General features: G+C 39.9%; 2 protein-coding genes and 1 pseudogene across 2 annotated transcripts; all 3 read left to right on the plus strand.

Moving 5' to 3' along the window:
* Window positions 1-17668: 17668 nt before the first annotated feature.
* On the plus strand, window positions 17669-18439 carry LOC145821919 (uncharacterized). Its single transcript, XM_082918492.1, has one exon. The coding sequence runs from the start codon at window positions 17669-17671 to the stop codon at window positions 18437-18439; it is 771 nt and encodes a 256-aa protein (XP_082774618.1).
* A 2861-nt stretch (window positions 18440-21300) lies between these two features.
* LOC145821920 (secreted RxLR effector protein 161 pseudogene) lies at window positions 21301-22032 on the plus strand (annotated as a pseudogene).
* A 46406-nt stretch (window positions 22033-68438) lies between these two features.
* LOC145821921 (uncharacterized) lies at window positions 68439-68882 on the plus strand. The gene has a single exon (XM_082918493.1). The coding sequence runs from the start codon at window positions 68439-68441 to the stop codon at window positions 68880-68882; it is 444 nt and encodes a 147-aa protein (XP_082774619.1).
* Window positions 68883-72089: the final 3207 nt, after the last annotated feature.

Genomic DNA, 72089 nt, shown 5'->3' on the forward strand with positions numbered 1-72089 from the left:
GTCAGTTATGGGCACGTGCCTTATTGTGCCATGCTTTTGGCATGCATGGCAACCTCTAGCACATTCTATGCAGTCTTTAAGGATAGTTGGCCAATAGTAGGAGTGTCTTCGAAGCAGCTATCGCATCTTCACACCAGGCTGATGAGCACCACAGATGCCTTCATGAACCTCAGCCATAGCTGTCAATGCTTCTTTTGGACCTAAACATTCCAACAATAACCCATCTGCCCCCCTTTTGTAAAGAGCATTGCCATACATTATGTATTGCATAGATTGCAATTTAATTTTTCTGCTGGCTTTCGAAGATGAGCCAGCTTGATACTGCATTATTGGATGCCTCCAATCTTGTTCTTGTAAGTCATTATAATTGACTTCTAAGACCATATTCCTTTTATTCAAAGGTAATATTACCTTCTGATATGTTGTTTGGCTTATGTTCCTTTGAGTGTTGTCTTTTCACTTGAAAGATAGTATTCAAAGGTAGTATTACCTTCTTCATTGTCCTGAGCTAAGAAAACTCCCAGTGAATCTTCTGCTGCAGCTATGTACAACTTGAAGGGCTTATCACCCCTTGGTGGCATCAGCACTGGAGGTTTGGCCAAGTAGGCTTTGATTCATTCGAAAGCAGTTTGATGCTCTGCTGTCCACACAAACTCCTCTTCATCTTTCAACCTTAATAAGGAAGAAAATACTTTTGTTTTTCTTACGGTATTAGAAATAAATCTTCGAAGAAAATTAACCTGCCCAAGGAATTTTTGTACTTCTTTCTTACTTGACAGAGGTCTGGCTTCGATGATAGCTTTGGCTTTGTTTTGATCAATTTGTATTCCCTTCTTGTGTACTACATAGCCCAAGAAGTTTCCAGCTGATACACCAAAAGCACATTTGAAAGGATTAAGTTTTAACTTGAACTTTCTCATTCTTTCAAAAGCTGCTTCCAAGTGAAACAAATGTTCCTCCATGGATTGGGACTTTACTACAATATCATCAATATAACATTCTAAGTATCCTCCAATGAGATCATGAAAGATATTGTTCATAGCTCTTTGATATGTAGCCCCGCATTCTTCAGACCAAATGGCATTTTAACCCATTCGAATGTGCCAATGTTCCTAGGACATCTGAATGTTGTCTTATGGATATCCTCTTCTGCAATGCAGATTTGGTTATAACTAGAGTACCCATCCATCATTGATAAAATTTGATGCCCTGTTGAACTATCTGCCAATAAATCTACTATGGACATAGGATACTCATCTTTCGGATTGCTAGATTCAGATTTCTGAAATCAATACATACCCTCATTTTACCATTCTTCTTGACTACAGGCACAATATTGGATAGCCATTCAACATACCTAGCTGTCCTAATAAAGCCTGCCTTGAGGAGCCTAAGGATTTCTTTCTTGACCTTCTGAATCACTTCAGGACTCATCCTTCTTGGTTTTTGCTTTTATGGCTTGAAGTTAGGCCTCATAGAGAGCCTATGTTCTACTAATGATCTATCCAATCCTGGTAGCTCATTACAAGACCATGCAAAACAATCTTTATATTTCTTCAAGACCATCAACAACTGGTCCCTGTCGAGAGCATTCAACCAAGTACTTATATAGGTGGGCTGTTGTATAGAACCTTCCCCTAAGTTCACTTCTTCCAAAGGGTCTTGCATTTGAGGACTCACTGATGCTTCTGTTTTGGTTTCTTTTATCTTCGAAGCAATCTCCTTGCTTTGTCCTGTTCCCAGCTTCTTTGTTTCAACATCTTTGCCCTCCTCCTCATAGACAAAGTCTGTTCATTAGGCCTCTTCTTCTTGTATCTCCTAGATTTTTGTTTTAATGTCCAATGCACAATATTTTTCCAAGGCCAACACCTTGACCTGCTGCTGCTCCTGCTTACAGCCAATTGCCATGGCTTCTTCCTCTTGCTCTTGTATTTTCTGGACTATTGATTTTATGTCCAATACTGAGAACTTAATTAAAGCCAAAGACCTGGCCTCCTGGGTTCCATCATTTTGCCTACAACCAGGCATCATTGTCATCTTTGACGACAAACTCCTCATCAGCATTTTCTTAGACCAAGTGTTTCAGGTGTGCTAATTCCTCATCAGCCGTCACTTCGGTTGATCCATCAGGTTTCTTAGTACACTGAGTGGTGCCACTCCTTTAGTATACAACTTGGCCTCTACAAAATCTACATAAGCTATGAAGGGTTGAGGGTCTACATTGATCTCCTCTGTCTCTCCACTGCCCAAGGCCATCATTATTTTCTGATGTAGAGAGGCAGGCACACACTTGTTGGTGTGAATCCAATCCCTACTAAGTAGAGCATTGTATTTAGCATTGCTGTCGATAATGAAGAATGCAGTCATACAGTCCCTGGTTCCCACACTCAAGTTGATGGGCAAAATACCTTGAGCTATCTGTTTGTCTCCAGCGAAACCAGCAATGGTTGTACTGGTTGGGATTAGTCTGGGGTTCCTCTTTCCTAGTTTCTTCAAAGAAGATTTCGAAAGCAAGTTTACTGCTGCCCCATTATCTACCAATACTCGGTTTATCTGCATCCTATCGAAGAAGGCCTTGATATACAAGGGTTTGACATGCTATGTCATGGATGTCGTGGGATACTCAAAAGGATATGAGAGGTTAATACTTACCTCTTCCTCACTCTCACCTCCAGTTTCCATAGGTATGGCTACTTCGGATTCATCTTGCACCATACTCACTTGTGAGTCTTCACTGGAAACTGGAATTGGGTCAATTTCTTGACCTTCTTGGTTCTCACCTTTAGCTTGGAATTCTTGTGGTAGTATATGTACCATATTCACTGATACTGGAGGAAACGTGCCAAATTAGACGACTGGTTGTACCTGTTTCTCTTCCTAGCCAACTTGTTTAATTATTTCAGAAGCATCTTCCATGCTGCATTCTGGCACTTCAGTACTCGTAAATTCCTTCGAATGATTTGTTTCTGCTGGTTTTCCAACAAAAAATGTTTGTTCAGCCATGAAGGCTTCAAACATTTCTTCTTCAACCATCTCCTTCTTTTGGCCTAGGCCAACTTCTTCCTCTATCTCACTATCACTTTCCATCAAAGCCTTCTCCAGTCCTGCCAAACTGGATCTCTCTTTGGCTTTCAGTTCAGAATGAACTTTGGCCAATTGCTCTCTACTGCAACTCCTCTTGTCTTGAAGAGTTGATTTTGAATTATGATCTAACTTTAAACTTTTTTCTCCCTCTGCTTGGCCCTTTGGCTGGACCAATAAAGAGCTTTCTCCACTTTCTTTCTGATCTTTCTGGTACTGAGTGTACCTTCGTTGGATCTTCCTCATTTGGGATTTAAAGATCACTGGAACCATATCTGGTTCCTTTGTTTTTGGATGCTTTAGTAACACCAAATTATTTGGAGCTACCAAAGGGGGTTTAACCATCCTGCCCTGATCTCGGACAACATTTCTTTGGATAGGTATTTCCCTAGGTTTGTTCAGCATGACAAACCAATCTAGAACTCCAGGTACCCATGAACCTATTGACCCAGTTGTCGAACTACCTCTTTCTTCCTTCGAAGCCAATTTTGAAGCTGGCTGTGAAGACCACTGCTTGGCTCTAACCCCTTGTTTTGGGCCTAGTTCAGGCCTTCCATGAAGGTGGCCATTTTCCTTTTTGTATGAGGCTAGTCTAGGGGGCCAATCTCTGGCTTTGATCCTATGACTCGAGCCCACTTCAAGTCTTCTCTCAGGATGATTGCCCTCCGTTCTGTAATAGTTGAGTGGTCTGAATTCGTGTAAAGGTCTCTTGTCCTTGGACTGCATTCTCGTAGCTGTTGGCTCAATCATGAATGGCTGATGTCTAGTACCAATTGGATATGGTCTCTTATTATTGGCACTGGTTGGTTTAGGACGCTTCTGCACATCCTTGTAATATTACTTCCCATCAATTGGAAGCCCTTTCAACCACTTGTAACTCAACCTACACCTGGGACATATTCTTTGCACGACAGCCGCCTCTAAAGAATCGTCATCTAGTGCCTCTTCATCGAAGTCTTCCTTTTGACCTGCAAAGCCTTGCCCAACAGCTGGTAAACTTCTAGCATCTGTTTTGACAGTAATTTGGCTGGCAACATGCATTTGCACATTGACCTCTTCTAATTCTTTCAATGACAAGTTCTGGAAGTTTGGTACAATAACATTGGCTGCCATTTCTCCAATTTCTAGGAATGGATTAGTGTCAATCCCCATGGCCTTTTCTGTTTTAGTTGAGAATTTTAAACTCCCTTTTCGAATCTGCTCTTGGATCTTGTCTCGAAAAACAATGCAGTTTTTAGTTGAGTGAGACCAAGAATTATGTCATTTACAATATACTTTTCCTTTAAGTTCATCTGGAGATGGAATTTTGACTCCTTTTGGTAACTTCAAGAAGTTTGCCGCAAGCAAATGATCAAAAATGTCATCTGCCTTTGTTAAATCGAAAGAGTATTTCCTATGAAGGTCTTTCTTTTTAAACTGCTGGTCTATTATTGTGTCTTTATGAATTAATGCTTCACAGATCACAGGCTCTTTTCCCACAATCTTTGCCGCATCAATCTTATAATTAGGATCTCTACAATACGTCTTGTATGATGCATTACTTCGATCTTGCTCTTCCTCTAGTAATGCTTCATACCTAGACACCTTATAGGTTAGTTTCACCAAGTCTCTAAACTCAGTTGAGTCAAACTTCTTTCGAAGCCTAAACACTAGACCATTTTAAGCCAACCTCACAAATTTAGGTTCTGGTAAGATGATCCTACATTTGTTTCGTGCTCTTTTGAATCTGGCAATAAACTGAGTAGCCTTCTCATCAGGCCTTTGACTTAATCTTACCAAGTCTGTCATAGACACTTCTGGCTCTGTTTGGAAGAATTGGGCATGAAATGCCTCCTCCATTTGTTGTCAAGTCTGGATAGAGCCAGGTGTAAGGTTAATATACCATACAAAGCTCCCCCAGTTAGAGAATTTGGGAATAATCTTAACTTCATATAGTCATTATTGGTAAATTCACTGCACTGAGCCGTGAACCTAGCAATATGCTCAACCGTTGACTGGTTTCCATTCCCATAAAAAAGGGCAAAGTCTGGTATTCTGAAACCTCTTGGGTATTCATGTACCCTATCTACCCATTCTGGGTACGGTTTCCTGTACACAGGAGTCTGAACCCCCTGAGCCATTGGTCCATACATCTCTCTAACAATATCAGCAATTTGGTCCCTAGGGACCATAGTTTGTGCCTGTTGAACCATTACTGGAGGAACAAACACAGGATTTGGTGGACAACCTTGTGCCTGGGGTCCTTTTAGTCCATAGGGTGGTATGTTTGGGACTGGTTGTCCCTGTGGTGCTGGCTGCTGTTGAGGGTATGGGTGACCCATTTGAGCCTGTCTTGCGAAAAGACCTACGAAAGGTGCTGGAACAGGTGTTGTGCCTCTTCCAATTAGAGGAAACCTTTCCAACCCCCCGGGTATAAACTCGAACAAAGGATTAGTGAACCCCCTCGTACCAGGTATGGCTTCGAATATGGGATTTGGAAACATCCTTACGCAATTTTCTTGTGTTAGACTAGATCCACCAATTTGCATGGCTTTACTGTTGAGTAATGAGGCATTTTGATTTGCCACAGGCCTCAAAAGAGGCTCATATTAAGACTGAGGTGATGGTCTTTCATTGTTTTGGTTACTAGTTTGACCATTAGTATGTCCATTACTCTGCATAGGCTGTTTATCTCTAACCAATCTTTGCTGAGGGACATTTGAATTTTCCTCTATATGTCTTGCGTTAGTTGGTTGATGAGTGTTCATTCGATCCAAAAAGGATGTTGCCCATCTTTCCATTGTGTTCATTAACTGCTGTCCCATAGCATCTTCTAGGTCACCCCATGGATTCATTGGCTGAGTAGATGGAACAGTGGATGGTCCAATTCCTTGGCCTCGCCCAATATTATGAACATGTGGTACTTGTTCCAAAGTGCTGGTTTGTTCGACCATCGGTTCTGATAAAATAGGGGTTTCCACAGGATGTGTTACCACATTATCCTCTGGATTAGGCATTTCTACCTCTCATTCCACGCCTTCTTCCAAACGTTCATTTTCTTCTTGTCTCCTACGTCTAGCCATTTCAATTAGTCCCACTGGGCGTACCAAAAATATATGTTGGCTTTTTGGCTTTTGAAGGTTATTTTTGTATTTATGAGCGTGCCAGCAAGGATCAATCAGTTCTTACAGAATATTAATCGCCAACCAATTATCAGACGATTGTGTTTTAGTTCTTTCAGCCTCAATGAAGAGGACTTTTACTGGTGGCTTTGTTTAGAAGAATTAAGCAAACAATGATTAAATGAAGAACAATTGTAGTATTTCATTAAGTAAAATGAAAGACTTACAAAGATCCAAATCAGCCTTGTAGAGATTTACAGCAACAAGCTACTTGAAAACTACTCCTATGAATGAAATACAGTGCAGGAATTTGAAGTACAGAAATGTAAAGAACAAGAAATATAAAAACTGGAAGGAAAAATAAAGTAGATAAAACTGGTTTTTTAGATCTGAGTCTGGGGCGTTTTTCCAGGCATTCTCTGCTATTTATACTTCTTAATGACAACCGTCGAAATGGACTTCTAACCATTGAACCATCTCTCCATGATCACCGGTTATGCTTCCTTGCAGTTAGCTCCATTATGTCATATGCAGTTAGGCTTCCTTCATGATTTTGAATTTAAATATGTGAGTAACCGTTAAGGCCACGTCATCTTGCATCTCTTTACTGATTCAGTGTTACGCAGATCTATAACAAACCAATGATGACTGTCACGTGTGTGATTATGATTGAAGATTTGAATTGTCTTCCCGTACTGCCCTTATTCTGCTACGTGCTGAACTGCGATTGGCTTGTACAAAATATGTAGCCAGCAACTTCCCAAACGAAGCCATTTAAATAAATAATAATGATTGTTCGCAGTTCAATTTTTTGTTCTTGTATAGTTGAGCCCACACTTGTGAATGAGAAATGTTTGGGATCCCTTTTAAGGAGATCCCTATCACCCTCACAGTGATGTAGATCAATGATGTGTTTGTATTATTATTATTTTTCTTTCTCTTTCTTACTTGGACCAATCACAAGTGAGTGGGGATTGTGGGGGTGATGTTTTGTGAGGGTCTGAATCATTACTGCTTATGAATATACATCCCGCACTAATTTTTTTTTTTTTTGGGATAGTTTTATGTGTATAGATTATTAGTCCATAGTATAATTGGATATATAATGTAATTAGAAGACTTATTTATGTTACATGTAGTATATTAAAAAATATGTGATTGTATTATATACCCAACTATATTGCATTAATCTCACTTTACCCAACTATCTAATTAAATTATTTAAAGAATTCAAACCATGAAATGGATTTGGCATTAGTATAAAAAGCAAATTACACAAATAGTCCCTATAGTTTAGAGCTTGTATCACTTTGATCCATAACTTTTTAATTGTAACATATTTGACCATGAATTTTGAATTTTGTTCTAAATAAGAACAATTGAAGATACCATTGTTTAATTTTAAGAGCAAAATCGTCAATTTAATAAAATATAAACTAATTTGACAAAAATAAATGTCAAAAAAATATTTTTAATTTTTTAAAAATTATTTTTATCCACCAATGATAAAATTATGTAAAATTAATAAAAATTACACGATTAATTTTTTAAAATTTAGGTTACATGATCATCATCTAAACACATAATAAAAATTAATTTGGTATAAAAAAAAATAGATGTTTAAAAAATTTATCAATTTTACATAATTTTATTTTTAGTGGGTAGAAATAATTTTAAAAAATTCAAAAATATTTGGTTGACATTTATTTTTGTCAAATTAATTTATATTTTATCAAATTAACGATTTTATCCTTGAAAAATCTAATAATATTTTCAATTGTCCTTATTTGGAACAAGATTCAAAATTTAGGGTCAAATGTGTCACAATTAAAAAGTTAGGGACTAAAGTGACATAAGTCCCAAACTATAGGGACTATTAGTGTAATTCACCCTAGTGTAAAATGGAGGTTATTTGTTTAAACAAGGTTAGGGCCGTAAACGAACTGAATCGAACCAAGTTGAGTTTTGATAAGCTCAAACTAGGTTCATTTACTTATTAAGCTTGTTTATTGAATTCAAGTTCAGCTTGATAAGTAATTGGATTCGAACTCGGATTGACAATATTTTTTAATATTATTTAAATAAAAAAATATTATTTAATATATAAATAATGTATTTATTATATAATTTAAATAAAGATAAATGAGCTGACTCGAACTCAACTCGTTTACTTTACAAGTCGAGTTGAGCTGAGCCTAACCTATTCGTGAATAACCCGATTCATTTACAACCTTAAAGAAGATTAAAAACAAAAGATTTGGCCAAAGGAATGCAGACTAGACGGAATAATTGGAAAATATTTCAAGGCTAATTAGAGGAGTAGCACCCATAGTGTCCATTACCTCACAAACCCATCCCATTCTCCTATTTTAATTAATAAATATCAAATTAAAGTATCATGTGATGTTATTTAAAATGAAAAATAAATTTCCCTACTTACAAAGAATGCAATCATTGTGTTTGAGAAAAAAAAAGAGAAAAAAAGAAAAAGTTAATTACATGCATGGCATGCAATGCAATTATGTACTTTCGTCAAGTTGTCGGATAAGAAATTCGTTGATGAAGACATTCACCTAGCTGTGATTTGAACCTGGCATACAATTTAGGGACAAATCAATCAAAAGAGTAAGGGTTAATTTTACTTACTTCCCCTAAGGTTTTAATAATTACAAAAATCCCATATAGTTTCAATAATTACAAAGATTTCTTTACTTTTGAAATAATTATTAAGATTCTTTCACCGCTAATCTTTTGTTAATTTATTTAACGTAATATGTTGATGTCATGTACTATGAGTAAAAAATTCAAAAATTGCCTTTATATGTTCAAATAATAAATTTCACTTACCTCCCTTGAGGTTTTACAACAAATTAATAAAGATCTATACATTATTTTAATAATATTGAACAAAATTATTAAATTCTACACAATATTTTTAAAATACGTATCGGTATTTTTTTTTTTTGGGTATGAAAAGTACATATTTTGAGAAATTATCCCTCTGTTTCCATTTTCTTTATTTTATTTCTCTCATTTTTTTATTATTTATTATCTCATTCATTTTTTTTCATAGTGTTACTGCAGCTAATAGCAACACCATATAATTTATTATTATTATTATTATTATTATTATTTGTTCTTTTCTCTATGCTTTTTCTTCAAAATTTTCATTATTTTTTTATTTTTATTTTTTTTTAATCTTTCATCAATGTTAGCTAGTATCACCCAATACCGTAACAACTTACGAAATATTAAATTTTCTTTTGTTTTGTAAACATATTTGTGTAATAAATTTTTTAAGAAAAATAAACATAATAACATTTCATATTTATAATAAAAAAATTGACTTATAAAAATTACCAAATGTTACCTCATAAATATATAAAAAAAATTATCATTTTTATCTTTTCACATCCCTATATTATTCTCAAATTTTAATTTTCATCTTTGAATTTTTCAGATTCCAATTGATGGAATTAAAAAAAAAAATGAGTCAATATTTATCACCTTAATAATAAAAATTTTAAAAATAAATATAAAAGTGAAAAAATATATAATCACGTTACAATAAATTAAAATTAGATGATAGGAAATGAAAGAAAAATAAATTATTTGAGAATAATAAACTATATTTGTCATTTCTTACATCTAATTAAAATAGAATTTTACTTGACGAAATAAAATATTTGAAAATAATAAAATACTCATATAATTTATTATTTATTACATCTAAAATCTATATCTCCATCTTTGTTTCTTTCATTTAAATTATTTTTATTAAATTAAATATCAAAATTAATTCAAATAAGAAACATGGATATATATTCTTTCTTAATTTCATTAATGGTTTTTTTTTTTTTTAAACTTATAAAAGTTCAAAAACTTATAGTGGAAAAAAAAAATACAAAGTCAAGGAAATACAAAAAAAAAAAAAAAAAGAGTGATAAATAAAATGATAATTTAATATATAGTTAAATTACACTTAAAGAGTATTATGGTAATTTGCATTTGGAACGGGACTAAAGATGAATTGAAGACATTCATATTTAATTCTAAAAGATTTTTTTTTTCTTTTTGTTGTGTTTACCTTTGGTTTTGTTTTTACCAAGGAAATTCCTTTGATAGACACCATATGTATTTGGTTATGCATTTTTATGATATATATTATGTATTTTTATGGTAAATTATTACATATTTTTTGTAATAATTAGGGGTGAGCAGTGGATATACCGATCCGTCAAAACAGACCGAACCGAACCAATCCGCCGCATTTTGGACGGATGCGTGACGACGATCGGACGGTTGCAGATTGATTTTCTCTAATCCGCCAATCTGGCGGACGGATGGCGGATTTGAGATTCCTTTGGACGCAACCGAACTGCCAAACCGCGAACACCCCTAGTAATAATAAGCCATCCACACAAATTGAGCTCCTTTGAACAATCGGAATGAGTTGGCCACATCGTAACAGAAAAAAAAATAAAAATAAAAATAAAAATAAAAATAAAAATAAATAAAAATCAGAGCTTACCTAAGACACGGTTGCGATAAGCATTTGTGAGAGAAGATAGATGAAACAGGAGGGCGAGAGGAGAGGGGAGGTGGTTGGTTCATCAAAGGTGATCGTCGGTGGGAGGTGGTAGTGAGAGCCTACACACACTGACTTACATATATCCATCATGTAAATGTGGAGAAGACACTTCAAGAAATAATGAGGATAATGGTGATCTTCCACTCACAAAGACAAACCTTAAATATTTAGAAATAGGAATGTTTTTGCCTTAATTTTAAAATGTCTGTTCATCTTCATATATATAAATAGAGGGGTGAGTTTTTTTCCAGTATACAAAACAGGATAGTTCAATACAAAATTTGAAAGTACTGAAGAAAAAAAGGAGACTAATAGAAAAGCATATATGTCTGTATTGCCTCTGCTTTATTCTATCATTTTTGGGTGTTTCAAATTCTCAATCGAACCTCTTCTCTCTCAGATTTTCAAATCCAAATCAAATCTAAAATGAAGAATGCTTACACAAGCTCAACCCAGAAACAAAAACAACAAAGACAGAGAGTCCCACATCGAAAGGTTAACAAAAAAACGAACTGTATTTATAAGGCGAGAAGAAGAGAGAGAGACATGACCTTACTTGTACAGGATCTATTCTGTAGGATTGTGTTTCGGAATCCTTGAGCTCTAACGAGTCGGGATCCAAAATCTGATAGATGCGCAATAGCCTCTTGACCAGAGCGTAGCGTGACTAGTGGTTTTGTGGTGCGGCTTGCTGGTCCACAAGGGATCGTTCTTAGCTAATGCAAACTGACTAAGACATTTGATAAAATTTTAACATTACTCCTCCCAAAAATATTTTACAAACTAAAAAGTCTTATCAAGATCATAACACAAATGTTAAAGATCTCAAATCCTGTGGATAAGTAGTCTGGTCCCCATTTCCTATTTTGTTTCCTTTTGCCTTGAAATCTAACCATTTCCTTTCCCTATCTTGATAATTGGGTTCTCTTCTCATCCAATTTTTTCCTCTCTACAACATTTTGACTAGCAGGGGTGTAAATGCAATATATTTGTAATTTTGTATTTAAATTTTTGAATAGTTTGATAAATAAAAAAAAATCATATAATGATTTGATGAACGATAAAAACTATTTAAAAATTATTAGATGTGGCAGTTAAGCTTGATAAATGAAAAAATAAATAAATAAATAGATGCGCAATAGCCTCTTGACCAGAGCGTAGCATGACTAGTGGTTTTGTGGTGCGGCTTGCTGGTCTACAGGGGATCGTTCTTAGCTAATGCAAACTGGCTAAGACATTTGATAAAATTTTAACATTACTCCTCTCAAAAATATTTTATGAACAAAAAAGTCTTATCAAGATCATAACACAAATGTTAGAGATCTCAAATCATGTGGATAAGTAGTCTGGCCCCCATTTCCTATTTTGTTTCCTTTTGCCTTGAAATCTAACCCTTTCCTTTTCCCGTCTTGATAATTGGGTTCTCTTCTCATCCAATTTTTTCCTCTCTACAACATTTTTCCTTTAAAGGAGGACTAGCAGGGTTGTAAATGCAATATATTTGTAATTTTGTATTTAAATTTTTGAATAATTTGATAAATGAAAAAAAATCATATAATGATTTGATAAACGATAAAAACTATTTAAAAATTATTAGATGTGGCAGTTAAGCTTGATAAACGAAAAAATAAATAAATAATAAATTTAGCACCTGTTGAATATGGAGAGCTATCCTAAAAATTAAAATTTAAAAATTAAATAAAGAAAGAAAAAAAAGTGACAACATTTACACCAAATAAAACATACCCTTTTTTAATATCATCAAATAATACACAAGTTTTATATAGGATATATTACAAATATATCCCTAAAATCTACTTACAATACAGATTATTCCTTATAATTTTGAAAATTATAAATATCCCCTTGTTATCCCCTTGTTATAATTTTTTATTTAACAAAATTAACAGAAAAAATGAAATTTTTAACTATTCTCCAATATAACAATAAAATTATATGAACTATTAATTGAAATATATTTCTGATATCATTAAAAAAGTTATGAGTAAATTACAAACACAGCCCCTGAGTTTTACTTAAATTACAAATTACCTCCTGTGATTCTATAAATTACGTTATGCCCCCTAAAATTTCTAATTTCATAATAAATATGTCATTTTATTAATAAATCATCAAGTAAATTAACAGTTTTTAATAATATTAAAATTTTATTTCAATTAATATTTCGGATAATTTTATTATTGTATAGGTGAACAGTTAAAAATTTCACTTTTTCAATAAATTCTGTTAAATAAAAAATTTTGATAGGAAGGTATTTGTAATTTTTCAAATCACAAGGGACAATTCGTATTTTAAGCAAACCTCAGGGAGTGTATTTGTAATTTATCCAAAAATTAATTGACTTGATGGTTTATTACTAATAAAAATGGTCATTTGTTATGCATTTAGAAACTTAAAAGGATGTGATATAATTTCTAAAATTATAAGAGGCAATTTATATTTTAACAAAACGTCAAATGATACATTTGTAATTTACCCCTTTTTTATATAATAGAAGAAAATGGATATTGTAAAATGTCTCGCACAATTTCATTTATTTCCGGAGAAATTGCATTAACATGTTGATTTTCCATTTCTTCTCTGTTAACACTCATCGAACAACCAAATGATCTTAGTTAAAGGCGTCAAGATACAACAGTTACTCTGGTGATCCATATAACTATTACTCGGGACAGTGAGAAGGTCAAATATTTAGGATTCTAGTCAATCAAATGACTGTGGGGATATGGCCCGTGGGCCTCGTTTCAAGTCTTATTTTAATAATTCGAATAATTCAATTTAAGAAAATATCGAGAAAAATATACTCGTGAAAATTTAAGTTAATCAGATATCAATAATTTCTTTATCAAAGCACAACAATATATATATATATATATATAAATTAATATGTATGTATCAAATTGAATACAAATGTGATTTGATGAAAAAGTTATCAATATTTGATTAATTTAATTTTTTACATGTATATTCTTCACAATATTTTTTAAAATTTGAACGGTTTGGATCATTAAAACAAAACTCAAAACGAGTCCCATGGCCGCACAACAATCACCGCTATGCATCACGTGACTCTAAATCCAGCAACTGTGGCCCTTTTGTTGTAATCTAACTTACCAAGAGCATCTCCATCAAATTAGTTATTTTCAATTTTTAGTTAAAATAGTGAATAAATTACTAAATTTCACCTCTATCAAACTAGTTATCAAGTTAGCCATTTTAATTTAGATGGTTTTAAATCAACAAATATAGCTAGTAGTTTATCCTAACCAAACATTAAAAAATATTACTTTTTATATTTTAAAATTAATTGTGTTGAGTTTATAAAAAATAATTCCAAATTAAAATGAATAAAAAATATTTAAATAGTATAGAGACATAATGAGAGTTTGTTAGAAAATATATTTTAAAAGATGTAAAATTAAAATCGAAAAATAATGGAAAAATTACTCATAAATCCCATTTTGGTAAATGTTACTCTAGTTAGTCCTGAGTGTTTTTTCTTAAACCATTTAGTCCTTTTTATTTTTGGTATGGTATATATTTTTGGTATAGTATATACGGAGTTTACATTTTTACCCCTATTAATTTCATTTTGCAGGTCTCCTAATCTTGCCAATAATGGCAGCTCGTCCGGTGGAGTCTGTCCAGTGTTTCGGCCGCCGATGATGTTGGGTAGATCAGTGACAGAAAAAAGAAAAATATACAGCACAGATCAGTGATAGAAAAAAATGAAGATTCGTAGATCTACGACCTTCCAGATCTCGATCGTCGACGCCGGATACAATGTTGTGGAGTGGCGGCATGAGGCATGCTTAGATCTATAGCTCTGGCGATGGCATGCTTAGATCTATAGCTCTGCGATTTCGGCGACTAAGAGAGAGAGAGAGAGAGAGAGAGAGAGTTTGAAGATCTATAGCGTCTGAGGCAGCGTCGAGGTACGAAGCGGTGGCACAAGGTGGAAGGCGACGCCGGCGATGGTGTTTGATGATGTTCGCGATGATGTTTGATGATGTTTTATGATAACCGATGTAGTTAATGTTGATGGTGTAATGACGTTGATGATGTAGTTTATTGATGATGTTTGATGATAAGCGGCGGCACAAGGTGGGAGGCGACTCCGGCGATGATGTTTGATGATGTTCGTGACTTTGATGATGTAGTTGATGTTTGATGATGTTGATGATGTAGTTGATATTGCTGATGTTTGATGAAGTTGATGATGTAATTGATGTTTGAAGATTTTGATGATGTTCACGATGTTGATGATGTAGTTGATGTTGCTAATGTTGATGATGTTTGGACGATGTTGTTGATTTTTTATGATGTTTGATGATGTTGATGATGTAGTTGATGTTGCTGATGGTGATGATGTAGTTGATGTTTCCTGATGTTGATGATGTACTTGATGTTGCTGATGGTGATGGTGTAGTTGATGTTTCCTGATGTTGATGATGTAGTTAATGTTGATGGTGTAGTCGACGTTGCTGATGTTCTGATGATGTAGTTAATGTTGATGGTGTAGTCGATGTTGCTGATGTTCGGAAAGGAGGGAAATCATAAAAAAGCCTATAGTAAGCTTTTTGGGTATTTTTGTCATTACAACATCAGTAAAAACTTACATTTGCCCTCCATCAAAAAAAAAATTACGTGTTAAACAAATGGGTATATACGTAATTGACATTCAAATAGGACTTATCAGTCTACAAAATAAAAAAAAAGGACCAAATGGTTTAGCAAATTAAAATTTGGGATTTATTAGTGTTTTGCCCAAAAAAAAATTTTAAATTAAAATATAATAAAATTTTACCTAATTTAATATTGATGCGGCCCTCACATTGCCAAATGTTGAATGCAAACCAATCGTGCCATAAACAATGTGTGGGGATATATTTTTTGGATACCAACACGTGGCATGGCGACGCCGACGTATCAGCCGAAGTACCACGTGTCGTGGTAGTTACGCCGAGGTGATCTCGGAGTTGCCGAGGTTATCTCCGAAGATATCGGAATCCGAGATAAGAAGATAAGGGACAGGAGTCCTAGGACAACGAGGAGACTTAGCCAAGATAAGGATAAAGCTCTTAGGGAGTTTATCTTTATCTCTTGAAGAATCCAAAGTCGGTATTGAATTGGAGTCCATAGAAGTCAGGCTTCTAGTGGGATTAGGATTGAGTAAACTATAAAAGAGAGGCACCCCCATGGGTCTAAGGTACGCAGTTTTATACTCAAGCTTGTGAGTTTAGCACTTGATTATCTTTGAGAGATATACTGACTTGATCGTCGGAGTGCCCCCGGGTGGAAGAGCCATCGCCGGAGCCTTTTTCTTTCTATTACAGGTTCGCTGAAGCCATCTATTCTGCCAGTGCTCTCCAGCTGATTACTAGGCGGGCAGTGTGGTCAAAAAATCACCCACACAATTTGGCGCCGTCTGTGGGAATCTTAGAAGAATAGATGGCCAGTGACGGACAAGGGGGAAACATTGGGGGCGAAACTCCTGCTGGGAGTGGTAGACCAATCGACCTTGACGTTGAAGGAGACAACCACAGTACAGAAAATCATGACCAGGGCCACGGAGAAAAAGACATCGGCCAGGAGGGCGACGCTTCAAAAAGGACAAAACAAAGCAAGTACTACAACGAAGATAACCTTCAGGTTTGGAGGGATAGGTGCCTACGAAGGGATGAGGAAGTAAAAGACTTGGCAAACAAACTGGCAGACCTATAGTCAAGTGGTCAACTTCATGATGCAAAACAATGTTATGCAGCCACCATACCCGCTGCAAGATACTCCAATGCCAGCGATTAATACCCAGAAGGGAGGGAGAAAAGTAATCTCCGAAGCCCCTCAGCACACCAGGAGTGGAAGCCACTCTCACCGACGTTCCAGGGAAGTCGGACGAGAGGAACCAAGGCAAGAAGAGTCCCAAAGGACACATCGCATGAAGGATCCAGGACCCAAAGAACATCGTCATGTTCAAGGGCAAGCACTCTGCTTTGACACAACCCATGGAGAAAGATCGAAACGAGCCCACCACGAGGCCGAAAGTAGTGTGCCAAAAAGATTGAAGTCCAGAGATAGCCGAGCTCCAGGTAGGAGTAAGGAAGACTTAAGGGACTACTTCAAAAGGAAGCAGTAGAATGCTGAAGCCGAGGTGACTTACAAAGTTAAGCAGAGAACACCATTCTCGGTGGAACTTGACAAATTTGAAGCACCAAAGAGATTCAGTATGCCGAGGTTCCAAATTTATGATGGTAAGTCAGACCCCAACTTTCATGTTGGACTATACCTGAACTCAATGGCATTATACAGTGGGAACGAGCCATTGCTCTGCAAAGTATTTCCCTCATCTTTTGGGGAAATTGCATCCGATTGGTTCCATAAGCTACTGTTGAAAATCAAGCCACGTTTTCATCAGATGCCATATGCATCAAGCCCTTTTCTTTATTTCATATGCTTTCGGTGATTAATTTATTTCATATGCTTTCGGTGGTTAATCAAGCTAGTTATTATAATAATAAACAGAGTGTATGCTGATATATATGTAATATATATTAATGTATAGTTAAATATGTAGTGGCCTCGTGGCCTGCTTGTTTGTGTTTTTGGCCTCGTGGCCTCGTGGCCTCCATCTGATCATATTGTATAAACCTCCTATATAATGGAGTAGCATTGTAAGGCTTAAGATATTAAAATAAAGAGTCTATGTTTAGTCTTTCAATCACTCTCTCTCTCTCTCAATATTAATATTTTCATGGTATCAGAGCAGGTGTAATCCTGTCTCGTCATTTTCGCCTCTTCAGTCAATATTCGAATTTTTCTCTTTTACTCAAATATATCCTTCTATTGCATGACTAAATACGGTCCAGCTTTCGGAATGACTATCAACTCATCCTCCTCTTCTTCTGATATTATCATCTCATCATCTTCATCCTCTCATCAAATGGAAACCTCTCATCTTCCGATCACTGCCCATAAACTGAATGGGCAAAATTATTTGCAATGGTCTCAATCCATGTTAATGTTTATACGGGGAAAGGAGAAAGATGACTACATCACCGGAGCCTCGGCGCTACCAGAAACCACAGCATCAACCTACAAAAGGTGGATAGCTGAAAATAATATGGTCATGTCGTGGCTCGTCAACTCTATGACCACTGACATTGGCGAAAATTTTCTGTCATTTGATACTGCCAAAGAGATCTGGGACATGGCAAAAGAAACGTTTTCAGACAAGGAAAACACATCTGAAATCATCCAGCTTGAAAGCTCCCTTCACAATTTACGTCAAGACAATCTTACGGTAACTGAATATTTCAATACCCTTACTCGTCTATGGCGTCAACTTGATACGTTTGAGGTTCATAACTGGCAGTGTGTTACTGATGGTCTGTTATATAAAAAGATTGTCGAAGGGAAGCGTGTGTTTAAATTCTTGTTAGGATTGAACACAAATCTTGATGAAATCAGAGGAAGAATTATGGGAGTAAAACCGCTCCCTAACCTTAGAGAGGCATTCTCTGAAGTCCGTCGCGAAGAAAGTCGGAAAAAACTCATGATGGGATCTCATCAACAACTGAATATGGCAGAAAGCTCGGCTCTTAAGACTCAATTCGCTCCTATCGACAACCGTCAGAAAAATAAATGAGGTAGGCCTTGGTGTGATCATTGCAGAAAGCCGGGTCACTCGAGAGAAACTTGCTGGAAGATTCATGGAAAGCCAGTAGATTGGAAACCACGTCAGCCTCTTGAGAAAGAAGGACGAGGTAATCATGTAGGTACAAATGAACCATCACCACAACCTGAAGCAAGCCCTTTCACCAAGGAGCAAATGGAGATGCTCCAGAAACTACTACAGTCACAATCTGGTTCGTCTTCCAACCACATCATAGGATCCGGAACCTTGGCTCACAAAGGTAATTCTTTGAACGCCTTTACTGTTAGTAAGAAACGTAAAAAACCTTGGATTGTGGACTCAGGAGCATCTGATCATATGACGGGAGATGCAACAATTTTTGATACATATAACTCATGTCAAAATAATTTAACGGTCCGAATAGCAGATGGTTCACTATCAAAGGTTGCCGGTACAGGTTCAGTTGTGCTGTCTAGGAATCTTATTCTCAACTCTGTTCTCCTTGTTCCTGACTTGGACTGTAATTTATTGTCAATTAGTAAACTCACTAAGGAAAAGAGGTGTGTTACTAATTTTTTCTCCACTCATTGTGAATTTCAGGATTTGGATTCGGGGAAGATGATTGGCAATGCTGAGGAATGCTCTGGACTCTACATCCTTAAGGAACGCCACTATCCACAAGAACAACCTCAAACGGCAATTTGTGGTAGTTCTTTTTCGGTTTCGTGTCAAAATAACGATAGAGCAATTATGTTGTGGCACTATCGCTTAGGTCATCCTAATGTTATGTATCTTAAGCATTTATTTCCTTCATTATTTAATAAAAATCCAAAACCTTTTGATTGTGAAATCTGTCAATTTTCTAAGCATGTACGGTCCCATTTTCCCATTCAATCCTATAAAGCGTCTCGTCCATTCTCACTAATTCATAGTGATATCTGGGGTCCATCCAGAATAAAAAATGTAACTGGTACTAGGTGGTTTGTCACATTCATAGATGATCACACTAGATTAACCTGGGTCTTCCTCATGAAAGACAAATTTGAAACGAGCCAAATCTTCAAAAATTTTCAAATTATGATTCAGACACAATTCCAGTCAAAAATCCAAATTCTAAAGTCTGATAACGCTCGGGACTATTTCAACTCAATTCTAGGAGATTTTTTAGCAGACAAAGGGATAGTTCACTTAAGTTCATGTGTTGACACCCCACAACAAAACGGCATCGCTGAACGGAAAAATCGGCATTTGTTAGATGTTGCTAGATCACTCATGTTTTCCACAAATGTTCCACAATTCTTCTGGGGGGAAGCTGTTCTTACAGCTGCCTATCTTATCAATAGGATGCCATCTAAGGTACTACAATTCCAAACTCCTTGTCAACTTCTCCTAAAATCCTTTCCCACTACTCGCCTCATCTCCACCATCCCACCCAAAATTTTCGGGTGTTCTGTCTTTGTTCATGTCCATCAACAGTATCGAGGTAAACTTGATCCCCGGTCGCTCAAGTGTGTCTTCATTGGGTATTCGTCACATCAGAAAGGGTATAAGTGTTACTCTCCGGTCACTAGGAAATTCTACACTTCCATGGATGTCACATTTTTTGAAACCCAGTCTTACTACCCTAAAATTGATATTCAGGGGGAGACTCCAACCCAGGAATATCAATTTTGGACCCCTGAGTCATTTAGTGAGCCATCCATCACCACCAAAAATCCCACACCTCCTGAGTCATTGAATCCATCTGTACCTGCCGAAAATTCCGAGTTCATTGTTGCCTTGCGGGATAATGAACACATCCAAGAGGAAATGGAGGAAGGAGCACTTTCTCAACAATCCCATGAGGCTGAACCGGGTTCTAATCCAAGCAACATTCCAGGTAACAATCTTCTTACCACAGATAGTACTGTTGATTCTGAGTTCGAAAACAGTATTCTTAATATGCCCATAGCTTGGAGAAAAGGAGTTAGATCATGTACTCAGCATCCCATTGGGAACTTTATTTCTTATGATAATCTATCACCTTCGTTCCGTGCCTTCACTTCTAGCATCACGGAGATACACATTCCTCGGAATATTCAGGAAGCCTTCAAGTCTCCTCAGTGGAAGGCAGCAGTCATTGAGGAAGTTCGGGCTCTGGAAACGAATGGTACTTGGGAAATTACTGATCTTCCAAGAGGTAAGAAACCCGTTGGATGTAAATGGATTTTCACAGTAAAGCACAAGGCAGATGGTAATGTGGAACGTTATAAAGCTCGGTTGGTTGCCAAAGGATTCTCCCAATCCTATGGCATTGACTATCAAGAAACCTTTGCTCCGGTTGCCAAGCTCAACACTGTTCGTGTACTTTTATCCTTGGCAGCTAATCTTGATTGGTCACTTCACCAACTTGATGTAAAAAATGCCTTCCTCAATGGTGACTTAGCGGAAGAAGTTTACATGGACATTCCGGCTGGACTTGAGACGACATCAAATTTCAACAAAGTTTGCAGACTCCGAAAATCCTTGTATGGTCTCAAACAATCTCCCAGGGCCTGGTTTGAACGGTTCACTAAGGCAGTAAAAGGGTACGGTTTTGTTCAATGTCAATCCGATCATACATTATTTGTGAAGCACTCCCTAGGAGGGAAATTGGCAATTATCATTGTTTATGTGGATGACATAATTCTAACAGGTGATCATGAAGAGGAAATTGGCTTACTTCAAACATTCCTAACAAAGGAATTTGAGATTAAAGATCTTGGAAATCTTAAGTACTTCTTGGAATGGAAATTGCTAGGTCAAAGAAAGGTATAGTCGTCTCACAACGTAAATACGTTCTAGACTTACTGAATGAAACAGGGATGCTAGGATGCAAGCCGGCAGAAACTCCTATGGACACAACTATCAAATTGGAAGAAAGTGACGGTAGTGCACCAAGTGATAAAGGGAGATATCAACGTCTTGTGGGAAAACTCATTTATCTTTCTCATACAAGGCCAGACATCGGCTTCTCTGTTAGTGTGGTCAGTCAATTCATGAACAATCCTACCGACAAACACATGACTGCTGTGACCAGAATATTGAGGTACCTAAAAAAGACACCGAGAAAGGGTCTCTTCTTCCAAAGAACAACAAATAGAAAAATTGAGATTTTTTCAGACGCAGATTGGGCAGGTTCAGTAACTGATCGAAGATCAACCTCTGGCTATTGTTCATTTGTTTGGGGGAACGCGGTTACATGGCGAAGCAAGAAACAGTCAGTGGTCGCCCGTAGTAGTGCTGAGGCAGAATTTCGTGCTATGGCCCTAGGTATCTGTGAGGGAATCTGGTTGAACAGACTGTTAGAAGAATTACGAGTTCCATCTGAGCATCCCATGGTTTTATACTGCGACAACCAAGCCGCCATCAGTATCGCTAAGAATCCGGTTCATCATGATCGCACTAAGCACGTGGAGATAGATCGACACTTTATCAAGGAAAAGATTGAAGAGGGAGTTTTTCAAGTCAGCTACACTCCAACAAACTGTCAAAAAGCTGACATTCTCACCAAAGCTCTTGCTCGAGTTAACTTCGAAGATCTGACGGACAAATTGGGCATGATTAACATCTACAACGTTGCTTGAGGGGGAGTGTTGAAAATCAAGCCACGTTTTCATCAGATGCCATATGCATCAAGCCCTTTTCTTTATTTCATATGCTTTCGGTGATTAATTTATTTCATATGCTTTCGGTGGTTAATCAAGCTAGTTATTATAATAATAAACAGAGTGTATGCTGATATATATGTAATATATATTAATGTATAGTTAAATATGTAGTGGCCTCGTGGCCTGCTTGTTTGTGTTTTTGGCCTCGTGGCCTCGTGGCCTCCATCTGATCATATTGTATAAACCTCCTATATAATGGAGTAGCATTGTAAGGCTTAAGATATTAAAATAAAGAGTCTATGTTTAGTCTTTCAATCACTCTCTCTCTCTCTCAATATTAATATTTTCAGCTACCAAAGGGAAGCGTGAAGACAAGGGAAGGCCTGACCGAGATGTTTGTGGCCAAGTTTGTAACGAACAAACTACAGCCCCTGAGGGTCGACGCCCTGATGGCTTTAAGAATCACCAAGGAAGAAGGCCTTAGGGCCTACGCGAAGAGATACTACGAGGTGTTCAATCGAATACCCGAATGCAACCAAGAAGTGGCGGTCGTATCTTTCAAGAACGGCCTTAAAGATGACTGCCCACTACGGAAGTCTTTGGCAAAAACACTGCCAAAAAGCATGGAAGAACTCATGGCAAGAATTGAGAAGTACGCTAGAGCCGAGGAAAATACATCGGGAAACAAAGAGATAAAACAGGAAAAAGGAAACGGCTCGCCGAAGCAAGGCCGAGGTAACAACGGACCGACCAAACAAGAACCAGAGTTGAAGGGTAAACAGGCAGTGACAACGGTGTTCCATATCCCTATCCATAAAGTCTTGGACCAAATACGAAACCAACCCTATTTCAGAACTCTAGTAAGAACACCAGGGGAGTTCATGGGAAGAAACGTTGGTAGGCGTTGTGCTTACCACAATGAAGAAGGGCACCCAACTCAGGGTTGCAGAGTCCTAAAAGCACACTTAGAAGACTTGGTAAGACAAGGCCATCTGAGGGACCTTATCGATGAAGCCAAGACAAGAGAAGAACATGCAAGATTGCCTCAAGTACCAGCAGCTCCACCACCTCCAGCACAGCAACCACAGGCAGGAGGGCCAAGGGTGGTTAATGTGATCCACTCAAGGGTCAATGAGAACAAAGTCAGAGGAGAAACCCAGAGGGTAAGGCATTTACAGTATGTCTACCAAATCGGGGAAAAAAGACCTCAGCATGAAGAAAGCCAAGGACCAATGATAACCTTCACCGAAGCCGACCTAGAGATGGTCCAACATCCGCATAATGATGCCTTGGTAGTATCCCTCCAGGTTGGGGAATGCCAAGTAAAACGCATCCTAATAGATCAAGGCAGTTCTTGTGACATCATGTATATCAGATGTTACAAGGAGCTGGGCTTCATCCTGACGACCTGGAACAATCCAGCAACCCTATGGTCGGCTTCAATGGAACGCCGACATGGCCACTAGGCGCAGCAAGCGTGGAAGTACAAGCTGGTACTAAGAAGATCAAAACAGAATTTATGGTGATTGACACACCCTCACCATATAACATCATCTTGGGAAGACCATGGTTGCACGCAATGGGGGCAGTTCCCTCAACATTGCATCAACTACTACGGTTCCCCACAGAGCATGGAATTGAAGAAGTCAGAGGAGATCAACTGTAGGCAAAAAGTTGCTCCATGGCAGCAACGAAGTCCACTTGCAACATTCGAGAGCCAAAAGAGACAGAGATTGAAGACGAGGTCATGGAGGTCCTAGATGATGTCGGTAAGGAGCTGTAGACACCCCATTTTTGACCGTCCTCAAGACTTGGACGTCACCGCTTGAACACTCGGTGATCATCCAGGTTTGTGTTCGTTTGGAGTTCCCGGAGGTCTCGGCTACGCGCCCTGCCTCAGGATCTCCGAACTTGACCGTTTTGTGTCTAGTTTTGCACCAAACACTTGTGTTTTGCCTTGGAGGGGCAGGGAATGCCTTGTGAGGCATCCCCACACACCACCGGCAGTGGCTAGAGGTCACAGGCTGGTTTTTGATGCCATCGGCACTGTTTGTTGCCGGTCGGCACTAAATTTTGTCAAAATGACATTTTTGGGCAGCCGGCCACTGTTCATCTACTTTATGTAGATATTTTGTGCCAGCTATGATAGCTGGCACCAACTCTGCTTCCCTCCATACACGTGTATGGAGGGATCTCCCTCTAAGCAAGCTTGTTGTATAAGCTTTGCAAGAGGGAGTTCTATAAGAGGAGAGGCCTTCTCTTTGCTCTAGGTTAGAGACTTGGAAGGCAAAACCAGAGCTTCTACATATAGATACACCCTATCTCTATATCTCCCTCTCTCTCCTCCTTTGTGTGTGTTTCTTGGCCTAAAAGTGTGATTTTACCTTACTTTTGCACCAATACACACACTATTACACCTTGCTCCGAGATTGAGGACTTTGAGGGTTGATTCTTGAGTTTTTGGGCTGTTTTTGATCAAAAGAAGGAGGCTACCTTGGCTGTTCTTGAAGTGTGCTTCAAGGGTGAGCATTTTACTTTAGTTTCCCCAAACTTGCACTAGCTTTTTACCTATTTTACTTGCTGATTTAGTTTTTGTGCATAACATAACAAAGGCTTGTATTTTCATGCTTAAGAACTTTCATTAAGAGTCTTTCATGGTTTGAGTTTAAACTCACCCTCTTAGGCCTTATTTGGCCTTTTTGTTGCCTCTTTGGTAAGGCTTTGTTTGCTTAAGTGTTTTGGTCTTCTCACCACTGAAAACCAGTGGATTTTCAGCGGTGAGGAAGGTGGTTTGAAGTCTTGCATAGGGGAGGGACACCCCTCTCCCTTCATTGCCTTGTTTCCTTGCATTTTGGCTTAAAAGGGTAACATGTATGCTTGATCATTTTCGGCCCCATTTCAGAAGATTTTTGGGTGTTTTGGGTCATATGTGATCTCTGTTTTTGGCCGGATTTGTACCCATTTGCATGCTTAATATACTTGCTTTACATTCCTCTATTTGGCCTAGAATTGTATCTTGTGTTTAGGCCATGATTCTTGCATGTGTTGGCTTGGTTCCATGAAGGTGTTGGCATTATTTTACCATGTTTAAGGTCTGTTGGCCCTTTATTTCAGTCATGCTTGCATGGTTTGATGTCATCCCTTTGTGTTTTTGGCTTGTAAGCTTTGAGCACATTGACCTCTAGCATGCATAACTTTGACCATCCCCATGATTTGGCATCATTTAGGACCACATTTCAGTCCAAGAATCATGTTTGTATGTGTGCATGTGTGACCTCTTTCATGCCTTGAGGGTGTACCCCTTTATGCCTAGATATGAGCTTTGGTGCATACATCTCTTTGAAGCCACTTTAGCTGCCATGTTAACGGCTTTTGAAGTCCATCTTTGCATGTTAAATTTCTATTTTGGCTTGTCTAAGTCATGCCATGAGTGGTCTTGTTGGTGGGAGTGAAGTGCTTCCTTTTTGTGCCTTAACCTTAGGACCATTGGTTTGCTTGTTAGCATGAGTATTGGTCCACCTTTCTAGGCATTTTTGGCCACTGTTTTGGGGTGGATCAAGGTCTGCCCCTTTACGGTTTAAGGGCCTCTTGCATGCTTGTCTCATGTCCATTGCATGATTGCTTCATTAAGTTTTGTAATATGTTGATCCCATTCCTTAAATGGTCCATGTTTGCATTGCATTTGCATCTTGCATGCCTAGCATTACATTCTTGCCATATTAGTTGCATGACAATTAGTATGCCTTGTATAATTAGTACCATGTTGCATTTTGAGCCATGTGAGTATAACATGCATTGCATTACTTGGTTTGGGGTGTCAAACCAAGTGTGAGAGTCAAGGAACATTCATACTATGAGTGATGTAATGTGCCTTGATTCTCGGTCACCGGGACCCTTGACTTCGGCATGATAGGGTCTTGGTCCTCATTTGTGTGGTTGCATGCATCTTTACATCAAGTGGCAAACTTGATCCCTTGGGCTATCATGAACCATTGATGGCTCGAGGATCGAGGGCCATGCTTCCCTGAGTTCAAAGCATGATGGGAAGCATGACCATACTCACATGTGCCTGAAATCCCATGCCATATACTGTCTGTTCTCTGTTGCTGTCAAATTTGTCTTTTGCAGGAAGCTTCTGCCGACCGGCATAATTCAGTGTCGATCGGTCATTGATGAATGGCCGATAAACCCAAAAACAGCCGATGGAAATTCTGCACTGCCGGTGGGAATTTCCCCTAGCCGGTGGTACTCTGCAGTATGCAAGGAACCTGTCCTAGGGCTTTGGCAATTTTTAGAGAGACAGGGCAGTATAAACAGAGGTGGCAGGGGTATGGTACGGGTTTTCCAGGCGAGCCGGGTTTCGAGCATGCATCACACGCGCATCCCGAGGCAGGGGGCTGTGGCCACCTTTCTTCCTTTTGCATTCATCCTATTAAGTAAATTAGAAGTTTTGTAATAATTTATTTGTTTATTATTCGGACTGTAATATTCATTTGGCCCCTCCGAGTGAGGGCAATTATGTAATAAGTGTGCGTGAGTGTGTGTATGTCTTCCAACCTCACGTCTTTTTTCCCTTTTATTTACCTGCTTATGATGGTAGATTAGGGCATTTTTGAAATTAGCATACCTTATGCTATGCATGCGTGCATTCATGCATTTGTATTGCATGCATTAGGCTCGGTACATCATGCTAACTGCATTTGTACCCCAATTCCAAATTGAATATGTGCATCAAATTGATCGCATTTTCGCATGCCATGATTAGGTTAGCCGAGCCTACTCTAATTGCATCCTGCATGCGTTGCATTAGTGAACTTGACATGAACTAGGACATGCATGTTTGCTAACTAGTTTGTTGTTTTGGCACGGAGTACGATGTAAGTATTTTCGCTTTAGCATATTGCATGCGTGTGAATATTGCCATGATAACGTGCTTACCATGCGGCTAGATGCTTATTTGTTATAAACTGTTTGAATGCCTGTGGGTGAAGGTTGGATTGTTTGAGTTGGAAAAACTCGTTGAAATCCGTACTTTAGCCTACTTGCGAGTAGCAATTTCCAAAGCGCTTTTCAAAACAAACGGATATGCAATGCGTGTTTCCAAATTAGGCAATCTAGTCTATACTTGTTTGATGTGCGCATAACATAGTAATTCTAGGCTAATAAATGGAATAAGAACATATAAAGTTTTCAAAAAACGGATATCACGGTTAGTAGAGGCCGATCTTCGGATCGGGCGAGAGGGGGTGCTTATAGCTGACCTTCCCCAATCGTACCCTAGCTCCCGAGCCGAGACAACTCCGGTGATGACGGACATGTGGCCTTCGGCACCGAGTCAGGGTTTCCTAAATTCCCCCATAAAAAATATTTAGGTGGCGACTCTGTATCTGGAAAAACAGTCCATGTTTGGCACTTCTTTCCTAAAATCTGTTTTCTCAAAACGATTTGCCAGATTTGGACTCTTTGGTTCAAGATTAAGAACCGTGACACGAATCGAGTCCGAACTGTGGCGAGGGCCCCACGCGGGCGCGTCTACAGTTTCTGGCAACTCCGCTGGGGAAATTAGAGAGCTTGACTCGAACTCGTGATATCTTGTTTTGATTTCATTTATGTGTCTCTTTGCATTTGCATTTGCATTGGTGCGCCTAGGACACTGTGTTTGCCATCTGCCATTCCTGAACGGTTTGCCGGAGGCTTGTCTTGTCAAGGCATGACCATAAGGCTGACCGGTTATGGGCTTTGACAGTATGGGAACACAAACCTCGGTTTTACCGGGGCACCCTTTTCGACCATTCGACCTAGTGCATATTCGAATCCATAGTGACCATTCCAAGCTAGGACAGGTTGCTTACCCGTTTATAGGTTGTTTGAAACCGCTGTGTGCGTAGTAGAACCCTAGCTCCTGACAAAATAGGACAGGGAAACCCTACCCCAACATAGGGGTGTTTTGGTTCTCTTTACTTGCTATGTGCTTTTAGAGTGTTGCTCTACAGGAATGTGCATATCAGTTTGCAAAATTGAGTATCAGGCCTGAGGGCATCAGTATCAGTTTATGAGAATCAGTTATCTGCGGGTATCAGGTTTAGTTGTGAGAACAGAGATTTTGGGGAACAGTGATCAGTATCGAGGAACAGTGTGTTCGGCTTACCAACTGTGTATTATGGATACCCAACTGTACATTGTGTGTGTTTATTTTATGCCGTTACGCTGTCCGGTTGTTAGTTTATTTACTGCTTTATTTATCTTTTTGCTAGGTAGTTTAGCATCATTGCTTCCAACCCGGTAGATATTCCCCAAGCACTCTGGATCAGAGGTCGTCGGCTCCATCGATCTGAGGATCTGATAGACGGACAACCAGTGTACCACTCTCTACCCCCGGTTACTAAACAGAGAACAACTAGGCAGAGGGCATCAGCTCAACAATCAGTACAGAGGGCTTTGTCTACCCCACCTGTGTACAGTAGGGATCAGGATCCTGTTTCACCCGCAGAAAGGGAACATATACCGACAATTCAGTCAGAACAGAGCAGCATGGCTAGTTTAGAAGAGATGGTGCGCCAACTCCAAGAAAACATGAAAGTGATGCAGCAAGATGCTGTCCGACAGGCAGAATTCGCCAAACAACAAGCCACAGTTATGAATGAGCAAGCGGAGTTAATTGTGAGATTGCAACAGCAAACAGGGGCGTCAGCTTCACAGCAAGTCCCTCCCCCACTAAGGGTTCCGATACCCGAAGAGACACCAAACGCCCGGAATGTCCAAGAAGATACAGACATCCCAACGGGGCCGGCTCCACCCCCGATTCTGCCTCAACAATCCAAGGCACCCACTCCTATCAATCAATCAGATTCTCTCTTCGAGTCCGAGGTAGATCCCGTGACCTTAAAAATGCGCAAGCTTGAAAAGTTGTTCAAGAAATCTCAAGGTGTGAAGTCCATTTCGGACATTGGAGACGGATACACTGACGCAGCCGTGACGCTGCCAGATCGGTTTAAGATGCCACAAATTGATCGTTTTGACGGATCTGAGGATCCTATGGTACACCTGCGACTATTTTCAGACGTCCTAAGGCCAATGGGCCTCACTAGATTGCAGAAGCTGTCTTTATTTGGCCGGACCCTGTCAGGTGTAACGGCCGAATGGTATGCAAAACTGGAGGATGACGTCAAGAGAAGTTGCGACGAGATGGCTGAGGCCTTCATCCTGCAGTACTCGTATAACACACAAATCGAGATCACAACCCGGGATCTTGAGACAACGAGGCAAGAACCCAAGGAGAGCTTCTCAGAATTCGTAACCAGATGGCGGGCTAAGGCTTCGATGATGACCTTAAGACCCACGGACAAAGATCAGATTCGGATGATTGTGCGCAATCTTCAGCCGAAGCTAATACAAAAGATGATTGTAATCCCCTTTCCTACCTTTGCTGATCTGCATGAAATGGGAGTGCAGATCGAGGATGCCTTAAAACAAGGCCTGATTGATAACGACCGGGAGCAACCTCGCAGAACTTTCAATCGTAATACTAATACAGGCCCGAGTGGCGCTACAACTACCAGGACCTCCGAAGTGAGTATAGTCACCACCAACCCTTCCCCGAGAACTATGGCGGCCACACCATTCTCCGGTGCGTCCGGAAGCAACCCACAAACAGCCAAATACCCTCCCAAAAATACCAGAACCTTCGCTCCGCTTTATATGCCCCTGTCCAAAGCTTTGGGGGTTTTGATCAGAAAATGGCATCTGAAGCCCCTAGAGCTGCGGCCCTTACCGGAAAGACTCCCCGCTGCCCACAATCCAGCCAAGTATTGTGCGTTCCACCAGCAGCACGGTCACGACACCGACCTGTGCTTTCGATTGCGTCATGAGATTCAAGATCTCATTGATAATGGGGTGATTTTACCTCCTGAGAAGCCCAATGTTACTACAAATCCTCTCCCCACACATAACCAAGCTCCACCACCCAAAAGAATCAATTTCATCCACACTGGGGTCGTGTCCTACGATCCCAGTATCTACATCACACCCTCCTACCTGCCTAAGCCGGAGGTTTTCCTTCCTGATTGCACCGATTTGTGCATGATGGACGTCTCCATAACCCAACCCAAGCCTGTGGTGGTGACCATCGAGAGCAAGAGAGAGAAGACTCCAAAGGAGAAGGGGGTTGTCGGGCCAGAGTTTGCGGAATCTGGGAGTGATGTTGGGAATGCTTATAGTCCGAGTGACTACATTTCACCGATGGGCCAGAATAGACCAGATGTGGAATTTCCAGCAGAAGGAGAGCTGTGTGCAATCCAAGGGGACAGTTCAGGACAGGGAACGGATGATTTGACAGCTGTGGAAAGGGATCTTGCCAAGTTCCAGTTTTACGATAACTAAGATCCAGAAGACTCAGCCATCAACTGGTTCGATTATGAGGAATCGGCGGAGGCCACGGGATGGTTGGACGATCAGCCAGATGTGGTAGGAGAGTTTCAGTCAGAACAAGGCCAGGCAAGGGCAGGAATGTCAATAACAGCCGGGAGGGTCGGAGAGCAGAATACATCGCCGGAGAGCGCCGGTGTCGAGAGTTTCGCTCGGGAATGGAGCATTTTGAGTACAGGGATCATTGAACAATCTACTGCATTGACACAGTCAGAACAGGAAAGATTCGAAGATTTTGAGAGGATCAGGAAGGCAAAAGCCCACGTGGGGGTTGAGACTGCCACAAGTACAGAAATGGAGAATGCTGCGAGCATAGGGATAGAAGGTACTGCAAGTATCGGAACAGTCACGCCAGGACCGGACAGGTGCCTGTCAACTGCAGATGGCATGTGGTGGGAAGACGATGATCTACGTCTTGCCCACACGGACGAGGATTGGGAAGGTAACCAACCAGATGATACCTGGTATATCGGCGAAGTCGATCACATGACTAGGAGTGGACGGTACTTCAAGCCTCCACACCTAGATCAACCGGAGGCGTCTGGAAAAGATAAGGAGGCAGAGAAGCAAAAGGAAAAGCAACTCGAAGATGAGGCCGTATTGAGACAATTGAAAAAGATACAAGCAAACATCTTCATCTGGGGGCTGCTTATGGCTTCTCGAGTACATAGACAAGCTGTCCTTACGGCCATGGACAAAGCCAAACTTTCAATAGACACCACACCCGAACAGCTGGTGGGCCTAGTTTTTTAGGGAGGAAGTTCCCCGGCATTGACCTTCTCTGACAAAGAACTGCCACCTGAGGGTGCGAACCATAACAAGCCGCTCTACATCTCTGTGGAGTGCAGAGATAAGTGGATACCCGTGGTGCTTGTTGACACGGGATCCGCCATCAACGTCTGCCCAGCAAGGACAGCCTATGCGATCGGTTTGAAAATCGCGGACTTTGTGCCAACGGCCCAGGTGATTCGGGCGTATGACAACACAAGCCGGGAAGTAATGGGAACAGTTAAGATTCAAACAAAGGTTGGGCCGGGACAGCATGAGATAGATTTCCATGTCCTGGAGGTTCCTGCAACTTTCAACTTGCTTTTAGGGCGGCCGTGGCTGCATCAGGCAAAGGCAGCCTCCTCTACCCTGCATCAAGTAGTGAAATACCCCTATGGGAAGGGAGTAGCCATCGTTTTCGGAAATTCATCGATTCATCCGCCGCCAGAAGTATCCACGCCTGTTCTAGAAATTGAACACGGTATGGAAGATGTGTTCATATCAGGTTTTACCTTGGCTGAGGCTCGGGTTGTACAGAACATTATGACTGCTAGTGAAGGGGTATATGTCAGTGCTCAGGCAGTCTATCTCATGAACAAGCTCCAACACATCCCCGAGATGGGATTGGGCAAGAGCGACCGGAAAGGCGTCGCAGCATTGGCCGAAGTGCCACACAACCCTCATGCCTTTGGATTGGGTTATCTACCCACCAAAGAGGACTGGATAAGGAAAGGAAAGGAAATGGCCGGAAGAGCCAGAGCAAAGAAGGCTGGGAAGCCCTTCGAGTTGATGCATAGGCCCATTCAGGGTACCCTAAACGGACGCTTCGTCCGGGAGGGGGAAGACTTTCCATTTTGTGGCTTCCCAAAACCATGGCTAAACGCAGAGAAGAAGTGCGTGCCGGGCTTTGAGATTTTCTTCGACCTGCAGCTACCTGAGAATGACATCGCCGAAGGGCGGGCAGATCTGTCGGCCGAGACTGAACAGAGTAAGGAAGAGCAGTCTGAGGACGCTGAGAATGAAATGGGGGTAGCACTGGCATGTCTACTTTCAGATCTTCCGATCGAACAGAAGTGCTTGGGGGATAGCTCCTCGGTATGTGTGATCGGGAATGAGACGGCTGCGGGCCTACCATCAACTATTTTGGATGCATCCATCGCACCCTCTCTCATTTGGCAGTACGAAGAAGGACTCTTGTCCAGCAGCACCGGGTCAGGTAGTGAGCCGGAATCTGATTCCACCGAGTCTTGTGAGTCGGAATCAGGTTCCAGCTCGACTGAGTCTGAGTCCGGTATTCCTGGGGGTGATAACCCGGATGCCACAGTCCTGTCTAGGTCATCATTTTCTTTCTCTTTTGAGTCTGTTGTAACAGAAGAATCAGACGGCTTGGAAGTATTTAATGAGAACGATGTGGATGTGGTTTCTGAGTATTTTTCTGTGCCTTTGATTTATTGCTTAAATCAGGATTTTCAAAATTTTGATGAAAACGACGAGGAAGAAATTCCTCCGGTTTTGCAACGGTTAATTGATCAAGAGCAGGAAAGATTTGTTAAACCCTTAATGGATGAAATCACTACCGTGAATGTTGGTACTGAGAAGGACCCGCGGCTGGTCCAGATCGGATCCACGTTGTCTTCGGAGGAACGCGAGCGCTTAGTCGCTTTATTAAAAGATTTCAAAGATGTTTTCGTGTGGTCCTACGAAGACATGCCTGGAATCGATCCTGAGATTGTACAGTACCAGATCCCTCTTGATCCCGAGGCCCGACCTGTCAAGCAGAAACTCAGAAGGATCCGCCCTGATTGGGCCATTAAGATCAAGGAAGAGGTCACCAAGCAAATCGATGCAGGCTTCCTGCTCGTATCCGAATACCCGACTTGGTTGGCCAACATTGTTCCGGTGCCAAAGAAGGATGGCAGAATTCGGGTATGTGTAGACTTCAGAGATTTGAACAGGGCCAGTCCGAAGGACGACTTTCCCTTGCCGCACATTGATGAATTGGTAGATTTCACGGCAGGACACGCCTTGCTTTCGTTTATGGATGGCTTCTCAGGCTATAATCAGATAGTAATGGCACCTGCAGACCGCGAGAAGACTGCATTCACTACCCCGTGGGGTACATATTGCTACAGAGTGATGCCATTTGGGTTGAAGAACGCTGGAGCTACTTATCAACGGGCGGCAACCACAATATTGCACGATATGATCCATAAAGAGGTCGAGGTGTACGTGGACGACATGATTGTCAAGTCCAAAGAAAGAGAGGGCCACTACACCGCCTTACAAAAGTTCTTTCAAAGGATCAGAGAGTTTCGGCTGCGGTTGAATCCCCAGAAGTGTACATTCGGTGTTACAGCAAGGAAAATGCTAGGGTTTCTGATTACACAAAGGGGCATTGAGGTCGACCATTCCAAAATCAAGGCCATCTTGGAGATGCCACCACCAATGACTGAAAAGGAGGTGTGAGGCTTTCTAGGTAAAGTGCAATTCATAAGATGGTTTATCTCAAAATTAACCTTGACTTGTGAACCACTTTTTGGTCTCCTGAAGAAAGGAAAGAAATTCCAATGGGACGGCCGATATCAAGCAGCTTTTGAACAGATCAAAGAATATCTACAGAACCCGCCCGTGTTGTCACCACCAGAGCCGGGGAGACCGTTGATATTGTACCTTTCGGTAATTGAGACTACCATGGGCTGCATGCTCGCACAAGAGTCAGAGGACAAAGTGGAAAGGGCCATCTACTATCTGAGCAAGAAGATGCTGGATTACGAGACCCGCTACACTCCGTTGGAGAAGGCTTGCTTGGCCTTGGTATGGGCTACCAGGAAGCTGCGGCACTACCTGTTAGCTCACTCTGTAATGTTGGTTTCACGTTTGGATCCCATCAAATATCTTTTCGAGAAACCAGCACTTACGGGTAGGCTAGCTCGTTGGCTGCTATTGCTTTCTAAATTTGATTTGAAGTATGTAACACGCAAGTCAGTAAAAGGAAGAGCAGTAGCGGAGTTCCTTGTCGACCACCCGGTTGAAGGGGATGAAGCGGTTGAGTATCTGTTCCCAGATGAAGCCATTCTGCACATCGAAGATGAAACTTGGACGATGTACTTTGACGGAGCGTCAAACCAATACGGGTATGGGATAGGAGTGTTGCTGATAGCGCCGGACGATTCCCGTATCCCTTTAGCGTTCAAGCTCCGGTTCAAAGTCTCGAACAATGAAGCAGAGTATGAGGCATGTATTGCTGGCCTAGAAGCAGCCCTAGAACTAGGGGCAAGACGGTTGGACGTCATTGGGGACTCGAACCTTGTTGTATCTCAAGCAAAAGGAGACTGGAAAGTCAAAGAGGAAAGGATGATAATTTACCACCAAACCTTGAATTTGTTAATTCCTCGGTTTGAGAAGCTAAATTTCACCCACCTAGTAAGAGAGAACAACAGGTTCGCAGATTCACTAGCAACTCTATCTTCCATGATAGACATCCCGCCCGGAGTCCGGATGCGTCCAGTCATTATTGATCAGAAGTTTACGCCAGCGTATGAGTCAATTTCCGTCATAGATGAGGCTCAGGACGACAACCCCTGGTATTACGACATTTGGAAATTCTTGGAAAAAGAGGCGTATCCACCAGGAGCAAATGCCAAGGATAAAAGGGCAATCAGAAGAATGGCTGTTCAGTTCATCATCTGCGGGGGTAAACTGTATAAGAGAGGTCATCTGGGAATGCATAAGCTCTGTGTAGAAGCTGAAGAGTCAAAGCGCCTGATGGAGGCCATCCATGGAGGGGAGTACGGTGCACACACGAATGGAGTAATGCTGGCCAGAAAGATCCTCAGACAGGGCTACTACTTGTCTACCATGGAAGAGGATTGTATCGGTTTTGTTCGGCGATGCCACAAATGCCAGATCCATGCGAACCGTATGAACATCCCGCCGTCAAAGCTGTACAACATGACGTCCCCATGGCCATTTTCCGTTTGGGGAATTGATGTGATCGGGGCTGTTACCCCGAAGGGATCGAATGGGCATGAGTTTATCCTGGTAGCGATAGATTATTTCACGAAGTGGGTCGAGGCCCAATCATATGCGGTGTTGAAAGCGTCGCACGTCGCAAAGTTCATCAGAAACAACATCATCTGTCGCTACGGGGTGCCAAATGAGATTATTTCGGATAATGGTTCCCACTTCAAGAAGGAAGTGATTGACTTGTTAGAGAAATATAATGTGGCTTTTCATAAGTCATCCACATACCGGCCGCAAACCAACGGAGCAGTTGAGGCCGCCAACAAGAACATCAAGCATATACTGCGGAAGATGGTGGAAACCTACCGGGATTGGCCAGATAAGTTGCCGTTTGCTCTATGGGGCTACAGGACTTCAATTAGAACTTCCACCGGAGCGACTCCGTATTCATTAGTTTATGGAATGGAGGCCGTTCTCCCTATCGAAATTGAGGTTCCGTCCTTACGGGTATTGGCTGAGTGTCAGATAACTGAGGCAGATTGGCAGCAGAGCAGGTTTGAGGAACTCATGCTTTTTGACGAGAGAAGACTCAAAGCACGGTACCACGTTCAAAGTTATCAGCGGAGAATTGCCCAGGCTTTCAACAAGAAGGTTAAGTCCAGAAATCTAAAGGAAGGGGATTTGGTGCTCAAGGACAACCGAGCTCCCATCCACGACCCAAGGGGCAAGTTCAAACCCAACTGGACCGGTCCCTACATCATCAAAGCTATCTGGTCAGGTGAAGCTGTGGTTCTGATGGACCTAGATGGCCTGGAGTTCTCCCAACCGATCAACATGGACAAGTTGAAGAAATATTACCCTTGAGAGGCTCACTAGGCCGAAAACCCGAAAGGGCGACCTAGGCAAAAGTTAGAGCACAAAAAAATTAAAAAATATAAAAACTGAGCTCGCAAGGCTGAAAACCCGCAAAGGGCGGCTTTGGCAAAAGTTAGAGCGCAAAAGGAGAGTGAAAATACCCGAGTGAACCTAAGCCTGAACTACGTAAGGCTTGATTCCCATCTTTGGGATACGTAGGCAGCTTCATCCTGAAGTTCAGCCATGACACTTCCCCGATCAACTTTGTCCATTTGATCATCTCAGTCATCTTTGTCTATCAGCATCCATTGAAATCTCCAGTGCAGTGCCACTCAGACTAGGGGCAACTTTCCGTTGCTGTGCAGTACTGCAGTGCTCTTCAGACTAGGGGCAACTTTCCAGTTGCAGGGATCTGGGGTTGTGCGTCTCAGCGACAGATCTCAGGCGTGTCTAGTTCTGATCCATATCAAAAATGATTTTGAGAAGTTTTAATAAAAGCCGACTTTGTTCAAATAATCTTTTTACAACTTTGACCATTTTTGGACCAAAAGCGGAAAATTTTCAGTACCACAATCTTCAATTTCATTGATTTCAAAAAACAGAGTTCTCCTGCTCTTGCATACAATCGAAGTTGCTTTTTATTACATTCATAAAGAAAACTTGAAAGTACTAATAAAGCAATCAATCTAGGGCATATTCAAGTCAGGTGCTCCTGTGCCCCCTCCCAGAGCTGGTCGAAGCCTCTGATGCCAAGCTGGGCCTAATCTGTGCTTCTTCGTTGAGCCAATCCACGCACTCATTAGACAAAATGCAACTGAAAGTAGGAGCGGGGGCCAGGAGTTCTCTCATCCTCCACGCGGTGGCCTGCCAAGCAAGCTGTGCGCCTCGGGCTGGGAATGCAGCAGGATACTCTATCCCTTCTGGCGGGCAGGTCTGATCATGGCCAAATTGGCGTCGAATCCGAAATGGGAAGTAGAATACACAGTGAGTAAGACCAACCAATTGAATCCCAGTCTGTCGGGGCATATTGTAACTCATTGCCGGAAGGCTCAGCCAAGGGCATCGCCAAGCAATACGGTCTGCGGACAAGCAGCACATCCAAGCGAACCACCATCCCTCATCCAAGGCATTGACTAGACGGTGCCGGAAGAAGTAGCCACGAGCTGAATATACTGGGCAAGAGTCCACAACCTGTAGTTTGTCCATCAACCATACCTGGGGAGGGATGAACAATGAGAGAGTAAAGAATAGAGAGATATACGAAGAGAGAAAAGTGAGAATAGGGTTTTGTGAGAAAAGACCGAGCTTGAGGGCCGAGTGATGTGAGCAATGCATAATGCGAGATTGGGTGGGAAACATTACCTGTAGTAGTAGTGGACTTCCTGCTAATCTGGTCGTCTCATGACGATAAAAGGCGTCTAAGCCCATTAACGTCTCGGCCAGAGTCATGGCAATGCAGCTCTTGCCATCCTTCAAGCCTTGGGCAACCTCAATCAGCCGGACACTAGACCCTCCAGAGCCTGAGACAAATAGAAAATGGGATAGCATGCACAAGCAGAGGGCGTGTCGCCGGAAGCCTTACCGGTGATGGTTGTTGCGATCACCAGCATCAGAAAACCGATCGATCAAACTCGGAATGTCCAGCATCCCGTCACAAATCAGAGACCGAGCGTCACGCATACTGAGTCCACACATTCGCCCTAAGGATTGGGCATGGCCAAAATTAAGTTGGGGCAGGAGCTCCTCGTCACACTCGGACTCCATTAAGGTTCGGAAATCTTCAAAGGTAGGACATATCTCTTGCCCGGCGAAGCTAAAGACATGTGTCACCGGATTCCAAAACCTTACCGCAGCTTGAAGAAACGGGAGGTGCAACGGGGTACGACCCAGAGTGAATAGTGCATTTATGCCGAAACCCCGGAAATTCAACTTTTCCGAGCCATCCAAGCTAGCAATCCAAGCTATGAGATTTTGAGCAAGAAATTCTTCCATCAGAGCAAATCAGTGTGGAATTGAGAAAAACTACGAAGTTGGGGTCTTTTGTAGGAGATAAGGTTGGGTGGAGGACAGGTGTCAGCATTCTGGTGATTTCCTCATTCACAGCCGGCCAGCTAAACATTCTGCCGACCGGCCATCATATTTTGCCGACCGAACAAATTTTTGGCCGATGGCCATTCTTCGTGGCCGATGGCCTCTCCCCCTGGCCGATGGGCTTCCTTCTGGTTCCCTGAGCTGTTTATGCTAGGGATTAGGGAACTCCACCACTTTCGATCCCTCCCCCGGTGATCGATTCTTGCGAAGTCACGCTTGTCTGTTTCTCGAGTTTTTGAACATTTGCTTGTCGAGTTGTATTTCACTCTCTTTGAGTTTTGATTTATTTTATCGAGTTGTACTCACGCTTGTTTGGTCATATCATGCCTTTGTACGTTTGCTTATCGAGTTGTAAGTCGGTTCACTGCCTGATTATTACGATGCGAATACTCGGTGTTCAATTTCGTTCACATTGTGGTGTGATACCTTGCGATGCGATGCATAGAAAGTTTACAAACGCAAACATCTTTTGAATAAAATGGTTGTTTCATTCCCATCACGTGCTTTGCAAAATGCGTAATTTTAAGAAAGAATAAAACCTGCCCGAGGCAGTGCAATATGCTTAAACTACTAGTAAAAAGGAAAGTAAAACATAAGAATGACAGGGTAGCCAAGTGTCGGAATGGATACCAGCAAAACTCCCCCTGCGGTCAACGCATCTTCTATGCCTTTGTTTGGGTCAACGACGTGGTTTCGTACCTTCGTTACTTGGGACCATACGGAGAAGCGTACTTTTGAAACGTGGACCTTCGAGTTGACCTCAGGCCACAACTTCTGCGAATGACGCTCGATACGTATGAAGGACGTTCCTTCCCGTATCCTTTTCATGTCTTGAGGATCCCCACAAATCGCTTCAATTACGTTGTGTTACAGTGTTTTACATCCCTACATTATGAATGATATGTCCTCACTCACATATGTTCAAGCATGTTAATTACATTACCTGCGTAGACCGCATGTTTGTAATCACTTTCTTTACTTGCGTAGACCGCATGTTAATTACATTACCTACGTAGACCGCATGTTTGTAATCACTTTCTTTACTTGCGTAGACCGCATGTTAATTACATTACCTGCGTAGACCGTATGTTTGTAATCACTTTCTTTACTTGCGTAGACCGCATGTTAATTACATTACCTGCGTAGACCGCATGTTTGTAATCACTTTCTTTACTTGCGTAGACCGCATGTTTGTAATCAATTTCATTACCTGCGTAGACCGCATGTTTTGCTTGCGTAGACCGCATGATTAATCAATTTCATCACCTGCGTAGACCGCATGTTTTGCTTGCGTAGACCGCATGATTAATCAATTAAATTACTTGCGTAGACCGCATGTTTTGCTTGCGTAGACCGCATGATTAATTAATTTCATTACTTGCGTAGACCGCATGATTAATCAATTCCATTACTTGCGTAGACCGCATGTTTTGCTTGCGTAGACCGCATGATTAATCAATTTCATTACTTGCGTAGACCGCTTATTTTGCTTGCGTAGACCGCATGATTAATTAATTCCATTACCTGCGTAGACCGCATGTTTTGCTTGCGTAGACCGCATGATTGATCAATTTCATTACTTGCGTAGACCGCATGTATTGCTTGCGTAGACCGCATGACTAATCAATTTCATTACTTGCGTAGACCGCATGTATTGCTTGCGTAGATCGCATAATTCATCAATTTCATTACCTGCGCAGACCGCATGTTTTGCTTGCGTAGACCGCATGTTAATTTCATTACTTGCGTAGACCGCATGTTTAATCAATTTCATCGCCTGCGTAGACCGCACGTTTTGCCCGCGTAGACCGCATGTTGATTTCATTACTTGTGTAGATCGTATGCTTACGATCAAACTCATTGCCTGCGTAGACCGCATGTTCCACTCACACATCTGTACCTTCGCGGCATTGTTACACTCCCCACTCGCTTTGCGTTGTCACGCATTTCGAGTACGCTATTATGTATGTTGTTAACAATATTGTACCTGTTAAGTTTGTTTTCTTTGCAGGCACGATATTGTATGTACGGTTCATTTGAGGCTGGTGCAGCCAGACGAGCCGCACAGGTATTATATCCTCCGAGTGAGACGTATTGAGAATTATATGATTCTCTTACATCCCTTCTGCATTGTAGTGTAGTTCGCTGTCTGCTAGCTTAAAATTGTCGCATGTGTGCTTCGTTACAGCTTTCTTTGCATGATCTTAAGTTATGCTCGGCTTCGTGCATTGTCTTGCATTTTGCCCCTGCCTTCAGGCGCATATCTTGTTTGTTTTGCAAGTTTGTCTAAGTCTTCGGCCTTGTCAAAAATGGGTCGTCTCTGGGCTTTGACATTCGCTCCTGTCATTGTTATGACTTTCGAGTTCTGTCAAAGAAGGGCAACTGTAGACACCCCATTTTTAACCGTCCTCAAGACTTGGACGTCACCGCTTGAACACTCGGTGATCATCCAGGTTTGTGTTCGTTTGGAGTTCTCGGAGGTCTCGGCTACGCGCCCTGCCTCAGGATCTCCAAACTTGACCGTTTTGTGTCTAGTTTTGCACCAAACACTTGTGTTTTGCCTTGGAGGGGCAGGGAATGCCTTGTAAGGCATCCCCACACACCACCGGCAGTGGCTAGAGGTCACCGGCTGGTTTTTGATGCCATCGGCACTGTTTGTTGCCGGTCGGCACTAAATTTTGTCAAAATGACATTTTTGGGCAGCCGGCCACTGTTCATCTACTTTATGTAGATATTTTGTGCCAGCTGTGATAGCTGGCACCAACTCTGCTTCCCTCCATACACGTGTATGGAGGGATCTCCCTCTAAGCAAGCTTGTTGTATAAGCTTTGCAAGAGGGAGTTCTATAAGAGGAGAGGCCTTCTCTTTGCTCTAGGTTAGAGACTTGGAAGGCAAAACCAGAGCTTCTACATATAGATACACCCTATCTCTATATCTCCCTCTCTCTCCTCCTTTGTGTGTGTTTCTTGGCCTAAAAGTGTGATTTTACCTTACTTTTGCACCAATACACACACTATTACACCTTGCTCCAAGATTGAGGACTTTGAGGGTTGATTCTTGAGTTTTTGGGCGGTTTTTGATCAAAAGAAGGAGGCTGCCTTGGCTGTTCTTGAAGTGTGCTTCAAGGGTGAGCATTTTACTTTAGTTTCCCCAAACTTGCACTAGCTTTTTACCTATTTTACTTGCTGATTTAGTTTTTGTGCATAACATAAAAAAGGCTTGTATTTTCATGTTTAAGAACTTTCATTAAGAGTCTTTCATGGTTTGAGTTTAAACTCACCCTCTTAGGCCTTATTTGGCCTTTTTGTTGCCTCTTTGGTAAGGCTTTGTTTGCTTAAGTGTTTTGGTCTTCTCACCACTGAAAACCAGTGGATTTTCAGCGGCGAGGAAGGTGGTTTGAAGTCTTGCATAGGGGAGGGACACCCCTCTCCCTTCATTGCCTTGTTTCCTTGCATTTTGGCTTAAAAGGGTAACATGTATGCTTGATCATTTTCGGCCCCATTTCAGAAGATTTTTGCGTGTTTTGGGTCATATGTGATCTCTGTTTTTGGCCGGATTTGTACCCATTTGCATGCTTAATATACTTGCTTTACATTCCTCTATTTGGCCTAGAATTGTATCTTGTGTTTATGCCATGATTCTTGCATGTGTTGGCTTGGTTCCATGAAGGTGTTGGCATTATTTTACCATGTTTAAGGTCTGTTGGCCCTTCATTTCAGTCATGCTTGCATGGTTTGATGTCATCCCTTTGTGTTTTTGGCTTGTAAGCTTTGAGCACATTGACCTCTAGCATGCATAACTTTGACCATCCCCATGACTTGGCATCATTTAGGACCACATTTCAGTCCAAGAATCATGTTTGTATGTGTGCATGTGTGACCTCTTTCATGCCTTGAGGGTGTACCCCTTTATGCCTAGATATGAGCTTTGGTGCATACATCTCTTTGAAGCCACTTTAGCTGCCATGTTAATGGGTTTTGGAGTCCATCTTTGCATGTTAAATTTCTATTTTGGCTTGTCTAAGTCATGCCATGAGTGGTCTTGTTGGTGGGAGTGAAGTGCCTCCTTTTTGTGCCTTAACCTTAGGACCATTGGTTTGCTTGTTAGCATGAGTATTGGTCCACCTTTCTAGGCATTTTTGGCCACTGTTTTGGGGTGGATCAAGGTCTGCCCCTTTACGGTTTAAGGCCCTCTTGCATGCTTGTCTCATGTCCATTGCATGATTGCTTCATTAAGTGTTGTAATATGTTGATCCCATTCCTTAAATGGTCCATGTTTGCATTGCATTTGCATCTTGCATGCCTAGCATTACATTCTTGCCATATTAGTTGCATGACATTTAGTATGCCTTGTATAATTAGTACCATGTTGCATTTTGAGCCATGTGAGTATAACATGCATTGCATTACATGGTTTGGGGTGTCAAACCAAGTGTGAGAGTCAAGGAACATTCATACTATGAGTGATGTAATGTGCCTTGATTCTCGGTCACCGGGACCCTTGACTTCGGCATGATAGGGTCTTGGTCCTCATTTGTGTGGTTGTATGCATATTTACATCAAGTGGCAAACTTGATCCCTTGGGCTATCATGCACCATTGATGGCTCGAGGATCGAGGGCCATGCTTCCCTGAGTTCAAAGCATGATGGGAAGCATGACCATGCTCACATGTGCCTGAAATCCCATGCCATATACTGTCTGTTCTTTGTTGCTGTCAAATCTGTCTTCTGCAGGAAGCTTCTGCCGACCGGCATAATTCAGTGCCGACCGGCCATTGATGAATGGCCGATAAACCCAAAAACAGCCGATGGAAATTCTGCACTGCCGGTGGGAATTTCCCCTAGCCGGTGGTACTCTGCAGCATGCAAGGAACCTGTCCTAGGGCTTTGGCAATTTTCAGAGAGACAGGGCAGTATAAACAGAGGTGGCGGGGGTATGGTACGGGTTTTCCAGGCGAGCCGGGTTTTGAGCATGCATCACACGCGCATCCCGAGGCAGGGGGCTGTGGCCACCTTTCTTCCTTTTGCATTCATCCTATTAAGTAAATTAGGAGTTCTGTAATAATTTATTTGTTTATTATTCGGACTGTAATATTCATTTGGCCCCTCCGAGTGAGGGCAATTATGTAATAAGTGTGCGTGAGTGTGTGTATGTCTTCCAACCTCACGTCTTTTTTCCCTTTTATTTACCTGCTTATGATGGTAGATTAGGGCATTTTTGAAATTAGCATACCTTATGCTATGCATGCGTGCATTCATGCATTTGTATTGCATGCATTAGGCTCGGTACATCATGCTAACTGCATTTGTACCCCAATTCCAAATTGAATACGTGCATCAAATTGATCGCATTTTCGCATGCCATGATTAGGTTAGCCGAGCCTACTCTAATTGCATCCTGCATGCGTTGCATTAGTCAACTTGACATGAACTAGGACATGCATGTTTGCTAACTAGTTTGTTGTTTTGGCACGGAGTACGATGTAAGTATTTTCGCTTTAGGATATTGTATGCGTGTGAATGTTGCCATGATAACGTGCTTACCAGGCGGCTAGATGCTTATTTGTTATAAACTGTTTGAATGCCTGTGGGTGAAGGTTAGATTGTTTAAGTTGGAAAAACTCGTTGAAATCCGTACTTTAGCCTACTTGCGAGTAGCAATTTCCAAAGCGCTTTTCAAAACAAACGGATATGCAATGCGTGTTTCCAAATTAGGCAATCTAGTCTATACTTGTTTGATGTGCGCATAACATAGTAATTCTAGGCTAATAAATGGAATAAGAACATATAAAGTTTTCAAAAAACGGATATCACGGTTAGTAGAGGTCGATCTTCGGATCGGGCGAGAGAGGGTGCTCATAGCTGACCTTCCCCAATCGTACCCTAACTCCCGAGCCGAGACAACTCTGGTGATGACAGACATGTGGCCTTTGGCACCAAGTCAGGGTTTCCTAAATTTCCCCATAAAAAATATTTAGGTGGCGACTCTGTATCTGGCAAAACAGTCCATGTTTGGCACTTCTTTCCTAAAATCTGTTTTCTCAAAACGATTTGCCAGATTTGGACTCTTTGGTTCAAGATTAAGAACCGTGACACGAATCGAGTCCGAACTGTGGCGAGGGCCCCACGTGGGGGCGTCTACGGGAGCCAACCGAAAAGAGTGAAGAGACATTAAAGAAAATCCTAGTCCAAGAGGGCGACGAAGAACGTTTCTTTCTTCTCGGTTTAGGCTTAGCCGAAGAAGAGGAAAGAGAACTGGAAGATTTTTTGAGAGCCAATATTGAGGTGTTCGCCTGGACTCCTTATGAAATGCCTAGCATTGACCCCGAGGTCACTTGCCACAGACTGAATGTCGACAGGTCGGCAAAACCTGTGATTCAACGAGCCAGAAGACCGACGTTGATGCACGTCGAAGCAGTAGAAGAAGAAGTAGACAAACTTCTGGAAGCCAGGGCCATCTGAGAAGTTCACTATCCGACATGGCTGTCCAACACAGTAGTAGTGAAAAAGAAAAACGGTAAATGGAGGGTCTGTGTAGACTTTACCAGCCTCAACAAAGCCTGCCCCAAAGATAGCTTTCCTCTGCCTAAGATTGACCAGCTAGTAGATGCAACTTCAGGGCACGAAAGGATGAGTTTTTTGGATGCATACAGGGGGTACCACCAGATTGCCATGTACCCACCAGACGAGGAGAAGACTGCGTTCATCACCCCTAAAGGCTTGTACTGTTACAAGGTAATGCCTTTTGGGTTAAAAAACGTAGGAGCAACCTACCAAAGGTTAGTAACAAAAATGTTCAAGCACCTGATTGGCAAAACGGTAGAAGTCTACATCGATGACATGGTCGTGAAGACCAAAAAATCTAAGGGACATCTTGCCAACCTAAAAGAGATCTTTAATATACTCAAAACATACCGGCTCCGACTCAACGCATCAAAGTGCATATTTGGAGTTGGATCAGGTAAGTTTCTAGGGTATTTGGTAACGAGAAAGGGCATAGAGGCCAGCCCAGACCAAATCAAGGCCATCCTAGAGCTGCAGAGCCCGACGTCGGCGAAACAGGTTCAGATGCTTACTGGAAGGGCCGCAGCCCTAAACAGATTCATCAGCAGAAGCTCAGATAAATGCAGATCCTTCTTCAACTTGGTGAAAAAAGCCACAGACTTTCTGTGGACAGAAGAATGCGAAGCCGCTCTAACCGACCTAAAGAAGTACTTGACCACAACTCTGGTTCTTTCCAATCCAAAACCAGGGGAAGAACTGTTTTTGTACTTGGCAGTTTCAGAACACGCAGTAAGTGCAGTACTAATCCGAGAAGAAAAGGGGAGCAAAAGGCGGTTTACTATGTAAGCAAAACCTTGGCCAGCGCAGAAACAAGGTATCTACCACTGGAGAAATTAATGCTGGCCTTAGTAATGGCTTCAAAGAAATTGAACCATTATTTTCAGGCGCACAAGATTGTGGTCCTAACAGAGCACCCACTGAAGTCCTTGCTACAACAAGGAGACTTAACAGGAAGGATAACAAGATGGGCAGTGGCCCTGGGCCAATATGACCTGGAGTTCAGGCCGAGAACAGCAATAAAGGGCCAAATTTTGGCCGACTTCGTGGCAGAATTCATACCTGAAACCATCGAACATCGGGCTCCGTTGAGCCGAGATGAGTAGTATCCTAGCAAGCAAGGAGAAGCCCAGCCAAAGGCAAAAGAGCAAAGGAAGGAAAAACTCAGACCCTGCAGCATCTACATCGGCGATTCATTCAGACTGTTCGTCGATAGAAGTTCAAACCGTCAAGGAGCGGGGGCAGGAGTACTGCTGATAGCTCCAAATGGAGAAATAATAGAACAGTCCATCCGTTTGGGGTTCAAGGCCTCAAACAATGAAGCCGAGTACGAAGCATTAATTGTAGGGCTAAAACTGGTAGCAGCAGCAGAAGCAGATGAGGTAATAATTTTTTGTGATTCATAACTTATTGTTAACCAGTCCACAGGTGAATTTGCAGCCAGGGACGAAAGGATGTCGGCATATGCAAAAGAGGTCATTAGATTGGCAGCCTTATTTCAGAACTGCCGACTACTGCAAGTCAGCCGAGATGACAACACCCACGCCGACGCGTTGGCTTACCTGGCATGTTCAATACAGACTGGAAAAATAAGAACAATTATGATCGACTATATGTCGGGCCCGAGCATAGAACCAGAAAGCACAAAGCAGCAAGCAATGTGTGTGGACATGGGGCCAAGCTGGATAGATGTAATTATTACATTCCTGAAAGAAGGAAAGTTGCCAGAAGATCGTAAGGAGGCACATAAAGTCAGATTGAAATCTGCAAGATTCTGTTTGACAGAAGATGGACATCTTTATAGAAGATCCTTCACTGGACCCCTTTTAAGGTGCGTACACCCTTTGCAGGTTGAAGATTTCCTATATGAAATTCATGAAGGAATTTGTGGAAACCATGCTGGGGGCAGATCATTAGCCCTACATGCAAAAGGATGCTGAAGCTTACGTGAAGAAGTGTGAACAATGCCAAAGGTTCGCACCTTTGATACATCAGCCAGATGCTGACCTAAACCCAGTGTCCAGCCCTTGGCCGTTTGCCCAATGGGGCACGGATCTAGTTGGGAAACTTCTCCAGGCAACTGGGCAGAGAAAATACTTGCTGGTGGCAACAGATTACTTTACAAAATGGATAGAGGCAGAACCTCTTGCCAAAATCCGAGATGTGGACGTCAAGAACTTTATATGGAGAAACATCATCACCAGATTTGGCATTCCAAGAGCAATAGTTGCCGACAACGAAACACAGTTTGACAGCAAACTCATCAAGAACTTTTGTGCCAAATTCAAGATCAAGAATTACTTTTCAACACCAAGTTTTCCCCAAAGTAATGGTCAAGCAGAAGCATCCAACAAAGTAATTTTGGATGGAATAAAGAAGAGGCTGCAGGCAGCAAAAGGAAAGTGGGTAGACGAGTTGCCCAACGTGCTTTGGGCATATCGGACTACGCCGAGAAGATCAACAGGGGAATCCCCCTTTGCCATGGCTTATGGCACAGAAGCTGTCATCCCATTAGAGATCGGCATCCCAGGGATCAAGACCCAGGGAGTAGAGAATGGCACTAACGACATAGTCTTAGCCCGAGATCTGGACCTCTTGGAAGAACGAAGAGAAAAGGCTGCAATTCAGCTAGCAATATACCAGCAGCAGCTTGCTAGAGCTTACAACAAAAAGGTCAATCCAAGAGATTTTCAAGTCGGCGACCTAGTCTTGAGAAAAGTCGTCGGCAACAAAAAGGATCCCAGAGAGGGCAAGCTTGGCCCAAACTGGGAAGGAATAACGAGGGCAAAGCACTGCCAAGACCTTGGAACACTTGTAATTTGAAATTCTTCTATCATTAGATGTGCAGTATTTTTTGCCGATGTCGTTAATAAAGTTTTTTCAAGAATTCTTTCAACACATATGACTGATAAAATTACATACTGATGTTTTCTGGAGACATGAATAATGAGAACCCAAGTAGAACTCAGGTTCACATTGGGGGCAGAAAGAAGAAAAATGCGTTTACCACTTGTTGAAATTTGTAGCAATTTACAAGTTGGTTAAACCAAGATAATGTTTAAAACTGAAATTAGATCGAGATGATGCTTAACCAAAGTTAAGCCGAGATAATTCCTCAATTCACTTGTTGAAATTTGTAGCAATTTACAAGTTGGAATTAAGCTGATTCCTTGTCTTCACTTGTTGAAATTTGTAGCAATTTACAAGTTGGAGTCAAGCTGATTCTTTGTCTTCACTTGTTGAAATTTGTAGCAATTTACAAGTTGGAGTCAAGCTAATTCCTTGTTTTCACTTGTTGAAATTTTTAGCAATTTACAAGTTGGAGTCAAGCTGATTCATTGTCTTCACTTGTTAAAATTTGTAGCAATTTACAAGTTGGAGTCAAGCTGATTCCTTATCTTCACTTGTTGAAATTTGTAGCAATTTACAAGTTGGAGTCAAGCTGATTCCTTAATTCACTTGTTAAAATTTATAGCAATTTATAAGTTGGAATTAAGTTGATTCCTTGTCTTCACTTGTTGAAATTTGTAGCAATTTACAAGTTGGAGTCAAGCTGATTCCTTAATTCACTTGTTGAAATTTGTAGCAATTTACAAGTTGGAATTAAGCTGATTCCTTGTCTTCACTTGTTGAAATTTGTAGCAATTTACAAGTTGGAGTCAAGCTGATTCCTTAATTCACTTGTTGAAATTTGTAGCAATTTACAAGTTGGAATTAAGCTGATTCCTTATCTTCACTTGTTGAAATTTGTAGCAATTTACAAGTTGAAGATAAGCCGAGATTACTGTTTCTCTTCACTTGTTGAAATTTGCAGCAATTTACAAATCGAAGTAAAGCCGAGGCTATAGATTGCAACTTATAGCAATCTACAGGTTGACCCAACCAAAGAAGATGCTTAACACTTGTTGAAATTTGTAGCAATTTACAAGATAATGTTAAGCCGGCATATGATCATCCGTTGAAATTTACAGCAATTTGCAGATTAAAGTAAAAGCAAGTATATTGTTCAAACACTTGTTGAAATTTGCAGCAATTTACAAGTAGACCATTATTTAACACTTGTTATAACTTGCAAACAGTTTACAGTATATGTTAACACTTGTTGAAATTTGTAGCAATTTACAAGTAGGTTAGACCGAGATCACTGTTTACATACTTATTGAAACTTGAGAAGAAACTTGCAGAAGTTAATATTGAATAGTATATGTTAAACACTTGTTGGAATTTATCAAGAGTTTTCAAGTCTATATCTTGCCAAAGTAAAGTTTGAAGTTGTTGTACCCGAGGTATGTAACCCCGAGGAGATTGCACAAAGGTAGCAAAATATTCTAAGTACAGAATCATGCAGAAGCAAATCAAACAGAAATTAAAAGATTAAAGCATTCCGACAATACAATTGTAGTCCTTCATAAAAGCGGGAACAATCCAAGAATAACTGTTCTGAGGAAGGCACATCGGCCATACAAAGAAACTTATATTGTCCAAAAAACAAAAAAGTACAAAAGACATGGAAGTTATGATTCTTCAGCCTCAGGAGCAATTGAATTTGGACCTCGACGGGTTCTTGAAAAGCTACTTCGGCAGCCTTCTCGGCCATGATCTCGGCATCAATTTCGGCAAGTGTTTGATTAAGACTATCATCGGTAGGAGGGACGTCAGATGATGCTTGTTCAGGAGTAGCCTCCTTAATAACCTCCTCATCCTCTTCGTGAGTTAGGTCTAGGTTTTGATCATCCTGAGGAAGAGATTGGATCTCACCAGCGTCCTTGGGCTTCCTTACTAGAGCATCACCGTCATCGTTATCCTCATCTTCGGCTTCAGACTCAGACTCAGATTCTTCTTCAGCCTGACTTGGAGGTGGAAGAGGAGGAAATGGGAGAGGAATAGCTTCAGCATTGCGCAACGGCGAGTCATCTGGGATGTTGAGTTTTTTGGCAAGGGCCATCCAACTAAGGGAGAAGCCCCTGTTGCATGCCTACTTAACTTGAAGTTTGTAGTCCTCAGTGACGTCGGCCATGCCCTGGGCGTAGGCCTTCTCATCAACTTCTTTGATTTCGGCTTTTTTTGTGGCCAGAGCCTTTTGAAGCTCTTTCTCAGCCTGAGCCATTTTCGATTTAAACTCCTCCTTTTCAGCTTCAGCAACTTTTCTAATAGCCTCAGCAGACTCCGCTTTTTCTTCGGCTATCTGCTGGGCCTTAGTAGCGGCCTCGGCCTGATCTTCCAATTTCTTCATCTTTGATTCAAGAGATTTACTATCCTTTTTTAGGGCAGAAATCTCCCTCTTCATGTCGACCACTCTTTGCCGATTTTCAAAAGATTGCATCGAAAACGAATGCGTGCTGGATGGCCTGAAAGAAAACAGAAGTGTTAGAAAATCTTCTAAGTATGAAGCAAAAAGAAAAGACAAAACAAGAAACACTTACTTGAACGGAGTGCTGGAGCATTAGCGCGTAGTTTTCGTACTCGCTGTACCCAGCATTTCGCTCCAGATCGCATGGAAGAAGAAGAGCAGTACTGAGGGTGACACCGACATTAATGTCGTCGGCACTCTCAGTTGACATAATTGGCCTATCCTTCAAAGTCAACTTTGGTGCCCAGGGGACATCGGGTTTCTTGGACCCCGAAGTTGTAGCTGAGGCAGACCTCGGCTTCTTTGATTGGGTGGACTCGGAGGGCTGGGTCTCGGCAGACCTTTTTGCAGGAGCAGAAGAAGTCTTCTTACTCTCAGCCAGTTTTGAAATAGGCAAACTATCCTCAGCCTCAACAGCCTTGGCCTTAGGCTGGGCCTTCTTGATTCTTTTTGGCTTCAGTGGGGGCATTGGTTGGGAGGGTACAACATCAACATCAGTCGGGAGGTCGGCAAGGAGATTTTGGGCAATTGGCTTTGCACGACCCATTTTGGCAGTTTTAACAAGGCGTCGCCAACGTTTTCTTTCTGGTATTGGGATCAAGTATGGGGCTGAAGTGGATGGTTGATTGGTTGGGTCAGATGTGGACTCTTGATCTGTTCGGGATAAAGAAGCGGTTATAGTTGTGGCAGTAGGTGGAGAGAGGCTCTTCTTCTTTTTCTTCGGGACGTCGGGCAATGTGGATTTGTATGTCAGAATAAAGTTTAGTAACAGTGGAGCTTTACGCTTGTGGATTGGAAGATCAAGAAGCTTCTTTAAATCTTTTCCTGGGAAGTACGATTGGCGAAAGTTTTTTGGTGGCTGATGAAGATCTGCAGGACAAACAAACAGACATTAGAAACAGACAAAATTTTGAAGACTTGGAAAAGAAATAACTAAGTATTGATGCTGGGCTCTTACCCTTGCCCTCTTTAACTGTTCGAGGAAGAGGGTAGAGGTGAACATCTTCGTCTGGACCAAATTCCCAATTTCCCGAGGCAATGACAAAGTCATCCCCGGCTCCCTTGTTGGAGTCCGGGAGATCGGCTACAATTTTGAATTCAGTAGACCTCGGCTTGAGGTAGTAGACGTAACCTCTTTCCTTCAGGTTAAGGGGGCACATGGTATAACAATATTGTACATCGGCAAGGGTGATCCTAACATTTTCCTGCCTAGTTAGGGCTATGATACCATTAATCACTCGATAGGAGTTGATGGTAAGTTGCATGGGGTTCAACTTATAGAAGTGGAGAACCTCACGAAAAAGGGGATTGAGTGAAAGCCGGAGTCCGCACTCAGTAAAAGCTACTATAGGAAAGGGCATTGAATTATTCGTGGGCATGATAGAGTCATTATCTTCAGCCAGCCTCAGGTGGACATCGACAGGAATAGAGAATTCTTGCCTAAAAAATTCAAGTTTACTTGGGGTGTTTACCCGGTGTCTCCACATACCCATTACGTCGGCTTAAACAAAGAAGGCTGTGTTTCAGAAGATAGGTGTTTCAGAAGGGTTGCTAGAACCTCGGTTTCAAACCTGGGTAAGGACTGGTAAGGTTTGTTTAAGTTTTTCCTAAAGATTGAAGGTTCTACAGACAAATCCCAAACCTAAAACTATAAAAACGAAGATCGAGGGCACAGATCTGGTAAAGATACAAAAAACAGAAAACAAAAGCGAAGTTTCAGAAACAAGAACAGGGATGGGCTATCAAGAACACGAAGAATACAAAAAGGTTAAGGGCCAAGAACAGTGGTGAAAAAGTGCAAAGTGTTCATAGCATGTGAAAAATCATGAAATAAGACGCATTCAGGTGAATGATTTACAAATAATGCTTAAGAAGAACAGTAATAGCGAGAAACTCCAGAACCGATCAAAAAAAAAAAAAAAAGGGTTAAGGGGGGCCAGTTGCTTACCAGATAAAGTGAAGCCGGAGCAATATTCGCCGAGATCAGACGACAGTTGAAACAGTGGCGAAAGCTTCGCAGGAATGGAAGAATAAAGATGGTCACAGAATTTGGGGCTTAGAGCAATGGCAGATTCGAAGAATGCTAAAGCTTTTAAAGAGAGAAAAAGCAAGAAATCAGAATACAGAAAGTGGAGAAAGGAAGAGGGAAAGAAAAGTTTTGTAAAAACTTAAAACGGCGGCAAAACAGGGCATTTATTGCGCCTGGAGCACCGGATACGTCAGACGACGCAGACGAATAAAAGAAGCTTTCAGGCGTGTCACAGACACGGGCCAATGAAGACAAAGCACGTGAAAAAAAAAAACGGTTAGATGTGCATGACAGCTCATGCGCGTGGTGGAGTTCATTTGAATTCTTGTTCTCCGAAGAGAACACATCGGCTTGAAAATGAATTATCTCGGCCAAACAGTTTTTGAGCCACTATGCAGAAAGAAATATCGATATAGGTTCCATCACCTCAGAATGCCGAGGTAATAGAACCTAGGGGGCAGTTGTGGGGATATATTTTTTGGATACCAACACGTGGCATGGCGACGCCGACGTGTCAGCCGAAGTACCACGTGTCGTGGTAGTTACGCCGAGGTGATCTCGGAGTTGCCGAGGTTATCTTCGAAGATATCGGAATCCGAGATAAGATGATAAAGGACAGGAGTCCTAGGACAACGAGGAGACTTAGCCAAGATAAGGATAAAGCTCTTAGGGAGTTTATCTTTATCTCTTGAAGAATCCAAAGTCGGTATTGAATTGGAGTCCATAGAAGTCAGGCTTCTAGTGGGACTAGGATTGAGTAAACTATAAAAGAGAGGCACCCTCATGGGTCTAAGGTACGCAGTTTTATACTCAAGCTTGTGAGTTTAGCACTTGATTATCTTTGAGAGATATACTGACTTGATCGTCGGAGTGCCCCCGGGTGGAAGAGCCACCGCCGGAGCCTTTTTCTTTCTGTTACAGGTTCGCTGAAGCCATCTATTCTGCCAGTGCTCTTCAGCTGATTACTAGGCGGGCAGTGTGGTCGAAAAATCACCCACACACAATGTTTTCTAAAAGCAGTGTACAATCCATCACGGCAAATATAAAAAACACAATTGGATGGTATGCTATTCATCTTGCAAAATTTGGTAAGATAAAAAAACAAAAATGCTAGATATCCTAAATATTGGTAGAATATTTTGTTTTCCTAACATTGTTCATAAAAATAAATTTTAAAAAAATGCCAAAATGCCTTCTCTTTTTTTTATGAACAAAAAAAAAATGCTAAAATGCCTTCTCTTCTTTTTTTTTTTTTTTTTTTTTTTTTTTTCTCATTTGTTTTTTAGTCTTACTCTTTTTATGTTCCCACTTTTCTTTTATACTTTTCTTTTTTTGGTCTGAACTGGGCCTCAAGATTGATTGGGCTCCAACACCACTTTTTGGCAATTAGAATTAGTCTCAATATTGCTCATTCATTTGGGCTTATATTCCTTTTATGGGCTTGACCCAAAAGCTTAAGCTTAGAGGCGAACTTGGTCCAGTCCACATACACAAGTCACACTATCGTTTCTTTATGGTTAATTACGACTAGTTCCATTAAATGGACTTAAATACGTATGAATCCTATTGACTCCCTCTCTCCATCATTTCTTCAAAAGTTTCGCACTATTATTATCTACCTCCATTGCCATCATCACCGTTCACTCGTTGACACCATCGTCATTGTCGTAATCGCCATCCACTTACTACCACCGCCTTCATCGTCATCATTCAACCACCGTCACCATTAACTATCTCTACCATCACCGATCTACTGCCATTGTTCACTAACCATCTCTACTATTGCCGATCTATATTCTATTATCGTCAATCTACACAATCACCATATCGCCATCGCATCTTCTATTACTGCAATCATTTTCTATCATGACATCCTCATTAGCCACTATTTTCCAACGTCCTCATCTAGATCTACACAAATCTAGTTGTTCTAACAGTGAAATTGATTCTAAATGGCTCGAAATAATGGTGATTCTCCATATCTCTCCCTCTTTCTCTACCTCTTTTAAATCAGGTATGCTGCAAATCAAATTTAGATTTTATTTTTTGTGATAAATTTTTCGTTTGTAATTTTTTTACAAATCGATTAGTGATAAATTTATCATTGAATGTATTTTTATAAATTTATTAAACTAGTCTCTATTACTTTTTTTTATGTCTGTGTCTATGTGTGTTTTTGTTTCTATAAGTGAATAATTATGTATGTAGCAGTGAGTGAGTGTGTGTATGTAAATAGTATTGATAATAATATTGATAATGGGGATGTAGAAGATAAAAGAAGAGTATTTTAAAGATCTCGATAAGTAAAAATAAAATAAAATTTATAAATAAATAAATCTCATTAATAAGACCCGCCCTTAAACACCCATTTTTTGTCACCCGAGGTACTCATTGATACACTTCTCTTTATTTATTTATTTATTTGTGTTTTTTTTTTATAAAAAAAAAATACTATTTTGCACACATATGTTTCCAACATTCTCTCTCACACATGTAAATCCATAATCTGATGGGCCCCTCTTGGGCCTTCCCTTCTTGGGTGGAATCCATTTCTCTCTCCCCCATATTCTGCAAAGCTACAGCATAATGCATGTTATTTCATCTTTCTTCATTTTTTTCTTTTTTTTTTTCTTTTGTTTTTTCTAGTGTTCTCTTCTCTTTTTATCTTTTCTCATTTTTTTCCCTATTTATTCATTGGGTAAATTACAAATATACATCTTGAGATTTGCTTAAATTACAAATTGCTCCTTATAATTTTAAAAATTACACGTACTCCATTGTTAGAGTTTTTATTTAACAGAATTAACAGTTAAAATGAAATTTGTAACTACTCTCATTTACAAGAATAAAATTAAAAGAATTGTTAATTGAAACATATTCTGACATTATTAAAAATTATTAATTGAATTGGTGATTTATTTATAAAAGGGATAATTTGTTATGTAATTAAAAACTTGTAGGGATGAATGTAATTTTAGAATCGCATGAGATAATCTGTATTTTAAGTAAGTTTTAGGGGTGTATTTGTAATTTATTAAGATTTATTTTTTCAATTTGGGTTTTCAGTTCAATTGGGCTCAGATACTTCTACTGAAATTTAGATTGGGCCTCACCTTGACTTGGGCTGATTCTATTTATACCCAAATAATAAATTAGTACATCCATTAAATCTTAAGAAGATTTTTTTTATTTTTTATTTTTTATTTTATTGGTACACCTAAGCTACTTAGATGTATTTTTCATATTCAACTTTTTCATTTTCTTCTCCAAATTTTAATTATTTTCTCTCTATCTTTTTTATCATTCTAAAACTCCAATCCACCCCAAACCTTTACTCAATTTCAAATTAGAGAATAATTAATTGGGAGTGGCTTTCCAGTACATTGTGTAGACAGAAGCATACTGTTAAATCCGTGAAGCCCACTACGTGTCTTGTTTCAATGATCCGAACCGTTCAGTGTATAGAGCTCATCGAGTGTTTCATGCCTGTAAAAACTCACGTTGGACTGGATATCGGTAGCCTCTTGGCCAGCATACATTTTTGTTAACAATTTATTTTTAAAATCATATTTACAATTGAGAAAAATATATTTCGATCAAGAAACTACCGACAGCCGATCAACATAATTTTTTTCAAATATAAAGTACTCGACGAACTCTATATGTTAAATGGTTTGAATTATCCAAACGAGACTCGTGGTGAGTTTCACAAACTCGATAATACTCTCCAATCTACTCTGTGGATTGGAGAGAAGCTTCCCTATCTGTATATATATATATATTAGACTAGATATATATAACTAAACTTTGTAAACTATCACAATTACTTAGGATGATAAGCTCCAGATCTGTAAGTATACTTTGGCATCACCTTCCACATGATCCCAATGACTAACAGTAGATTGCATCAAGCTACCCCACAAACCATAGGATGGGTTACATCCCCTAATATTCCCCAAAAGACCCTGAAAAAATCAAACCAAATGAGTTACGTTCTAGCCCATGTCGTTCCAGTCATCATTTAAAACTCCATTTCTAAAACTCTATTTCTAAAGAACTCAAGATCCATCTCCTGAACTGCTTCAGCCAAACGAAATCAATCCTAATTTAATAATTTTAAGACCAGTCCTAAAAGAATTTTCCATTTAACTTAATAGATTGATGAGTTATCATTGTTGTAGTTGTACTCACCCCCAAGGTGGCCCAGTAGTAAGGGCGTACACGTGACTGTGTGGGTAAGGCGCGCAGTCACGGGCTCGATTCCCCCTGGGATTAGACTTGAAATTTAAATGGGAGCCACAACGGTGGGTTGCTGTGATCGAGGATTAGTCGGACGGGTCAAAAACCAGAGCCCGGATACCTCGGTCATAAATTTTTTTTTTTATTGTTGTAGTTGTTTTAGAAGTTTATTCAATTAATTGAACCCTTTTAATAATTATTTGAATTTCTAATTAATAATAATAATTATTTAAATTTAGGATAGTAACAAAATTTAATTGTAAACTAAGTTTAACCCTTTTAACATATATTTGAATTGCCATATTAAGAAAATTTTGTGCTTACACTAGAGAAAGAAGTGAATTTTTTTTCCTTGCTCACACCAAGGTTTTGAATACTGTTTTGTATTAGTCGATATGTATTATTTTCTCAAGTAAACCAATACAAAAATAGTGTAATCCTATTTCGTCCAAATTTTCAAACACTTGATTTAGCTATACTAAAAAATTTTAACCAATGTTTTTGAAAATTAACATTTTGCATCATATTAGTGTGTTTCTAGGTGTAGTTTTATTATTCTAATTTTTTTATGATAACATGTGATTTTACTTTAAATTATGATGATCATCATATTCATAAACTAAAATAAAAAATTAAATTAATGATAAAAAACAACATAAAAAAAGAAAGAAAGAAGGAAAGAATTAAATTAACATATCTCTAAACATATAAGTTTAATGTTGTTTTTACAGCTAATTAAAAATGGAGATTGTGAGAAATTTTGTTGGTTTCAATTTTCAAGTTAGCATTGCCCCCAAGCCAAAATCACTTTGCTACACAACACAACGAATAAGAACAAACCCCAACTCACCAATTATTAACCGCCAACAAAGATACTATACACATACTTATTTGAGTAATGTTAAAGATTTTAAATATTTTATTCCTTCCGTCTCAAAATATTAGGGTGTGTTTAGTTATATTTTCTAATCATAATTTACCCCTCTCATTTACATGCACTGTTTGGATAGAGTTTTGAAAATGTGATTCCACCACACATTTCAAAACATATTTCTTTTTTATGTTTGGTAGATTCATACATACTCTCTCTCTTTCGTCTTCTCCATTCTGAAAAGCAGAGGAGTTTTTGAATTTTGAGTCTACTCGATCATCCTCCCGGACATTCCCTCAGTTGACTGGAACAGTGTAATTTTTTTTTTTTTTTTGCAATCGCCAATCGCCATTTGTTATTTGGGAGGGGGGAAAAATTATATTTATTTTTGATATTTTTTAAATATAGAAATTATTTTTTTAGATCAAAATGACAAATTATTTTTTTGAATTAAATTTTAAAAAGAGTTTGGTCATGAGTTTTGAATATAATTTTTAATAGAGTTTTGAGTTTTGTGTTTGAATATGAGTTATAAGTTTTTGAATTAAGTTTTGAAATTCAATAGAGTTTAGAGTTTTGTGTCAACATAAATTTCAGAACATAAACCTTACACTTTGGATCATTTACCATGTGTATTATCAAGAAATCAAGACAAAATGACATACCTGAATCCATTGATGAACGGTTAAACGGAAGCGTGATTATCAATGAACTCTTTGTTATTGATTATGTTATTGCCTTCTAATCCTTTCCCCTTTGGTGCCTTATGTTTTTCCTTGAGAGGATTTAGAAAAAAATGACAGTGTTCTTATTTTTTCACCTGGGAAGGAATAGGGACCATAACCTTTTAAAGGTTGTAATTGGTTTTCAAAACTGAAAAGTTGTGGAAGTTCAAAAGGAATGAAAACCAACTTTAACCATTATTGGTTTTAATTTCTATTTATTGGTTTTCAAAACTGAAAGGTTGTGGAAGTTCAAAAGGAATGAAAACCAACTTTAACCAATATGTTTTAATTTCTATTTCTGCCCCTCATAGAAATAGAAATTATACAACTAGTATCTACACATTAGGTCCATAACACATATACCCTTAAGCCTATTAACTAAATTGAATCACTTAAATTGTAGGCTTCTTATAAATGATAACACCACATTTAATTATGTGGTCCCATTGAGACATTATCTAACATTTTGAGTTTTGAGTTTTGTGTTTGGTTATGAGTTATAAGTTTATGAATTAAGTTTTGAAAATTCTTTTCAAAACTCATAACCAAACAACTTTTTTCATTTCATATGTCACACCAAAAATTCAAAACTCTTTTCAAAATATATAACCAAACCAATTTTCACTTTTCAAATCATAATTCCAAAATTCACAAATTCAAAATACAACTATATTCTCAAATCATAATTCTAAAATTCTACCAAACACTGTCTTAGTTTCTTATTTCATTTTTCATTATCCTAAAATATTAGTCCATTTTCAAAAATTAAGGATTAAAATAATATGAATTTTCTATTTCGCCCTTATTTTAAATTCATTAACAACACAAAAAAGTATAATTATGACAATTGATATTCTCTAAAACAAGTACTATCAAAGAGTAATTTTGGAAAATTAATATTTTCAAAGTGTAATAATTGTACTACCAAAAAACATTGAGGACTGCTATTTACCCCTACCTTTCTTTTTAAAACCCCTACATCTTCCATTTTTTTTTTCAATTTTATCCCAAAATAAAATTTCATTTTTACCCTCATCCCTCATCTTCTAACCTTAATTTTCCAAACCCTAATCCTAACCCTAACCCCTCTAAACTCCGGCTACCATCTCCACCTGCCGCCGACCAGCTTCTCATCACCAGTTGCTACCTCCGTCTCCTTCTTCTTCTTCTTCTGAAATTGCGATCTCTACTGCAATCAAGATCTCCACTCTTTTCAATCGCGAACCCCATCGTCACTGCAATCTCTCTCTCTCTCTCTCTCTCTCTCTCTATATATATATATATATGCATGGTTGGGTCGTTAGAGTTAGGATAGCGACGGCAACGCAATGGGATCTAGGTTGCTCTCAACGAAGATGAAGATCTGGGTTGGCCGTCAATAAAGATGAAGATCTACAATCTCTCCCCCTCTCTCTCTCTCTCTCTCTCTTTCTTTGTGTATGGTTGGATTGATATGGTTTGGAGGCGCGATGGTGACGGGGACGACGACGCGACGGGATCTGGGTTGTTCGTTGATGAAGATGAAGATCTGGGTTGACCATCGACGAAGATAAAGATCTGTGTTGGAAGGCAACGGCGACAGTGGTGGAGTGATGAGCTGAGAAGGTGGTGGTGGCGACAGAGCAACGGCTGTAACAACCCCGACCTGTGATTAGTGTATAATCTTTGATTAAGAAAGCCTAATAAGTAATTAAAATAAAATTCCACGTTAATTGCATGTATTATATGTTATTTGCATTTATATATGTCTGTTGTAGAAAGATCTGTCTGTGGTTTTGTTTCATTATGTGAATTGAAGGCTTTACCGGCATTTGATCACGAAATTGACTTGGTTTATGTGTTATTTGGAATTTTTAGAACATCATGGTAGGTTCAATTGAAATTCGATTCAGAACCAAATAATTAGAAAAAAAATTAATATTTAGTCCAAGCAAGAATTAATTAATTCCACTTATGGTACCATATAAGCTTAATGTTGTCTCATTCTGCCACTATACACACACTTCATCATCTTTTTGTCATCCTTAAAAGTAAAAACGTGAGAAGAGAGGAAGATGAAAAGATTGAAGCTTAAGGGAGAAAAAAAAGAGAGGGATTGCTAGTCAATTGAAAGAAATTGGAAGAGTTGTGCAAGAAATTTTTAGAATTCAAAGAATTGGGAACTCTAGGTAAGAATTGTATTCCTAAAGTTTGTATTCAAGACATTAGTGTAAGAATTCAAGAGATTAAAGTGTTTAAACATGATAATTGAGCTAGAAATAAAGGAATTTAAGTCATACCATGCATGCATGCATATTTTCTTACATTTTTAGCTTAATTTTCAAGAATTCTCACACATATGCAGCATTTGTACCTTAATTTTGGGAATTCATCATGTTTTCCATCATTTTACCTTACTTGATCATGATTTGGAGGCTTTGAATTCAATTCATTACCTACATGTTATGCTTTCAAAGTTTTAAGTTGAATTTTGGACGATTGATTTACTTTGGAGCCTTGATTTTGCGAAATGATCCTTAATTCTTGATGTTTTACAAGTTTAGGCATGTTTTCTCAAGTTTTGAGCCCAAATGATGTGTTTTAAAGATTTGAAATTGAGTTTTGCATCTTGAACATCAATTTGAAAATTCCAAAATTCTGTATCACCGCTCGAGCAACAGATTTTGTGCTCGAGCGACAACTCTTGGTTTTGCACTTCTGCTTGAGCGAACAAAAGTTGGTTCAAGCGTACAATTCATACTCTCAAAAGTTTTATAAAGTTTTTCAGACCGCTCAAGCGATCAAAGTTGCGCTCGAGCGAGGACCCTATTTATTTAGTCTTGCGCTCGAGCAACTGTCAAGCGTCCGTCGAGCGAAAAAATCATGCAACAAGTACTTTTGTAAAGTTTTATAGACCTCATGAGTGACCAAAGTTGCGCTCGAGCCACCACCCTTATTTTTGAACTTTAGCTCGAGCAAAGGAATTTGCGTTTGAGCGAAGACCCTGTTTTCAGAAATTTGACTGTTGCAACACATATTTTGGTATCCTCATTGCATCTTAAGCATTCCTAAGCCTTAATTAAGACATAATAATGAGGATAAGAGTTAGAAACACACTAAGATAGAAAAGAAATGAGTTAACTGTTTTTCAAATGTGTATTTCAATGTGTATCTGCTATATGTTTGTGTAGGTCACACGTCTTAACTGTTTGGTTTGTTTGATTCATCTAATCTGCTATTGGAGTCATCTGTGAGTAATAACTCTGTAAAGTTATGTTTAACTTTAATTATTTTCTGATAATTTGAAATGATCAGTTTTCTGAAATGCTATGTTTTATATGAATGAATGATTGTCCAAGTTTTTAAAACGTAGTCGTGACATCCTTAGCATCGTATGATATGCGTCCCTTTATAGGTCATCGAAATGAAATGTTTTATATGAATGAAATGTCTTTATGGTTGTCCATTTATGAGTCATTGGAAACGTCTCTGTGAACATGAGTTATCGGAATGCCTTCATGGCCGTCCTTTTATGGGTCATCAAAATGCCTTTATGGCCATCCCTTTATGGGTCATTGGATTTGTTAAAGCTAATAGATGTACCGCGTATGATCATGTAAAATGTATGAACTTTGAACATGAATATGAATATGAATATGTATCTGTTTCTGAATATGAATATGAATTCTGAATATGTTATAGATATCATTCATTAAAACTTTTACTTTGTTATTATTCACTGGGCTCCAGCTCACCGTATTATTTATGTATGTAGGAGATCAAGCACGTGACCCGGTTTAAGCTGTTGCCTGGAGGTCAGTTTTGTCCAGCCAACCACAATGCCTTCCGCAGAGGTTCCGAAACTTGCTTGTGATCAATGTTTTGTGATCCAAAATCCCGTTTAAGTTTTCTTTATTTTATTTGTGTATTGGGCTAAGTCCCATTTTGGTTATCAGTAAGTGAAATGACGTAAGACTGTTGTTTATATAACGTCATGTTTATGTATATAAAGTTTAAAATTTGTATCTCATGTATGTCTGCACAGCTCTATGGACTATGTATGTTTTATATATTTGCTTCCGCAACTCCTTATTATGTGATAATCTGTTTAGAGGCCTTTGGTAATCCTAGGATAACTGGCTGGTTACGACGTTAAACCCACAGGGGCGGGTTTGGGTCGTGATAGAGTGGTATCAGAGCACGAGTTATACTGCACACACGAGTCCATATGAGCTATAGGATGTCCTAGTGAGAATTAGGGACATTATATCTACATGTGTGAGTGTGTGTGAAGTATATAAACATATCTGAACCAATATACATTGACATTGAAATGAAATAAACTGAAATTCAACACTGTGAAAAGAATTATTTGCCTATGTTTATTAGTGCTCTATTTACCTATAGCAAATGGAAAATACAAGAAGCGATGGTACAACTGAATCTTCCAAGACTCGGATGAATTGAATGGAAAGATGCCTGAAGCTTTGACAAAAGCAATAATGCAACAACAAAGACAATAACCTTTGCCTCCTCCGTCTCTTCGGTCCAAGTAGAACTGGTAAACAATGATATCATCAATTTGACTCAGAAATTCAATAAGATGAAGCCACCGACTTTCTTGGGTGGAATTGAACCTTTAAAGGATGAAACGTAGATACTAAAAACTAAAAAGTTATTTGAAGTATTTCCATGTACCGAGACTCATAAAGTTTTATTAGCCACTTACACTTTAAATGATGAAGCTCGACATTGGTGGATGTTTATCCGTGATAGCAATGGGACTTTAACTTGGGATCAATTCAGAGAGATCTTTTATGAGAAATACTTTCCTTAGTGTTTCCGGGATAGGAAAGTGTTTGAATTTCAAGAACTCAGGCAAGAAAAAATGTCAATAGCAGAGTACGAGGCCAAGTTCATTGAATTAGTTCATTTTGCCCCACACATGGTAGACACAGATTATAAGAAAGCTTAAATATTCGAAGGAGAGCTAGATCTAGAAGTGTTTTATCAAGTTGGTGTGCTAAAACTACCCAAATACGTGGATGTGCTTGATAGAGCCCTAATGGCTGAAGCCAACTTAGCCGCAATGAAACAGATTAAGGCCCTAACAACCGAATGGAGAGGCAAGAGGTCCAGATTCAATTTCAAGAAGGGTCAGGGTCATTTGCAAAGAAGCAAAACACAGGATCCTCTAGTAGTTCAAGCCAGAGTAGTGGCTCTACACTAACTTGCTCAGAATATGGTAGGAAACACATGGGTGTTTGTTATTGAGCAATAGGTGCCTGTTTTAGGTGTGGTAAAACCGACCACATGATGAGAGATTGTCTTGTTGGGTCCGAAAATGCCAACCACCCAGCAGCAAGTTCAACTGGATCCGCTTCTACATTAAGAATGAATACAAAGGCTAACACTAGGAGAGAAACCTTAAGGCAGGGACGAGTATTTGCCCTTGTGCCTGGTGATGTAAAAAACACCAAATCGGTGATGTCAGGTATACTTCCTATTTGTGTTCAAAACGCATATGTGTTGATAGATTCAGGATCGACTTATTCATTTGTATCGCATGCTTTTTCCCGAAAGTTGACTAGACCTTTAGAATCTCTAAATTATTTACTGTCTGTATCTACACCATCTGGAGGTTCTATGTTATGTGGTTATGTGTATCCTACGTGTGACATCATGATTAGGGATGTATTATTATATGTTGATTTGCTGCCATTGGACATTACTCACTTTGATTGTATATTCTGGGTACGGATTGGTTGACCAAATATTGTGCTACCATTGAATGTGTGAATAAATCTATTGTATTTTGACCACCCGGATTGTCTGAGTTTATGTTTTGTGCGAATGGTATAGTCCCTCCTCCGTATTTGATTTCTTCTATGAAGGCTACTAAATTGTTGAGAAAGGGTTGTCGGGTTATTTGTGTTATGTATTGATCAAGCCTACAGATAGTACTAATGTAGAGAACATCCCTGTAGTCAATGAATTTTCTGATGTGTTCCCTAATGATTTGCTCGGAGGTCTGATATATAGGGAAGTTGAGTTTACTATTGATGTTGTATTTGGAACACAATCGATTTCTAAAACCCCATACCGAATGTCAACCTCCAAATTAAAAGAACTGAAGGTCTAACTTCAAGAATTGTTAGATAAGAAGTTTATTCGACCGAGCACTTCACCTTGGGATGCTCCCGTCTTATTTGTCAAGAAGAAAGATGGGTCTTTGAGATTATGTATTGATTATTTGGAATTGAACAAAGTAACGGTCAAAAACAAATATCTTGTAGCGATCCCAGTTTCGATCCTTCTTTCATGTTTTGCCACTTCGACTGGGTCGGTCGGGGGACGAGTTGCCCGGTCAGCTCGCTGGGGTCTAGGGGGCAGCGCCCCTTGGCGGGTTCTAGGGTAGCGCCTTGGCGGGGTTGATGGGCAGCGCCCCCAAAACAAAAATGCAAAATGCATTCGAAGTTGCTTGTCTGCTCGAGCGGCCGTTTATGCGCTTGAGCGGAGAATGTTTAGTTTCAGAAGTTTGACCTGTCTGCAAAAGTACTACGTTAGTGTATTTGACGCTCGAGCGGGGCATTCTACGCTCGAGCAGACCATGTTAAATCAGTTCGTGAATATGATATTTTACATCACTTTTTCAGTCCTCTCTCTCTCTAAAACTCTCCAGAATTTCAGATCGGGAGCTTCTCTCTCTAGAAGTCATATTCTCTCTTTGATTTCTCAAAATCCATTGGGATTTAGACCTAAGTTCTTCACCAAAGTTGGTTATCATCTCGAGGGCTTCGTTGTGTGCGGTGAAGATCGAGTTTCGACACCGTTAATTTTGGAGGTTTCATCTCATTTATTCTTCAAAACTTGAGGTAGGGATTTTCTTAGAGTTATAAATATATTTTTGCAAGATCTAGATAATTTTCGAAATCATCCTTTGATTAGCTTTGAGAAATCGATTGTTGATTTCAAGAAGATGAGTGATTTTGAAAGAGGGTTTAATTCTTTTCCTTTTAAAATAGAAATTGAAGGTTTTGAACCATATTGATTGAAAAAAGATGATTTGGGGGAGATTCTTCTAAATATTTTGGAGATGAATGGTTTTGGTGAGAAAACCTAGAAATTGGGTCTTTTCTTTGAAAGATGTTGAAAATCCTTGGATGATGTTGTCATATTTATTTTGTGTTCCAAAATAAATGGATGTTTTGAAAATTTTTTATTTATATAAATGACGAATTTTGTGAAGAAAATGAGAAATGCTGTTTATTTTGGAAATTGTTGTCAAAATGTTGATTTAGTCTTGAATTGACTAAATTGTTGAGACTGCTCGAAATGTGGGAATTATGCTATTCTCTTGAATGAATTGGATATAAAAGTATATATATATTCATCTTATGGAATTGTGTTGAAAAGAGGATTGAGAAATTTGATCACAATGGTATATTGTGTAGAACAATTGAACATGGAAGTAATGTTGCATTGCATTATTAAGCATACATTGGCATTTCAATTCATTGGACTATGTTAAGCTTTGAAAATTTGCATGGAGAAAAGAATGTTGGGAAATGGGTTTTCATGAAATAGTTTTGGGGTAAATACGGTGGTAAGTCTTGATAGGTGGTGTAGATGAAATTGTTTAAGTTGGCCTGAGTGTCCTTGGTGAAAGACCAGAAAGTCGCGCGGATAGGTGTCGAGCCTTTCGGTTAATACCTGTAAAAATGACAATTGGTAGTACTCGTATAGTCTACTTGTAGACACCGACCTAGGGATTACCAGAGTTGTATTTACCACCCCTTTTAATTAAATTGATAAATTTTGAACAGTTGAAGTTGCATAACATCATTGAGTATGATGGTTTTCAAAATATGAAGATGTGTTTTATTTTCAAAAAGGCATGGCATGGCATGTGCATTCATCTCTTGAGACTTGTATAAAATGTATATACTTTGTTAAGGATTTCCTACTGGGCTTTATGCTCACCTACTAGATTTTTGTGCAGGAAAAGATGTGGTGAATTCGCCTAATTGAGGGTGTGGAAATGTGTGTGTTGAGAGCACTGAAGTTCTCATTTGCTGTGATCCTATTTGTAAGCCAAAGGCTATGTATGTGTGGGTTTGAATAACCATTTTGTGTACCAGGCTTAAGCCTTGGAGGATTGTAAACCCTTAGGGGTGCTTATTTGGTTATTTACTTATTGTTGAATCAATGTAATATCGCATGAGGAACTATTATTATTATTTAATGCAAGTATGGGAAGTTATATTTGGTTTTCCTTTAAAAGAGCCATGATTATTGCATTATCATTTGGGTTAAAAATTTGGGATGTTACATATCCACTGCCCCGAATAGATGATTTGTTTGACCAACTCTAGAGAGCCCAAGTTTTTTCAAAAATTGACCTTAGATCCAAATACCACCAATTAAAAGTTAAAGTAGAAGACATAGAAAAACCGTCTTTCGGACTAGATATGGGCACTATGAGTTTTTGGTAATGTCATTTGGAGTAACAAATACACCAGCCACCTTCATGGACCTAATGAATAGAGTGTTTAAACAATTTCTTGATGAATTTGTTGTTGTGTTTATTGATGATATATTGATTTATTCTAAAAGCATGGAAGACCATGAAAATCATCTGAGAATTGTGCTATAAACCCTGAGAGAAAAGAAACTTTATGCAAAATTCTCCAAATGCGAATTCTGGCTTGATTGTGTGACTTTTCTGCAGCATGCGATCAATAAAGATGGTATATCAGTTGACCCACAGAAGATTGAAGCTATTATAGACTAGCCAAGATTGACAAATATATCTAAAGTGAGAAGTTTTCTAGGACTTGCTGATTACTACAAAAGATTTGTAAAAGACTTCTTCAAACTTGCCATGCCATTGACATAGTTGACACAGAAAAATGTATCATTTGATTGGAATGATCAACGAGAGTCAGCCTTCCAGGAATTGAAAACTAGATTGGTAACCGCACCGATTCTAACCTTGCCTAATGGTACAGACGGATTTTAGATTTATAGTGATGCGTCATACAAAGGCTTGGGATGTGTGTTAATGCAAAATGGTAAAGTGATTGCTTATACTTCTCGTCAACTCCGAGCACATGAGAAGAATTATCCGACCCATGACCTTGAACTTGCATCTATGGTTTTTGTATTAAAAATCTGGCGCCATTATTTGTATGGAGTAACTTGTGAAGTGTATATTGATCATAAAGGCCTGAAATATTTCTTTACTCAGAAAGAATTAAACATGAGACAAAAAAGATGGTTAGAGTTGATTAAAGATTATGATTTGCAGATTTTGTACCATTCAGAAAAGACAAATACAGTTGTAGATGCTCTGAGCTGAAAGTCTATTGGGAATTTGTCATGTTTGCTCATTGGCTAGAAAGAATTGTTGTGGGATATGGAAATGAAATTGAAGTGGTTTTGCGTGAACATAGTGGAGTTTTAGCCGCCATCTTTGCACAACCGGCCATAGTTGAGGAAGTTAAAGAAAAACAATTACAAGATGAATTTTTGAAAAAGATTGTTGATGAGATTGAGTCAAAACCAAGGCCCGAATTTGTGTTCGAAGACAATCTTATGAAATTTTAAGGAAGACTTTGCATACTAGATTGTTCTGAATTGAGAAGGCGTATCATGACCGAAGCTCATAAGTCCAAATTTACTATGCATCTCGGAAATACAAAAATGTACAAAGATTTGAAACATAATTTTTGGTGGCTTGGCATGAAGAAGAGTATTGCGGACTTTGTAGCTAGATATTTGCATTGTCAACAAGTGAAAGCCGAGCATCAACGACCTGCTCGACTACTGCAACCACTTCCAATACCAGAATGGAAATGGGAGCATATTATGATGGACTTTATTATTAGATTGCCTCGCTCCTCCCGAGGTATGGATTCTATTTGGGTCATTGTAAATCGCTTAACTAAGTCTGCTCACTTTTTGCTTGTGAAGACCTTTTATAATGTATACAAATTAGCTAACATTTATGTGAATGAGATTGCGATATTATATGGCGTGCCATTAACTATTGTATCTGATAGAGATCCTAAGTTCACTTCAAGATTCTGGCAGAGTTTGCAACAAGCTTTGGGGACTAAATTCAGATTGAGTAGTGCTTATCACCCGCAGACAGATGGCCAGTCTGAATGAACCATTCAAACCTTGGAAGATATGCTTAAAATGTGTGTGTTAGATTTTCAAAGAAATTGGGAAACCTACTTGTCATTGGCTGAATTTGTATACAACAACAGTTATCATTCGAGTATCGATATGGCTCTTTATGAAGCGTTGTATGGTAGAAAATGCCGATCTCCGATTTGTTGGGCCGAAGTAAGCGATAGATCGTTGTTGGGATCAGAACTTATGCAAAAAAACAACTGAGAAAGTGAAACTGATTCAACAACATTTGAAAACCGCCCAAAGTCGCCAAAAGAGTTATGCGGATATCCAAAGAAGAGAGAGGGAATATGAAGTTGACGATCATGTATTTATCAAAGTAACTCCAATGAAATGGCGAACTCGATTTGGGGTTAAAGGAAAGTTGGCACCACGATACATTGGGCTGTATAAAATTATTGAGAAAATCAATCCTGTGACATACCTAGTAGCCTTACCTTCGGTTATGGAGAACATGCATAATGTTTTTCATGTTTCGATGCTTCAGGAGTATTTACGGGATCCACACCATGTTATTGAGCCAACATATGTGCTTCTGAAGGATGACTATACATATGAAAAGAAGCCAATTCAAATTGTGAACTGCCGAATTAAAAGACTGAGGCATAAACAAATTCCATTGGTGAAAGTAGATTGGCAAAATCATGGAGGGACATATGCAACGTGGGAAACAGAAGAGGATATGATGAAGAGATATCTTGATTTGTTTCCTCTGGACACGATATTCTTTCAAAATGAAAGTAATTCGAGTTTAGATAACCAAACTCTTTAAGGGGGGAAGACTGTAACAACCCCGACCTATGATTAACGTATAATCTTTGATTAAGAATGCCTAATAAGTAATTAAAATAAAATTCTACGTTAATTGCATGTATTATACGTTATTTGTATTTATGTCTGTCTATTATGGAAAGATCTGTTTATGGTTTTGTTTCATTATGCAAATTGAAGGCCTTATCGGCATTTGATCATGAAATTGACTTGGTTTATGTGTTATTTGGAATTTTTAGAACATTATGGTAGGTTCAATTGAAATTTGATTCAAAACCAAATAAATAGAATAAAATAAATATTTCATCCAAGCAAGAATTAATTAAATTCCATTTATGGTACCTATATAAGCTCAATGTTGTCTCATACCACCACTATACACACACTTCATCATCTTTTTGTCATCCTTAAGAGCAAAAATGTGAGAAGAGAGGGAGAGGAAAAGATTGAAGCTTAAGGGAGAAAAAAAAGAGAGAGGGATTGCTAGTCAATTGAAAGAAATTAGAAGAGTTGTGCAAGAAATTCTTAAAATTCAAAGAATTGGGAACTCTAGGTACGAATTGTATTCCTAAAGTTTGTATTCAAGACATTAGTGTAAGAATTCTAGAGATTAAAGTGTTTAAACATAAGAATTGAGCTAGAAATGAAGGAATTTATGTCATACCATGCATGCATATTTTCTTACATTTTGAGCTTAATTTTCAAGAATTGTCACATGTATGTAGCAAATGTACCTTAATTTTGGGAATTCATCATGTTTTCCATCATTTTACCTTATTTGATCAAGATTTGGAAGCTTTGAATTCAATTCATTACCTATATGTTATGCTTTCAAAGTTTCAAGTTGAATTTTGGACAATCGATTTACTTTTGGGCCTTGATTTTGCGAAATGATTCTTAATTCTTGATGTTTTACAAGTTTAGGCATGAGTTCTCAAGTTTTAAGCCCAAAAGATGTGTTTTAAAGCTTTGAAATTAAGTTTTGCATCTTGAACATCAATATGAAAATTCTAGAATTCTGCATCACCGCTTGAGCGACCACTCTTGGTTTTGCACTTCCGCTCGAGCGAACAAAAGTTAGCTCGAGTGTAAAATTCATGCTCCCAGAAATTTTACAAAGTTTTGCAGACCGCTCAAGCGACCAAAGTTGTGCTCAAGCGAGGACCCTGTTTACTCAATCTTGCACTCGAGCGACCGTTGAGCATTCGTTGAGCAAAAAAATCATATAACTAGTACTTTTGCAGAGTTTTGCAAACTGCTCGAGCGACTACCCTTATTTTTTAACCTTAGCTTGAGCAAAGGAACTTGCGCTTGAGTAAAGACCCTATTTTTAGAAATTTGACTAAGTGTTGCAACATATATTTTGGCATCCTCATTGCATCTTAGGCATTCCTAAGCCTTAATTAAGACATAATAATGAGGATAAGAGTTAGAAACACACTAAGATAGAAAATAAATGAGTTTAGTGTTTTCTGAATGTGTATTTCAATGTGCATCAGCTATATATTTGTGTAGGTCACTGTAGACACCATATTTTTGACCGACCTTAAGACTCAGACGTCACCGATTGAGCGCTCAGTGATGATGCATATTGTGCTCATTCTGAGGTTTCAGAGTCTCGGCTGCGAGCCTTGCCTCCGGACTTCGGGACTCTTTTGTGCTTTGCTTCGGTTTGCGAACCAGGTCCTGTTTTCTCTTCCCGAAGGGAGGGAGAGGTCTCGTAGACCATCTCTTAGTGGCCGTAGGCTACGTTTTGCGGCCGTAGGCCATTTTTCCCGTTTAGAGCCTAGTTTCCGATTTTTAGAGCCGTCAGGCCGTGTGCCTCGGTTCGGGACCGCCTAACTACTTTCGTTTGCTCCGGTCTTTGGCACACCCCTTATTTTCTCCCTTTAGAGGGACACTGTGGCCCGGGAGACCACCTTCGTGGTCATACGCCACTTCCGGTGCCTAACAGCCTATTTTCGGGGCCTCAGACTGCGCGTTTTGGCCCCCGAACTCTCGTTTTGCATCCGTCTTGGTCCATTTTTGGTAGGGATCCTATTTTCATTACTAGGGAGGTGGTAGGATGGTGGGAGGCCACCTTTTTCCCTGAAAAACCAGTTTTTTCTTTTTCTCTCTTCGAAAGTCGATTTTTCTGACAGAAAATTGGTTTTTCTCACTTTTGGGCCACAATTTCTGGCTTTTCATACCACCATTGTGTTGTGCTCATCTGAGAGGCCACCAATATGGGTAGGCCGACCAGTAATTCTTCTTGACCCTTTTGAACCTTGCTAAAAAGTTGGTTTTTCTCTCTCTTGGGTCACATTTTCTGGTTTTCCACTATACAGCTGTGTTGCACTCATCTGAGAGGCCACCTTTTTGGGGTGGCCGGCCAGAAATTCTTCTTGAACCTTTTGACCCCTGGTCGGCCGACCAGGGGGAGTGGCCGGCCGGCCACTTGAACTGGCCGGCCTGCTTCTTGCTTTTTGCCCTCTCTGAATGCATCATAGCTGTGCCAGCTGTGAGGCAATTGGACCATCCTCCATACACGTGTGTGGAGGATATGTGAAGCCCTTTTGGAATATTTTAGAGCCTCTTCTCTATAAAGGGGAGGCTGATCTTCTTTGGCAAGGGTTGAACCCCTTTGAAGGCTTACAACTCTCTCTCTCTCTCTCTCTCTCTCTCTCTATCTCTATACTTGAGCCTCCAAACCCTAATTTTCTTGCATCATTTGCACTACAACCCTTAGGGCCACACCTCCTCCATCCATTCCAGCACTTTGGGACTGATTTTCAAGGGTTGAAGGTTCACCAACTTGGTCCAAAAGCTCCAGCTTTGCTGCTTTTCAAGGGTAAGCACCTATTTCCCTTAAACTTGCATCTTTTTGCTCCATTGATTAGCCTTACTTGCAAGCATTTCTGGGCCTCGACCTAAACTGTAAAGTGTCTTATTTTGAGCTCCTCTTCAACTTTGTTTAAGGGAATTTTGCTGTTTGAGGTCATCTACTTCCCTTCCACTTTATCTCTCTTTTAGGGCTTTTTTTGCATCATATTTTAGCCTTACTTGTGAACATTTTCGAGATTTGTAATAAACTGAAAAAGATCTTGTTTTAATCTCCTCTTCAAGTTTGGTTAAGGTATATTTTCTGTTTGGGGTCATTTTCCCCCTATGCATGCTTTATCTCTTCATGATTAGGGCTATACATTAGAGCACTTGCATTGGCCATGGT

Source organism: Camellia sinensis, chromosome 3 (genome assembly GCF_055761805.1).
Source record: "Camellia sinensis isolate YWXY chromosome 3, ASM5576180v1, whole genome shotgun sequence".
NCBI classification, from domain to species: domain Eukaryota; kingdom Viridiplantae; phylum Streptophyta; class Magnoliopsida; order Ericales; family Theaceae; genus Camellia; species Camellia sinensis.

Excerpts from the sequence above, each read along its gene's own strand:
- LOC145821921 (XM_082918493.1), top strand. The coding sequence starts at position 68,439 with ATGAAATGGCGAACTCGATTTGGGGTTAAAGGAAAGTTGGCACCACGA.
- LOC145821919 (XM_082918492.1), top strand. The coding sequence starts at position 17,669 with ATGACTATCAACTCATCCTCCTCTTCTTCTGATATTATCATCTCATCA.